The following is a 72,089-nucleotide window of genomic DNA, read 5'->3' as shown; positions in this document are numbered from 1 at the left end:
AGAGTTATGGACTCTTTACAAGCATTCACATAGTATTAGTTTGACACCTCCTCTGTTTTGATGGTTTAAGTGACCACCATGTACCTACAATTGCATTATAATTTTTAAAATTAATTTAACTTTAAATATTTTGAACCTATTGACCTTTTGTGAAAATCAACTAACCGATACAACTTGAGTGGGTCAGATTTTACAAAAGGTCAGTCGGCTTCAGCTGACCAACTCCCGAACCTGACCATGCCAATTTGTTGGCCAAATAGCCTACGACCGGTCCGAACCAACTCATGAACACTCATAATTTTAGCTAAATTAGTAGTTCTATCTCCAATAAATAATAATAGTTTAATCTCCAACAATTATTAAAAATTTATAAAACACACAATTATTGAAAACGTATTAATAATGAAAAAAATATAATAATTACAAAAATATAACAAGTACTAAAAGTATATTAACTTAGTCAATAGATAGTATAATCTTAAATAATAGTTTAATCTCTGATAAATATTAATTAATCAATAAGTTATAACAAAAATACAATAAGCACAATAAATTAAATTTACAAAAATTCAATAATAGTAGTTTAGTCTCCAATAATTATTGAAAGTTTTCTGTTAAATAACAAAAAATAAATAAATTTATTAATAAACATTAGTGTTTTTGAAAGTTATTTTCTTGAATTATTACTTGATATAAGTGAAATTAGTTATTTACAATATTATGTAAAAATATTAAATTATTATTAATTTCAATATTATGTTATAATTATTTTTCTACTTTGAAGAAATTTTTTAAATTTAGTACATAATTTTGTTGTATTAACTATTTAAGATCTAGTTATGATAAATGATGTAGCGCGATCTGATTTCTCCCTATTGGAGGATGATCTGGCTTCTAGTCGCACGGTGAGCTAGGTAAATCTGCAAAATAAGATCAGAGAACTCAGGGTGGCTAGCTCGGTGAGGTCGCTCCGATGCTTAAGTTAGTAATCAAGTGCGAGCTGAATAGCTTTGAGAGTGTAGAGAGCTAGAGAGCTAGAGAGCAGAAAAATCACGCGTACCTTGTGCCATCGAGGTTGGAGCCTTTATATAGTAGAGTCCTGGCGGGTTTTGTAGATCGGTTCTGGGATCTTCATCATGATGGGATCTGTTTCCACTTTAATTGGGGGATAACATTATTAGATGATAAGGCTTATCAATTCCACCCGAACCAGGTGGGGAGGAAATAAGGCTTGCCATTACGCGACGTGACCCCGTGAGGTTCGGAATCCATTGGAGGGATTTTCGGGATCATCACGTAGTTGTCCGAGTCGGTATCCTGAGTTGATGCTTTTTAGTTCCTAACTGAATTGAATGCCGAAGTGCCTTGGGGTCGAGGTGATCCTGTTGCAACCTTGTACCGAGGTGACCTTGTCCCAAGATGACCATGTTTTGAGGTGACCTTGTCTCGAGGTGATCCGTACCAAGGTGGTTGAATATCCGAGCTCGATCTATTGCAGACTAGGCATGTCAGGCTGAGCTGTCATTTCTTAGTCACGCTGTGTCCACATGTCCCCTTATTACTAGGTCGAGTCAAACCACGTGTCCCCTTAGTCAGGTCGTGTCCACATGTCCCCTTATTACTTTGGCACATTGACAATGACGGCGGACAGGCTCCTGCCCTTGGTAACCTGGTATAGGCTTTCGAACGACCTAGTCTACAGTATTCCCCTAAGTAACTTCCCTTGGGAGCACGGTCACGGCGAAATCGTGATCTTTGAGGAACAGTTCATAGCTGGTCTTCATCTTCCACTTCATCCCTTAATAGTCGAGGTCGTAAAACTTTTCAACATTACCATTGACTAGCTGCACCCGAACTCTATTCATAACATAGTAGGAACCATCTCCCTTTTCCACGACTACAACCTTCCTCTCGACCTTGATATTTTTTCCTCCATTCTTCCCATAAAAAAGAACTCGTCTTGTGTTATGCCCGAACATAGGCGAACTTACTACCTGTCACCATGTCCGAGCTATAAATTCTTGCATGAGCTCCCGAACAAGCTTTCGGCCTGGAAAAGGCATTACTTTGTGGTCCACAACATTGAGGGGTGGCCTTTCTCAACCCATTATAGGGCGGCCATCCAAGACCCCAGTGTCAAGCTGGACCTGAAGACAAAAGAAGCTCTCCAATCTTGGGCAGAGCTCGATTTGAAGTTCGTGGACTACGTGACCAAGGAGAAGCTCGTGCAGGCCAGTCTGAGTCCTGGTAGGTTGCTATTTACTATGTTGCCTTTGTTTTATTTTGGTGTTGTTTCTAATGATTTCCTTTTGTTGCAACAATCATGAAAATCCCTGCGACTGAACTTTTCGGTAGCATGAAGAAGGGGAAGAAGAAGCGAGCTACCAAAAGAGCTCACATTGAGTCTCCGCTGGTTGCCGATCCAAAGCCTGAGCAGCCAATGTCCACCGAGAAACCTCCCATGATTGACTTGGTAGAGGAGGAATCCGGGAAGCTCTCCCTGCCTCGCGCGCCCAAGGAGGCAATGTCTTTGGAGCCTACCCCTGCAGCTGCCGCTTCTTCAGGCAATTATGATGCATCTCAGAGCATTCTAACTCCGAAATACAGCCTTCTCAAGAGCAAAAGCAATGTGCATATCAAGGAGGTTGCTAGCTAGGCTGATTTGTTGGTCACTCAGCTCAGAGCATGAGCGGCTACCCACTGCATAGTGGTAAGTTTCTGACTTGTCTTTTTCGATCTTGTACTTGGTTTTTTATGTACTAACGCTTGTTCTCTTCTCTTGGCAGGTGAACTCTACTATCCACACCTTGACTTACTAGTTCGAGGTGCATCTGAAGCGGGCTCTCGTAGCTAAGGAATCTTCCTACAAGGCTCACGTCGAGCTTAATTTAGCCTGCAGTGAAGTAAACCAGCTGAAGGAGGATGCATGGGCTAAAAAGGAGTTGATTACACTACTGATGTTCGAGAAGGAGGAGCTTGCAGAGTAGAAGGCAGCATTGAAGAGGGAGGTGGAGAACCTCGAGGTCCATGTAAAGGAGCAGACTGAGATACTCCTTCAAACAATGGAGGGCCAAGGTCAAGGCCATCGAGGAATACAAGGCCTCAGAGGAGTCTCGGAGGGAAATGATCGAGGTGGAGATAGAGAGCTACCGCAAAGGCTTCAAGCTTAGATGGTGGCTGACCCGACATGAATTCCCTTAGCTCGACCTTAGTGCCATTACTACTTCAAGGGTCACTGAGGAAATGATTATTGAAGCTGCTGAGGATCTGGATTCCGATGCAGAAAGTGACAGCGACCTGCTCGATGACGTCGAGGAGATCAGTGTTGGTGAGAGTTGCATGAAGATGGACCCTCCTGTTGAAACCTCCGATAGGGGTGAGGAGCCTCATGATGACTAGGTAGGTGCCTATTAATCCTTGATGATGTATACCTGAGCCTGCAAGCTCGATTCATAGTGAAAGCTTTTTCTGCTTTTTTTTTGTACTCAAAACTTGACATCAATGCAATATAAACATTTTGACATCCTTTGCAAACTTTTCTAAATATGAACAACTCCCGAACTACTAAATAGGAGTAAAGATGTGTAGGTCACCTCGAACTGTCAAACTAATGAGCTGGACTACTAGTAGGGATAACCGAAATAAAATTTTTCCAAGTGTAGGTTACCCCGAACTATCGAGCTAATGGGCTAGACTAGAGTAGGGGTAACATTGCATACTGTACGCCAAGGTGGGCGAACATTGTAGGGTATATACCCGACCTGTCTGCATGCGGCCTTCTCACTTAGGTGTTGGTTGTCCCTTAGAGCTAAGCCATCGGGCTTGACCTCAAATGGGATCAACCTGTTGTTATACGCCGAGGTGGGCTAGACTTTGTAGGGTTTATACCCAAACTATCTATGCCTTAGGCACGAGGGTTGATTTGCTTATGCTGAAGAGGCGACTAGGACTTGTCTACCTATGCCGAAGAGGTGACTAGGACTTATCTTCCCATGCCGAAGAGGCAACTGGGATGCTGAAGAGGCGACTGGGACTTATTGTTGTGTTGAGGTCTTATCGCATTGCATTCTGCAGGGAGGGTCTCGTGAAGCAGATAACTTGCGAGTGGGTCAATCCAATTTGGCTCTGATTGTGCTACAAGAGCGACCTCTCCTTGCCCCCCAAGAATGCTAGGCTGAGGTAAGTCCTCTATGTACATGGTCCGCATGGTGTTGCTGCTTGTGTTGGCTAATTGGGACAAGGTGTCTGGCTCAGTGTTCTCGGATCTCGGGATTTGCCTGATGAAATAAGATATGAAGCCGCACAGGACCTCTCTAACTTTGGCCAAATAAGTAGCCATGGTGGGGTCGTGGGCTTCATACTCGGCACTGACTTGATTGACCACGAGCTGGGAGTCGTTGCATATGACAAGGTGCTTAGCTTTTACTTCCTTTGCTAGAGTGAGCCGGGCGACTAATGCTTCGTACTCTTCTTCATTGTTCGATGCTGTGAACCCGAACCGGAGTGCGTATTCCAGATGCACCCCACTTGGACCGTACAGAATTATGCCCACACTGCTTCCTTGTTGGTTGGATGAGCCGTCAACATGGAGTATCCAGGCGTCCTTGTCCCAAGTCGAACCTGCTCTAACTGGGATTGGTGCCGCATTGGTTGAAGTTTCCACCGTGTGTTCGAGCTGATCCAGCTTGGGAGTTGTAGTGCTGAACGTACATTCTGCCATGAAATTAGCGAAGGCTTGGGCCATAATTGCCATCCGAGGTTCATACTAGATGTCGTACTCACTGAATTCGATAGCCCATTTCGTCAATTTGCCAGACACCTTAGGCTTGAGCAGGATTTGTCTCAGAGGCTTGTTGGTGAGGATGACGACAATGTGGACTTGGAAGTATGGACAAATCTTTCGAGCTACTATGACTAGCACATACGCCAATTTATCGATCTCCGGGTACTATGTTTAAGCATCCTACAAAACTTTGCTAACATAGTAGATGGGTCATTGGACCCGACCTACCTCTTTTATCAGTACTAAGCTGACCACCTCGTCACTCATGGAGAGGTACATCTTTAAAATATCCCCTTCTTTGGGTCGGGTCAGAACCGGAGTACTAGGTAGGTATCTTTTTATCTCATTGAAGGTGAGCTGACACTCCACAATCCACTCAAAGTCCTTGCTCTTTTTTATAGCCTTAAAGAAAGGTAAGTGGTGATCCATTGACTTGGACATAAAATGGCTCAGAGCGGCTATCCAGTCATTCAGCCTCTAAACCTCTTTCAGTTTGTGAGGTGGTCTCATATCTAAGATGGCCTTTATTTTTTCCAAGTTGGCTTCGATGCCACGTCGGTTGACTGTGTAACCCAGGAATTTACTCGAGGTGACACCGAAGACACACTTGTTGGGATTTAATTTCATATTGTACTTATGTAAGACTTCAAAAAAAATTTTCAAATCATTCAATAAAAATTTTGAAAATTGGGTCTTAACGACCATGTCATCTATATAAAATTCAACTTTATTGTCGATTAACGGCTCAAAAATCTTATTTACAAGTCATTGAAAGGTTGCCCCAGCATTTTTTAGTCTGAAGGGCATAACCTTATAGCAGTACAACTTGAGCTTAGTTATAAAGGCCGTTTTTTCTTCATCTACAGGGTCCATCCTGATCTAGTTGTTACTAGAGTATTTATCCAGGAAGCTCAACAACTCATGCCTCGTGGTTGCATCCACTAGGCAGTCGATCTTAGGCAGTAGGAAATAGTCTTTTGGGCAGGCTCTATTCAGGTCGGTATAATCGACACACATGCACCATTTACCGTTGGCCTTTTTTTCCCAAAACTGGGTTAGCTACCCAGCTCGGGTAATGGCCCTCTCTAATGAAATCTGCCGCTAGGAGCTTCCCGACCTCTTCATTGACTATCCTCCAATGTTCCGGGACGAGGTTGTACTTTTTCTATCTAACTGGCCTGACTAAGGGATCGATATTTAGTTTGTGAGTTAAAATTTTAATGTCTATTTTGGGCATTTCTGTCGTGGACCAAGCAAATATATCTAAATTTTGAATTAAAAATTTGGAGGGTCTTAGCTTGATCATCAGTCGAGACTGGGATGTGAACCGTCTCATCTGTTGGCATAGCTCGCTCATCGGCATACTCCATAGGTCATTCGAGCTCGATGTCCGCCACTAGTTTGGCTTTCCCCTTGAAGGCAGCTATGTAGCATTTGCGATATTCAAGCTGATTACCTCACACAACCTCTATCCCGTAGTCCATAGGGAACTTCATGGCCAGGTAGTAGGTAGATACAACCACACGTAGAGCATGTGTAATGGGCCGACCTACTATGGCATTGTAAAGGGAGGGAGTTGCGACCACCAGGAATGCATTCTTGAACCTTACAATATTCAGCCACGTGCCGACCTCTATGGGTACTAAGGCTCACCCTAGAGGTCTGACCTCCTCGCCGCTGATGCCTACGAAGGGAGTATCTGTCAGCTTTAGGTTACTTGTCTGGAGCTGCACTTGTTGAAGGCGACCTTGAATAGTATGTTGGCTGAACTACCTGAGTCCACTAGGACGTGCTTGACTTTGAAGTCGTTGAGGGTATTGGCTCCCGTGCGCATCATCCTCCATGAAATAAATTGGCTCTTCAATTCTAGGTCACTTTGGAGGGTTCTGCTCCTCGCTTTCTAGTTCACAAACTGAAGTTCATCCTGCTGTCGAGGTGCACCCCGTAATGTTGAAGTTTGTTCTACTCCTTGCTTTTTTCAGGCAACTAACATGGCAGATGCTTGCTCTGTCTACTTTTGGACTCGGGGGCATTCTTTCTCTAGTCCACCTTCCTGTCTGGTTGGCAGTCTGCCTAATTTCTTCCTTCTCGCTATACGAAGTTCTTCAAATACCCTCAGCAGATGAGCTCTTCTATCTCATCACGAAGATTTCTACAGTTCTCCGTACTTTGCCCGTGGTCTCTGTGAAAGTGACATTAGACATTCCTGTTTCTGGTGGCGGGATCTCCCCTCAACCAAGGTGTCCACTTGACAAAGGAGGAGTCTTTGATGGCCATCAGGATTTTTCCTCCCTTAGCATTGAGGGGTGTGTAATTCGTCCTTTCAACAGGTGGAGTTCTGGAGCACTGACCTGACTTGTGAGATCGCAAAGGAGATCGGCTCCCAGACTTGTTTCCTCCCATGGTTGGGGACTTGCTTTTTTTTCTTTTATTCTTGTCATTACTGTATTGTAACCATCTCTTTTTCTCTTCTCTACTGTATTGTCGGTTCTCTGATTCATCTCTTCCTCGATTCCGATGAACTGGTTGACGAGCTTGAGGGATTCTGTGATGTCTTTCAGCTTGTCGGCCGTCACATGCCATTTGAATTCCTTGTGAGTTATGCCCTTTTTTTGCTGCCGTGAGTCTCACCGCTGGGTCTTTCAACAGAAAGACATCACAAAATTCCTCAAACTCATCAACCAGTTCATCACAGAATTCCTCACAAGAAATTCAAATGGCATGTGGTGGCCCTCCTCTTTGTGGAGAACCATTAAAGAAGAATAATTGCACAAACAGTTCCAAGGCACCACCATCTATGCAAACAGCTCCTGATGACATGGACATGGACAGCTTTATTGTAAGTTTTATAGCTTCTTATATAACAGTATTGTCGGGTTTGGTGGCAGTCTTCTACATAAACCCCTATTGGCGACGAGTTTGGTTTTATCTAATTGATGTTTGTATTACCTCTACTTACTACTTTGTTACGGACAATATCCACAAATTTTAACTTTGTGTTGTTTTCATAAATATTGATGTTTATATTCCAACTCAAGTCTCATAGTTTGACAAACTGTTATCTTTTTCTTATTAATTAACAATTGTATATTCAGTTTTTTTCTTTTTTTTCTTGAGAAAGTATTATTTCATTGCTCCAAATAAGAATTCAGTTTGGTGAAATGGAGTTAACCAGAGGTCAGGATTTTTCAAAAGAAAAGAAAATCCAGAATTCATCAGTATGTCTCGGATCGTATTCTCTTTGGATGTGACTTGCTGGTATATATATATATATATAGATTAGTCTAGAGGTTCTGGACCTGAGTGAGAATAATCTCATTGTAAACACTTGCCTATCTTCGGGTACGTACCCTCAAATTCCTCAAGTCTCTATCGCTTATAATTACCAATTAAGAAAGAATTGGTTAAGTCTACTCCCTAGAATTCCCCTCCAACCCTAAAATTTGTTGATTTTCTTCTATTTGTTTCACATTCTTTTTTATTTTTCTGTTTTATGTGTTTTCTAAAAAATCATCAAGGTAATTTCAATCACTTGTGAGCACTTAATGTTGGGCATCTCTGTGCATCAGTATCCTGTAGGGTTCTTGGAGTGACAAAAAACTCTTTATCAACCTCGACCTTGCTGCAGCATCGGCTACCAAATTAATTAACTTTCATGGAGCACTACCCAAAGGAGGCAGCCAAACCAGAGCATAGCAACTTTAATATCCCTTACACATAAAAAGAACTTCCTACCGAAAGCTATCAGTGTGCTGTTGTGCTATATCATACCGGCCCATGGGTTTGAATCTTTGGCCCAGCACGACACAAATTTCTGTGTCAAGTCTGACACGGTGCATTACTCATTATGCTGTATCAAGCTGTGCCAGGCCAAACCAGGCAATGAGCAGTTCAACCCAATTTACACCTCTAACTATCATGCAATCATAAACCTGTTTTAGTAGTTTGGGCTTCCAATTTGAAAACAAGAATATGTAAATGGGCCCGTTGAAGCCATGCAATAAGTCAAAGTGTGAAATACACAAAAATAATTACACCACAAAATTTCAAGGCTCAATTTTTTTTGACAGATAATATTTTAATAAATGAAAGAATATTAAAAGTACGTTTTAACCAATTAAAAGAAAATGAAATCATGTCATTTAGTCTAATATATGAAATGATTGTTGAAATAGATGCCTCTATATTTCTTGAATTCTATAACCAGATGAAAGTATTTCTTCATCAATCTCATCTGCAATTACACGCCTTTGGGATCAATATTTAGGAGGTTAAATCCATTTACAACATTTCATCTCTTGAGATACTCTATCTTAGTAAGAATAATTTGAATGGTTCAATTGATATTCAAGTTGCGATCACTCAAAGTACTTTCCTTAGTTTGTGTTCTTATACATAGATTCTGGGACTCTCCTCTATTATTTCTTTAAGCAATTTGCAGGTCCTAGGTTTGGCATCCACCACGGTCAACAGAAGTATTCTTCAAAATATAGGGGTTATGATATCTCTTAAAGTCTTATCTTTGAGCAATAATGGACTCAATGGGACTCTATCAGCTGAAGGTAAAGTTCTCTTGACCATTTTCCTTAACTATATCTTAGGGCTTAGTTTGACAAAAATTCTATACTACTTTAAAAAGCATCAATGGCCTTAAAGAATATTTTTTGAATTTTTTAAGAATAGAATTTACCCCTCTATATTCAAATTTACGATAAAAAAATAAGGGCAAATAGGGTAATCAGTTCTTGATATTAAATGAATTGAAAAGAGGTAACTTAAAGAGATTCAAAGCATTCAATTCTCTCTCATTAAATCCAACATTTAAGTTATTAACTTGCATTCATGTTCATTGAATCATATATTTAAGTCATTTACGTTTCTTTTCATCATTAAGTTCTTTTAATTAAATTCATACTTAATAAATTAATAATTCCAATAACATAAAAGCGTATACTTTTAAAATCTACCTAGAAAAAGTAGTGTTTTCATTTAGGTGGTGGTAACAAATTAAATCATTTTGGGTCAAATGGGCTAATCCATGTTGCCACGATTAAATAATAGAATTAAAAAATAGATAAAATGAAAAAAATAGAAATTAAAAAATTAGGAACATTTTTAGCATACATACTAAATAATAATAAGTATGATAAATAAGAAATGTTTTTATTAATGATGGAAATGGAATGTAAAATTTAAAACCAATTGGAAATAAAAATATTTTCCTATTCTCTCTCATTAAATCCTATATTTAAAATTAAATCCATAATATTAATTTTAATAGTATAAAAATAAATATTTTGAAAAGTAATTTGAAAACAAAACCATTTCCCTCCCTTCCAGTGGTGGGTAAGCAATTCGACCATTTGGGGTCAAATGAATTAATAAAAAATGTCATAATTAAATAATAAAAAATTAAAATAAATAACTATAGAATGTAATATATACTTTTATTAATGATGAAAATGGAATGCCAAATTCAAAATCTACCTAGAAATGAAATGATGTCATAGTCATTTAATAATAGAAAATACAAAGAATCACCAAAAAAAAGATAGAGAAAATTTTGGGCACATATCTAATGTTATATATTTATAAAAATAAAATGTTGGGTACGTCTCTAATATTGTGCATTCATTATATTGAACAAAAATAAGTTTTATATATAAGAAATAATTTTATCAATGATGGAACTATAATATAAAATTTAATGTCAACCTAAAAATCAAACAATTTTTATTTTTAGATGGTGGGCTAATGGTTTGAGTCAAATGATACCATAGACAAACAAAAATCAAGTATGATAAGTAAAAAATATTTTATATAATGTAAATGAAATATATAATTTAAAGGAAATTATATAATGTAGATGGTGAGCTAATGGTCTAGGAGCCCTCTCCCCACCACATGGAGGTGATTCCACTGTCCGTCTATCCTCGGGCCCTTACGGGACCGCTTCTCAAAAATGGAAGAATCACCGAAAGGCTGCTCCGATAGGTGCGGAGGGGTTCGATGGCCACCAAACCCACTCCGTCCTACTACCACTCACAGACCGAGCATCCAAACACATTCTAATCATCCAATGGCCCGGGTCGACGATGGAAAATGATGGTTTTGAAAAAGCATCGTTTCCCATCGTCGACTTTCCTCGTTGGCCCAGGGCATCTATGCCTCCTTTGGGGACGTTTAGGAGCCCTCGCCCCACCACGTGGAGGTGGTTCCACCGCTTGTCCACGTGTGCGGAGGGGTTTGATGGCCACCAAACCCACTCCCTCCTACTGCCACTCACCCACTGAGCATCCAGACACTTTCTAATCACCCATCGGCCCGATGACCCGGGCTAGTGGTGGGAAACAATGGTTCTACAAAAGCATCGTTTTCAACTATTGGCCTTCCCCGTTGGTCCGGGGCATCTTTTTCTCCTCTGGGAACATCAAGGAAACCTCTCCTCACCTTGTGGAGGTGGATCCACTACCCATTTACCCCCACGCCCCCCTTTGGGACCACTTCTCCAAAATGGCAGAATCACCAGGAGGCCGCTATGGCGGGTGCGGAGGGGACTCCATCCTACTAGCACACACCCACTGAGCATCTCGACAACTTCTAATCAGCCATCAGCCTGACGGCCCAGGCCAACAGAGAAGAACGATGGTTTTGAAAAAGCACAGTTTCCCACCGTCAACCTACCTCGTTTGCCCGGGACATCTCCACCTCCTTTGGGGATGTCCATGAGCCCTCTCCCCATCACATGGAAGTGGTTCCACCGCTCATCTACCCCCGTGCCCCCCTCCGGGACCACTTCTAGAAAATGGTAGAATCACCCATAGGCTGCTTCAACATGTGCGGAGGGGTTCGATGACCACCAAACCCACTCCATCCTACTACCACCCACCAAGAACCCTGACACCTTCCAATTGTCCATTGGCCCGGGACCGGGCCGATGGTGGGAAATGGTGGTTCTAAAAAGCATTGTTTTCCACCATTGACCTTTCCTGTTTAGCCGGGGCATCTCTGTCTCCTCTGTGGATGTGTAGGAGCCCTCTCCCCAACTCGTAGAGGTTGTTCCAGTGCCTGTCCACTGCCATGCCCCCCCCCCCCTCTAGGACCGCTTCTCAGAAATGGAAAAATCACCCGAAGGCCACTCCAACGGGTGCAAAGGGGTCCAATGGCCCTCAAACCCACTCTCTCCTACTACCACTTACCCACCAAGCATCTGGACACCTTCCGATCGCCCATTGGCCCGACGACCTAGGCTAATGGTGGGAAATAGTGGTTCTAAAAAAGTACCATTTCCCCCTATATTAGTAGATGGCCAATGGTGGCAACCAAAATGTATTACATGATTTGAGCTATGAAATCTAATTCCTCTCTCTTTTTTCTAGAAAAAAATTTCTTTTAGATGGTCGAGGAGTTGTAACCCTGTTTATTGGGTCACTTCATATAAACATTGAATAAATGCTTGATTTTCTTCTCGCAACAGGAAAGCTTAAATAGAAATTCATAGGCTTCATACATGCACCTTTAATTTACAACTTGTTTTATAAAAAAATAATTTACAAGCAAAAAACAAAAGACTCAGTTATGGGCATCTGAATCATGTATTGAGAGTTTTGCATAAAGGGTGTTCAGATCACTGAGTTTCATATGGGATTTATGGTCAAAGAATTGAGATATTGGTGGCGTATATCACGTCTGTGATTAGAGGTGGTTGTGGTGGTATTTTGGTTTTATTATCAGTTTTCAGCAGTTGGATTTTCAACATTAAAGTGTTAGGAGGTTTTCCTTTTATAGGGGGTTTAAAGTAATTTTCCCTTTAAAATATTTATATTAATTAATAAATAGCTAAATATAATTAAAATTAAATCCATATTCAATGAATATTAAATAATGTTATTATGAAAAGCTAATAAATATAGTTAGTAAATTACCAAAAACTAATAAATACTATCATTAATTAACTCATCATAACTTTTTAAGGTATTTTAGGTAAATGTTGTTATACTTGTGTTAATTAACAATATTTTATAAAAATTGAAAACCCATTAATTAATTTCTATAAAAGTTATAATTATATTTCGTAACTATCGAAAAATAAAAAATTGAGTTATTATTGTTATAGTTAATAATCAAATGTAGGGAATAAAATATTATAATGTTGGAAAGTGAAATTATTAATTAATTTATATTGGAAAATAAAAGATAAATTATTGTAATTTTGTTAGTAAACTACTTCATAAAAATAAATATTTAATAAAAATTTAAAATAATTTTCAATAAATCTCCATAATATTTTCAAAAATTTTCATAAAACTACATTTTTAAAGATAAATGAGTATGGAACAGGGAATACTGTAATTTGAACCAATAATTCCACAAATTAATAAGATAAATTAGTATAATAATTTAAAAGAAAATTATTAATTAGTTTATATTAGAAAATATAAGATAAATTAGTGTAATTCTATAAGTAAACATTTAAGAAGAAATTAAATTATTTAATAACAATTTAAAAATAAATTTGAATAAGTTTTCAAAATTATACAAATGTTATAAATTTCTCAAAATTTTCATAAAATTACTTTTTTTGAAAATTAAAGACAATTTAATATACTTTTAAAAATTTACCATGTGGTCGATACAAAATATATCCTTTTGATCATTTTTGTCCTCAAAATAAATATTGGGTTGACGAGGAGTGGGTGCCTTGCCCTGAGCCCACTCGACACTAGGCACAGGGTAAGGAAAATGACGTGTGAAAAAATCATAGATCAAGAGAAAGTATTTGATAGTTTTGTTTATTGTAAAATGACGTGTGGAAGAATCAAGCTTTCATGGTTATGGTTGGTGCCAATTAAGACATTGGAAAAAGACATGATCTAAGTCTTCAATTGTGGGTCTCACCTGTAAATATGTATTCTTTATTAGGGAAAATACAAGCTTTCATAGTTTTGTTTATATGTATTATTTATTCAATATAAAATATTACTTATAAAAGTGCCTGCTGTAACCATGATGAAGATTTTGTCCCTTGTACCATACGCTAAATCATTAGGTTCTGAAGAGCCATACATATACATCCTTAATCCTTGAAACACCCAAGCCATTTGTCATACACATATCCATCCTTTGAAAAAAACAACGTCTTCATCATTCAATTCCCATTCATGGTAAAACTTCAACAACACCGGAAAAAATTATAACTTTTCGCTCTATTTTTTCCTTAAACTTTTTATAAAATACAAAAGAAAAACAATGGAGTATAAAAATTCAATAAAGAAGAAAAAAATTCAATAACTACGACGGTGGGTTATGAGTATGAGGACAAAAATTCAATAAAGAAGAAAAAAAAAACATAGTATTTCAAGTCAAGTCGTCTAATCGGCCAAACAAACATAAATGTAAGAAAATGGTCCAATAATGGACAGCCATGACTCATAAAGGCATAAGTCATACATATATGGACCGTTGACGAGTCCCTGGTTCTAAGTCATCTAAAATAACTACGACTATCCATCACTTTAATTTCAGGAAGAAAAAAAGATTTCAATTTTACTTTATTCCAACATAGCCCTAAAGCCCATTATATTCAAACTTCATTATCTAGAATTCTAGATTCTAAATGAGCATTAATTCTATTAAATGACTTTTTCTTTCTTGAAAACGTAGTGGACAGGGCCCGCTGAAGGAAGCCAAATTTTCTACGTGGATGGGCATGAGGACAAAAGTTCAATACCGGAGAAATGCAATTCCTCCTACTCGATTGCATGCATGTAGGAGAGAAATATAGGAATCTAAGAATTGATCAAATACATCCTTAATCCTTATAAAAGTGCCTGCTGTAACCATGTCTTAGGTTCTGAAGAGTCATACAGATACATCCTTAATCCTTGAAGCACCCAAGCCGTTTGTCATACACATATCCATCCTTAATCCTTGAAAAAAACAACGTCTTCATCATCCTATTCCCATTCATGGTGAAACTTCAACAACACCGAAAAAAATTACAACTTTTCTCTCTATTTTTTCCTTAAATTTTTTTATAAGATACAAAAGAAAAACAATGGAGTATAAAAATATAATGGAAAAGTATGGGCAGGTACAATGCAGATTTCTGAATTTTACTGTAGATTTATAAACACTCAAAATGTTAAAAACCCTCATTTTATACATCAATGTTCGCTCGTGAATAGACATCAATTCCGACCTGGCAAATACCCCAACTGTACTTTGGGCCTAAAAATTCTGATCTGAGTAGAAGCATATCAAAAGGCATAAGTACTTCCCCCGTAGGTGCTAATGAACAATTTTTAGGTTTTCGGCCCCAGCCCAATTTCTGCTTCCAAGGGGAGTGCTGAATTGAGCCTTATTTATAGGGTGTTGGGACTTGGGAGCGGGCCCTCGACCCAAGTCCAATCTTTAGTATCGGCCAATTCAATATGGGAAACTAAAAAGAGAATTGGGCCCCTAAGGCCCATTGAACGTTGCTGTATAATTTAAAGGGTAAATTGTTGAAATTTTCCTTAAAACTTTCTGCTTGTTGCTGAAACTTCTTTTAAAGTTTGGTAATTGCAATTACGTCTGCTAAATAAAAGTTCAATGAGCAAAATGAAATCTAAATATGGCCATTTTTGTAATGTTGCCATCGTTGTAACATCAATTTTAACAGAATTGGACTTAAGTGTATATTTCTAAATATCCCACTTGATGGTTCAAGCCTCACTACCCCTAAAGTACAAAGTAACTATTTATAATTTACCTAATATTATATATAGGATAAAAGACTTAAGCCTCTCCTGATATTTCACCTAAGTTCTGAAACATTCCCTCACTTTTAAAATTGGATTTAGAGTTTTAGACGTGTTCTATCGGATTTATAAACTATTATGTCAATGGGGAAAGAAAGATGACTAGTATACATCAAGTTAAATTTTGGACTACAATGGTTTTAGAGAATTACCCAAGTGGACAGTATGAAGCAATTTAATCTGAAAAACAGATGTAGCAAGGGAGGGAGAGGGACAGGCCCAAAGCATGTCCCATTTGCCATTGACTTGGCTCCTTGAAAACGTCGTTTTAAGGCATCCAATTGTAAGAAATTCATATAAAATTTGAATGCAAGCATCCTTAATTAATTAGTTAAAGAAAGGATACATATAGACAAGTAAGTTTGAAATTTTATGATTACATTTCCGTCAATTGGATGAGATTGTGGGCAGTTGCATGCATCCATTGAAACGTCACAACTGAAGCAAAAGTAAATGCGAGTTCAGTTCTAATTATGGGGTCTACAATCTACATATAGCTCAAGTCTTAATGGGTGAAGCGAGACAAATCAAAAACTAGGGACAGCTACCTCTTTTTCCTTGAAATCATCTACATGGGGCCGGCCTGAGGTAGTCTTTGTCACCATTGATCAGGTCAACGTATTTATTATTCACATTTTTCTAGAGAATTTAATATAAATGAATCTATATTGATTGATATAAAAAATGATAATTTAAATAAATAAAAATATTAATCATAAAATAATTATTTTAGAAATTAAAGATTACTAATATAGATGCGATATGTATCTTAGATGTTTTAATAGATTTAAAATATTCTAAAATTATATATTTTTATAAATTACTAATTGATATTTTAATTTATATTTTATAATAAAAAAATTATTATTTATAAAAATAAAAATATTATTTACTAAACATTTGAGAATTTAATTTTTAGTTGACCTTTTTTGTTAATGTTAAAAATTAAAAAATAATATAAAACAATTAATTTAAAAATTCAAATATATTTTTTCTAAGATCTTAATAAAAATAAAATATTAATGGTTGTGTATATATTAATTTATAAAAAAAAAAAACATATAACAAAACGCTCCATGTCAACATGTCTCTCCTTGTTCCATTACCCCCACCTTGCATTCTCCTTTCTCTCCTATCCCCTTCCCACCACTCTCATTTACCCATGTCACCATTCCCAACCTAACTACCTAAAAAATACTCCTAGAATCTCTCTCCTAAAATATCTCCTCTAGGCCATTAGAAACGTATCATGTTACCCCACTCTCCAATCAATTCCTAGAACCTCTCCCCCCAATCTATACCACTCTCTCTCATTTAAAAGAGGCGAAATGACTTTGAACCCCCTCCACAAAAAGAAAACCTCCTAGCACCTATATGTAGAATATCTAACCACTGAAACCCAGAACTAAAACCAAAATACCACTGGTTATGAGAAACTCTGAATCATGGTTTTTAAAAGCGAATCGGTGATTGAAGTGGTTAGGGGTTCGATTGCTGGTTCGAGTGGTCTGACCATTCGACCCAAATGGCCGGCCCGTTCTAACAAAAAAATAAAAATTCTAAAAAATTGGAAAACAGTCAAAACCGTTCGAACCGTTTGAACGGTTAACCGGCTGGTTCAGCGATTTGTTGACCACAATTAACTGTTTTGGGGGAAAAAGTAGTTTTGGAGGAAAACGGAACCGGTCAGGTGACTGGTTCCCGATTTTTCCAGTCTAACCGTCCGATCTGATCCGGTTTTAAAAACCATTATCTGAATACAAAATTCAAAAGCCCACAACTTAGTATTTTTTTTTTTGCTTGTAAATTATTTCTTTAGAACAACTCGTAAATTAAAGATGCACGTATGAACCAGTAAATTTCAGTTTAAACTTTCCTATTGCCAAAAGAAAATCCAGCATTTATTCAACCCCTTCGAGACCACTTCTAGAAAATGGTAGAATCACCCATAGGCCGCTCCAACAACTGCGGAGGGGTTCGATGACCACCAAACCCACTCCATCCTACTGCCACCCACCGAGCATCCCGACACCTTCTGATCGCCCATCGGCCTAGGACCAGGCTGATGGTGGGAAATGGTGGTTTTGAAAAAGCATTATTTTCCACCATTGACCTTCCCTGTTTAGTCGGGGCATCTCTGCCTCCTTTGTGGACGTGTAGGAGCCGTGGCATCTCCGCCTCCTTTGTGGACGTGTAGGAGCCCTCTCCCCACCCTGTGGAGGTTGTTTCACCGCCCATCCACCATTGGGCCCCCATCTGGGACCGCTTCTTGGAAATGGTAGAATCACCCGAAGGCCACTCCAATGGGTGCAAAGGGGTCTGATGGCCCTCAAACCCACTCTCTCCTACTACCACTCACCCACCAAGCATTTGGACACCTTCCGATCGCCCATTGGCTCGACGGCTTAGGCTGATGGTGGGAAACAGTGATTCTAAAAAAGTACCATTTCCCACCGTCTGCCTTCCCTGAAGATTCCCCTATATTAGTAGATGGCCAATGGTGGCAACAAAAACGTATTACATGATTTGAGCTATGATATCTAATTTCTCTCTCTTTTTTCTGGAAAAAAAAAAATTTCTTTTAGATGGTCGAGGAGTTGTAACCCCGTTTATTGGGTTACTTAATCTAAACATTGAATAAATGCTTGATTTTCTTTTCACAATAGGAAAGCTTAAACAGAAATTTACAGGGTTCATACGTGCACCTTTAATTTACAACTTGTTTTATAAAAAAAATAATTTACAAGCAAAAAACAAAAGACTCAGTTGTGGGCATCTGAATCATGTATTGAGAGTTTTGTTGGCCAAATAGCCTACGACTAGTCCGAACAAACTCATGAACACTCATAATTTTAGCTAAATTAATAGTTTTATCTCCGATAAATAACAATAGTTTAATCTCCAATAATTATTAAAAATTTATAGCGAAAACACACAATTATTGAAAATATATTGATAATGAAAAAACTACAATAATTACAAAAATACAATAAGTACTAAAAATATATTAACTTAGTCGATAGATAGTACAATCTCAAATAATAGTTTAATCTTTGATAAATATTAATTAATCAATAAGTTATAACAAAAATACAATAAGTACAATAAATTAAATTTACAAAAATTCAATAATAGTAGTTTAGTCTCCAATAATTATTGAAAGTTTTCTGTTAAATAAAAATAAATAAATAAGTTTATACATAATCATTGAAAAGACATTTATCACAAAAAACCAAATAATTATTGAAAAACAAAAAATATTAATTTTAGTATATATAATTATATAATAAATACAGATTAAGAGTTTAACATTATTATTAATAAATATTAATGTTTTTGAAAGTTATTTTCTTGAATTATTACTTGATATAAGTGAAATTAGTTATTTACAATATTATGTAAAAATAATAAATTATTATTAATTTCAATATTATGTTATAATTATTTTCTACTTTGAAGAAATTTTTTAAATTTATTACATAATTTTGTTGTTTTAACTATTTAAAATCTAGTTATGATAAATATTTAAATAATCTATAAAATATTTAAAAACTTTTATTATTTAAATTTTATTTATTTAAAGCTATTACATATTGTTAAATATTTGAAAAACATTTAAATTGATAATCTGAAAAAAATATAATTTAAATTGTCAGTACATAATTTTGTGATATATTTTGTAAAAATATAAAATTGTTTGTGTTTTTAATAAATATTTTAAAGTTATTATATAATTTTGTTAGAATATTTAAGTAATCCTTATATTTTTTAATCCAAATTTTATTTAGATAGATATAGATAAAAAGTTGGGGAGAGGATAAATAGGAATTAGAGATAATTTAGGAGAGAAAGTCTCTACTAAATTAGAGATAATTTTGAAGATAAATAGTAATTAGAGATAATTTAGAAGGTAAATAGGAATTAGTGATAATTTTGGAGAAAGTGGGGGAGGTAGTTTAGGAGAAATTTTAGGAGAAAGGATTATTTAGGTTTTGGGAAAGTGCAACTCATTGGTTGTTTAATCTAATCAAGATAAGGAATGATTATTGTTTTATATTTTTAAAAGAAAAGAAAATAAAAAAATACAAAAAATGAAGAAAATAGATAAATAGCTTCTCTCAAAGAAGAGCTATGTTGAATCGAATTAAATCCGCATCCGATAGAATTCAAATTTGAATCCACGTCTTTAAATCCATTCAGATTTGTCCCAGTAGCCAGAATGATATTGTCATGTGCTTAGGAGTGATCATTGGACAAAAGACTGATTTGTCCCAGTAGTCAGAACAAATTTCCATTATCAAGAGAATCCAATATTATCTAGTGACTGAAATTCTAACCATAATTAATCTACCAACTGAACCACCACCGGTTGGCCAAGAAAGCACAATTACAACATTAGTGAAAGCCAAATGTTTTGAAGGTCATAAATATAGATAATTAAGATTGTTGCTCTAAAGTAAGATCGTGGTGGAAGAATTGTTATTTTTGGTGAACATCAATTGCTGCATAGGTATTTAAAATTTTCTTCCAATAAATTGGAGTCTACTAATGCTTTTCACCATTCAGTTGATTGTTGTCATATGAGAAAAGCTAAGAAAAGTGTGAAAATGGTGGTTTGAGGCTGAAAACTAAACCAATTAAGCTAAAATTCAAAAACAAATTGGTGTTTTGAAAATGAAACACCTAAATATGTTCTTCTCTGATAGATTTGATTTTAATAAGAGATGCTAATATAAAATAGCCTAGTGCCATGAACCAAGAAGCAGGTCTATGTAGGAAAAATTGCCAAAATCAGGTATTTAGCATAAAAAAATGAATTTTAAAACCGATCCCCACCAAACTGACTTTCACTGGAAACAATATATTGCAAACCCAAAGTCAAATATAGATAAAAAACATAAAATGACTTATCCGAATAGTTCCTCGCCATATGGTGACAGTGAAACACTTATGCCTTAGGAAGAAAAGTTGATTGAACATGACAATACCATTCTGGTTAAGAAATAACTACGACTTTTCATTTTGCAAGCATGACCATATATTGCTAAAGCGTGGGACTTACGTCTATCCATCACTTAAATTTCAGGAACAAAAGAGACTCCAATTTTACTTCAAGTCTATAAGATGTAGAACTTGTGGTAATATGTAGACCACAAAGATTATTATTCATTTTGCTCTAATTACAGCTAGCTATATATAGGAGAGGGGAGTTAGAAGCTGAAACAGGGGAAATCCATCCGGCCGTCTCCCAACTTGGGTTGAGGACGATGATAATGATGATTGTTGTTCCTGGGAGAGAGTTCAATGTAATCTCACCACTGGCAGAATCATCCAACTCTCTCTCAATTATACCAGAAACATTTGGTCACTAAAAGTCACAATTGAAGCAAAAGTTAATGCGACTTGAGTTCTAAATTTTTAATTATGGGGTCTACACTCTACATATAGCTCAAGTCTCAATGGGGTGAAGCCAGAATAAAAAACTAGGGACAGCTACCTCTTTTTCCTTGAAAACATCTACATGGTTCTCGTCTTTGTCGGGACCTATGCTGGGGCCGGCCTGAGCTAGTCTTTGTCACCATTGACCAGGTCAACTTATTTATTATTCACATTTTTTTAGAGAATTTAATATAAATGAATCTATATTGATTGATATAAAAAATGATAATTTAAATAAATAAAAATATTAATCATGAATTAATTATTTTAGAAATTAAATATTACTAATGTACATGTGATATGTATGTTAGATGTTTTGATGGATTTGAAATATTCTAAAATTACATATTTTTATAAATTATTAATTGATAATTTAATTTATATTTTATAATAACATATTTACTATTTATAAAAATAAAAATATTATTTACTAAACATTTAAGAATTAAATTTTTAGTTGACCTTTTTTGTTAATGTTAAATATTAAAAAAATAATATAAAATAATTAATTTAATAATTCAAATATATTTTTTCTAAGATTTTAATAAAAATAAAATATTAATGGTTGTGTATATATTAATTTATAAAAAAACTATATAACAAAATGTTCCATGTCAACATGTTTATCCGTGCTCCATTACCCCCACCTTCTCCTTTCTCTCTTCTCCCCTTCCCACCACTCTCATTAAGCCATATCACCATTCCCAACCTAACTACCTAAAAAATATTCCTAGAATCTCTCTCCTAAAATATTTCCTCTCGGCCATTAGAAACCTTTCTTGTTACCCCACTCCCCAATCAATTCCTAAAACCTCCCCCCAATCTATATCTACTCTCTCTCATTTAAAAGAGGGGAAATGACTTTGAACCCCCTTCCCAAAAAGAAAACATCCTAGCACCTATATGTAGAATATCCAACCACTAAAACCTAGGACTAAAACCAAAATACCATTGCAACCTCCATCTACTCCCAAGACATGATATGTCAGCCATCTCCTAATTCTTTGACCATAATGCCCATACAAAACCCAGTGATCTGAACACTGGTTATGAAAAACTCTGAATCATGGTTTTTAAAAGCAAACCAGTGATTGAACCGGTTAGGGGTCCGATTATCAGTTCGAGTGGTTTACCATACAACCCAAATGGCCAGCCCGTTCTAACAAAAAAGTATAAAATTTAAAAATTGGAAAACAGTCAAAACCGTTCGAACCGTTTGAATGGTTAACTGGCTGGTTCAGCGGTTTGCTGACCACAATCAACTGTTTTGGGGAAAAAACAGTTTTGGAGGAAAACGGAACCAAACAGGTGACCAGTTCCTGGTTTTTCCTGTCCGACCGTTTGGTCTGATCTGGTTTTGAAAACCATGCTCTAAATACAAAATTCAGAGGCCCACAACTTACTTTTTTTTTTTTGCTTATAAATTATTTCTTTAGAACAACTCGTAAATTAAAGATGCACGTATGAACCAGTAAATTTCTGTTTAAGCTTTCCTATTGCCAAAAGAAAATCCAGCATTTATTCAATGCTTAGATGAAGTAACCCAATAATTGGTGTTTTTGAACACTGGTTATAATTCCCCAATCCATCTAAAAAGAGTTTTTTTTTTCGAGAAAAAATGAGAGAGGAATTAGATATCATAGTTCAAAGCATTTAATACATTTTGGCTGCCACCATCTGCCATCTACTAATATATATTACATGTTTTATATGCTAGTTCATGGGTTGCGGAGTTTAAATTTGTACGTGCATGACATCGATTCAAAATTAGGGATGTAATTGGATTGAATTCAGATCAGGTTCATCAAAATATGAATTCGATTTGATTAGTAAAATTATGCATTAGAATCCGATCTAATATCTGATCAGAATTTAAGACCTTGAATTCAATAGGGAGGTGGTTCCACTGCCCATCTACCGCCGCCCTCCCTTCAGGACCATTTCTCGAAAATGTTAGAATCAAACTATGGTCACTTAAGTGGGTGTAGAGGGGTTAGATGGCCACCAAACTCACTCCCTCATATTGCCACTCACTCATCGAGCATCTGGACACTTCCCGATCGCCCATTAGCCCAATGGCCCGGGCAAATGGTGGGAAATGATGGTTTTGAAAAAGCATTGTTTCCCACCGTCGACCTTCCTTGTTTGCCTGGGAATCTATGCCTCCTCTGGGGATGTCTAGGATCCCTCTCCCCACCATGTGGAGGTGATTCCACCGCCCGTCTATCCCCGCGCCCCTACAGGACCACTTCTCAGAAATGGCAAAATCACCCAAGGCTGCTCCAACGGTGCGGAGGGGTTCAATGGCCACCAAATCCACTCCTTCCTACTACCACTCATAGACTAAGCATCCAAATACGTTTTGATCGTCCAACGGCCTAGGTCGATGATGGGAAACGGTGGTTTTGAAAATGCATCTTTTCCCACCATTGATCTTCCTTGTTGGCTTAGGGCATCTATGCCTCCTTTGGGGACGTTTTGGAGTCCTCGCCCCACCACATGGAAGTGGTTCCACCGCTTGTCTACGGGTGCGGAGGGATTCGATGGCCACCAAACCCACTCTCTCCTATTGCCACTCATCCACTGAGCATCTAGACACTTTTTGATCACCCATCAGCCCAATAACCTAGGCCAATGGTGGGAAACAATGGTTTTGCAAAAGCATCATTTTCAATTGTTGGCCTTTCCCGTTGGCCCAAGGCATCTCTGCCTCCTTTGGGAACGTCAAGGAAACCTCTCCCCGCCTTGTGGAGGTGGTTCCACTTCCCATTTACCCCCATGCCCCCCTTTGGGACTACTTCTCCAAAATGGCAGAATCACCCGGAGGCCGCTATGGCAGGTACGGAGGGGTTCGATGGCCACCAAACCCACTCTATCCTACTAGCACTCACCCACTGATAATCTCGACAGCTTCCAATCGGCCATCAGCCTGACAACCCAAGCCAACAGAGAGAAACGATGGTTTTGAAAAAGCACAGTTTCCTACCATCGATCTACCTCGTTGGCTCGGGGCATCTCTACCTCCTTGGGGGACATTCAGGAGCCCTCTCCCCATCACATGGAAGTGGTTCCACCACTTGCTTACCCCCGTACCCCCCCCCTCTGGGACCGCTTCTAGAAAATGGTAGAATCACTCGTAGGTCGCTCCGACAAGTGCTGAGGGGTTTGATGACCACCAAACCCACTCTATCCTATTGCCACCCACCGAGCATCCCAAACCTTCCCATCGCCCATCGACCCGGGATCGGGCCAATGGTGGGAAATGGTGTTTCTGAAAAAGCATTGTTTTCCACCATCGACCTTCCCTATTCAGCTGGGGCACCTCCCCCTCCCCCCTCTGGGACCGCTTCTCGAAAATGGCAGAATCACCTGGAGGCCACTCCAATGGGTGCAAAGGGGTCCGATGGCCCTTAAATCCACTCTCTCCTACTACCACTCACCCACCAAGCATCTGGAAACCTTTCGATCACCCATTGGCCTGATGGCCTAGGTTGATGGTGGGAAACAGTGGTTCTAAAAAAGTACCATTTCCCACCATCGGCCTTCCGTGAAGATTCCCCTATATTAGTAGATAGCCAATGGTGGCAACCAAAATGTATTACATGATTTGAGCTATGATATCTAATTCCTCTCTCTTTTTGCTGGAAAAAAAATTCTTTTAGATGGTCGAGGAGTTGTAACCCCATTTATTGGGTCATTTCATCTAAACATTGAATAAATGCTTGATTTTCTTTTTGCAACCGGAAAGCTTAAACAGAAATTTACAGGGTTCATACGTGCACCTTTAATTTACAACTTGTTTTATAAAAAAAAAATAATTTACAAGCAAAAAACAAAAGACTCAGTTGTGGGCACCTGAATCATGTATCGAGAGTTTTGCATAAAGGGCATTTGTATCACCGAGTTTCATATGGGATTTATGGTCAAAGAATTGAGAGATGGGTGGTGTATATCATGTTTGCGATTAGAGGGGGTTGCAGTGGTATTTTGTTTTTATTATTGGTTTTCAGCAGTTGGATTTTCAACATTAAGGTGTTAGGAGGTTTTCCTTCTATATGGGGGGTTTAAAGTAATTTCCCCTTTAAATATTTATATTAATTAATAAATAGCTAAATATAATTAAAATTAAATCCATATTCAATTAATATTAAATAATGTTATTATCAAAAGTTAATAAATATAGTTAGTAAATTACCAAAAATTAATAAACACTATCAGTAATTAACTCATCATAACTTTTTAAAGTATTTTGGGTAAATGTTGTTATACTTATGCTAATTAAAAATATTTTATAAAAATTGAAAACCCATTAATTAATTTCTATAAAACTGTTAATTATATTTATTAATTATCAAAAAAATAAAATTTGAGTTATTATTGTTATTATAGTTAATAATTGAATGCAGGAAATAAAATATTATAATGTTGGAAAGTGAAATTATTAATTAATTTATATTGGAAAATAAAAGATAAATTATTGTAATTTTGTTAGTAAACTATTTCATAAAAATTTAAACTAATTTTCAATAAATCTCCATAATATTTACAAAAATTTTCATAAAACTACATTTTCACAAAATAACATTTTAGAAATTAAAAGATATAATATTGCACTTTGACAAAAGTTTTGAAAGTTTATTTACAATCTATTAAATGATTATTGTAAATTATTAGAATATTTTTAAAATTTTAGAAAAATTTATTACATCTGATAGACTTTAGCAAGCTATTGAAAAATTATATAATTTTCATTGTTAATTATTGAAAATTTTTAAAGATAAATGAGTATGGAAAAGGGAAAACTGTAATTTGAACCATTAATTGCACAAAATAATAAGATAAATTAGTATAATCATGGAAAAGTAAATTATTAATTACTTTATATTAGCAAATATAAGATAAATTAGTGTAATTCTATAAGTAAACATTTAAAAAGAAAATAAATTATTTAATAACAATTTAAAAATAAATTGAGCAAGTTTTCAAAATTACACAAATGTAATAAATTTTCCAAAATTTTCATAAAATTACTTTCTTTTGAAAATTAAAGACAATTTGATATACTTTTAAAAATTTACCATGTGGTTGATACTCAATATATCATTTTGATCATTTTTGTCATCAAAATAAATATTGGGTTGACGAGGAGCGGGTGCCTTGCCTTTTCCTTACACTAGGGACAGGGTAAGGAAAATTCGAAGATTTCCCATCCTTGGTGAGGAGTGGGGGCCTTGCCCTAAATTCGCCTGACACAACTCCTCATCCCTAACGAAGAGTGGGTCCCACCTTGCCTTGAACTTGCTTGACACTAGGATGGGACAGAGATGGGGTAGAGTGGAAAAATGACGTGTGGAAAAATCAAGCCTTCATGGTTGGTGCCAATTAAGACTTTGGAAAAAGACAGGATCTAAGTCTTCAATTGTGGGTCTCACCTGTAAATATGTATTCTTTATTAGGGAAAATACAAGCTTTCATAGTTTTGTATATATGTATTATTTATTCATTATAAAATATTACTTATAAAAGTGCCTCCTCTAACCATGATGAAGATTTTGTCCCTTGTACCATACGCTAAACCCAGACCTATAAATTGCTAACCCTATTCTTCAATTAAATCATCCTGCATGTTATGCTGGGGATGAGAACAGGGGAAATCCATCCATTTCTCAAAATCATGGAGTGGGCTTTGAGGATGAGAACATTACGGGCATGGGTTATTGTTGTGCTGCTGCTTCATCAGTTTCATCATCATCATCATGAATCAATGGCATGTTTGGAGGAGGAGAAGATGGCTCTTTTAGCTTTCAAGGCTTCTGTTCCATGGACTGATGATGATGATACTTCTTACGGCCGTCTCCCAACTTGGGTTGAGGACGATGATAATGATGATTGTTGTTCCTGGGAGAGAGTTCAATGTAATATCACCACTGGCAGAATCATCCAACTCTCTCTCAGTTATACCAGAAGTCGGTCATCATATGATGCACCAAATTGGCTTCTAAATGCCAGCTTGTTTCTTCCCTTTCAAGAGCTTCAACATTTTGACTTATCTGAAAACCGGTTTGGAGGTTTGGCAGACAATGAAGGTATTGCTAATTAATTAAGAAAACTGCAATTTGTTGTTTTATAGTCGTCTTTCAATTCATCTACTTTAAATATATATGCATGGAAAAAAAAAAAAAGAAAGCATTCCTGATTTTAATGTTTTATAAATTGAGGGAAGAAAGGTGATTAAACCATGACTGTCAACACATTATAGCTGGGGGAAAGAGTCTATCAAAGGTTGCCGCTCGTTGATTTGGAACTTTATTTGGGCGATATTCACGTTACACATTATATATGGTTTAGGCTCGTTGTTTAATTTTTGTATAGGCTTAGAATTGTAAGTTGTAATAAAAACAAAGCTGAGGACACAGAGAGAAGACAACATATTGAGCCAGCTAGCTAGCTATTGAAATCTGATGATGATGACTCTAAAATCCACAAGCCTATAATTAATATCCAGCCGTTGAGACTTGAGAGCGAGATGGATGGATGTATTTATTCTTATTGCAGGGCTGGAACCGTTGGGTAGATTAAAGAGGCTGGAGGTTCTCGACTTGAGTTGGAATGATTTCAACAACAGCATCCTGCCGTCTTTGGGTGCCCTCAAATCCCTCAAGAGTCTGTCTCTCGGTTATAACAAATTGGAAGGGAACTTTCCTGCTGAAGGTATATTGAATTCAGATGAGTCCCATATTATGTTTATATATATATTATACTCTCAACTTTCATTAATGATTAATGATGTGCAGAACTAGCCGGTCTGGAGAAGTTGCAAATGTTGGATTTGAGTGGGAATGGATTCAATGGCAGTGTTCAAGTAATCCAAGGTACGTACAAAAGCTCTTTTGGCAAAGCTTAAAGAGGTTGGACGATGATCGCTCTAAATCCACAAGCCTATAATTAATATCCAGCCGTTGAGAGCGAGATGGATGGATGTATTTATTCTTATTGCAGGGCTGGAACCGTTGGGTAGATTAAAGAGGTTGGAGGTTCTCGACTTGAGTAATAACAATTTCGACAACAGCATCCTGCCGTCTTTGGGTGCCCTCAAATCCCTCAAGAATCTGTCTCTCAGTCGGAACAAATTGGAAGGGAACTTTCCTGCTGAAGGTATATTGAATTCAGTTGAGTCCCATATTATGTTTATATATATATTATACTCTCAACTTTCATTAATGATTAATGATGTGCAGAACTTGCCGGTCTGGAGAACTTGCAAATGTTGGATTTGAGTTGGAATGGATTCAATGGCAGTGTTCAAGCAATCCAAGGTACGTACAACAGCTCTTTTGGCAAAGATTACTTCTAGGATCTTGGACGTGCATCCATTTACCTTGTATTGTAAAAACCCTTCTATAAAGTCTGTGTGAGAAAAAGAAAAGGAAAAACGGCTTGCCGTCCCATGGTTTGTAAACTAGACAAGTATAGACAAGGTTGCGAATCAGTCTTACATCGTGATGTTAAAATGATATATCCGACCAACAATTAGAGAATTTAATCCTTACAAGAAGCTTTTCTGCTTAATTAAGACATTGCCTTCTTTGATTTTATTTTGAATTACTAACCAATTTATTATCTTTATAATTAAGGGGTTTGAAGCATGGATTAGGTAGACGTACAGGGTATAGTCTTTACAAGGCTTAATTAGTATATTAGTTTAGCTGTGAGTAAGAATGATGTCAGGTTGTGTTGAGTGTTCCCTTGCTACTAATTAATTTGTAATTATTAATAGCTAAAGTATTTTCTATAAAATTAATGAAATGCTTCAATTCCATTGTTTACATGTATTTGGAACATGTACTAATAAGAATGAAGTCAAATATATACTTGTTAATTAATTAATCCTTTTTTGCTTCAACTATATTAATTCTTCCGTTTTCAGGTTTCTTGATGTATGTTTTTTCTCTTCATTCTATTTATACACTTTGCTTACATTTACATTGCTTTAATTTCGCAAAATGAATTTTATTAGTACATTAATTGTTTTGCATGACATATATATAACATTGAGGAAATGTAACTCTTTCAGGCTTCAAAAGTCTAGAAATTCTGAATCTGAGTAATAATCATTTCACCAACACTATTTTTACCTCCTTGGTTGCCCTCAAATCCCTCAAGAATCTGTCTCTCAGTGTTAACAAATTGGAAGGGAACTTTCCTGCTGAAGGTATATTGAATTCAGATGAGTCCCATATTATGTTTATATATATATTATACTCTCAACTTTCATTAATGATTAATGATGTGCAGAACTTGCCGGTCTGGAGAACTTGCAAATGTTGGATTTGAGTTGGAATGGATTCAATGGCAGTGTTCAAGCAATCCAAGGTACGTACAACAGCTCTTTTGGCGAAGCTTAAAGAGGCTGGAGGATGATGGCTCTAAAATCCACAACCCTATAATTAATATCCAGCCGTTGAGAGTGAGATGGATGGATGTATTTATTCTTATTGCAGGGCTAGAACCGTTGGGTAGATTAAAGAGGCTGGAGGTTCTCGACTTGAGTTGGAATGATTTCGACAACAGCATCCTGCCGTCTTTGGGTGCCCTCAAATCCCTCAAGAGTCTGTCTCTCGGTTATAACAAATTGGAAGGGAACTTTCCTGCTGAAGGTATATTGAATTCAGATGAGTCCCATATTATGTTTATATATATATTATACTCTCAACTTTCATTAATGATTAATGATGTGCAGAACTAGCCGGTCTGGAGAACTTGCAAATGTTGGATTTGGGTCACAATAGATTCAATGGCAGTGCTCAAGCAATCCAAAGTACGTACAAAAGCTCTTTTGGCAAAGCTTACTTCTAGGATCATGGACGTGCATCCATTTACGTTGTATTGAAAAAGCCCTTTTATAAAGTCTGTGTGAAAAAAAGAAAAGGAAAAACACTCCCAAACGCAGCTTTCATGTAAAGTGGAACATGCCATAAATGCCACAATTTATATCCATTTTATTTAGAGATGGGCCCCATCACACCTTACTCCTTCCGAAGGTATATTAAGATTAATGCATATGTTATCTTAAATAATCTCGACCATAAAATTCATAATTACGTAATTATTAGATATATTTTTGGCTACTTTGAAATTATTTAACATAAACGTGTAGTTTGCGTTGACGTTTTCAGCTTGTATTTCTGGTCTCAAAAGGTTTAACAAGTTGGAGGAAATACACTTAGATCAAAACAATTTTAACACAACGATTATACAGTATATTGGTCTGCTTGCACCGGTAATTAAGAAATTGTATCTCGGTGGAAATCCATTGATGAGTGGATCAATAACCAGTGAAGGTATGTTAATTGTAGATTCATTAATATATAATTGCTTGGAGATAGTACATTAATGATATATTTGCAAACCTCCTCCACTAATATTTTCTAAATTAATATTTTTCACTTTGTTGCTTTATAGAATCGGATACTTTGAGAAACTTGGAGCAATTAGATTTATCTTCTTCTACGCTCAACAACAAATTTCTCGAGAGCATGGAGGGAATGATTTCTCTCAAGTTCTTAGATATGTCTTTCGCTCAAGGACTCAATGGCACTCAACTACCACATAAAGGTAAGTTAATTATTGGCAAACCAAAAATCTTTTCATCTATTTTTGTGTCATTTCTTATGCTCTCTCTGAATAATACATGGTTAGTAATATACAGAATCATTATTTAATTTACATATATATGCTTTGAATCACCATGCAGGATTGTGCAAATTAAGGAACCTCCAGGAGTTGGATCTTAGAGGCAATGATTTCGTGGGTAGTGTCAACCATTGTTTAGGAAATCTCACATCCCTTCGCGCATTGGATCTTTCTCACAATCAATTTGAAGGAATCTTTGATACATCATTCATTGCTGGCCTCACTTCTCTTGAATACCTTTCTCTTTCACATAATCGCTTCCAAGGTTCATTTTCATTCCATTCCTTCGCTAACCTTTCCAAACTTGAGTCATTTGAATGTGAAGATAACGGGCTAATAGTTGAGGCCAACGACTATCCAACCTGGGTTCCATCCTTCCAATTGAAGTATTTTGCCTTATCAGGCTTCACATTCAAAAATGGTGCTTTTCCAAGTTTCCTCTACTACCAGCATGAGTTGAGAGTAGTTCATCTCTCTAGCAACAACTTAAGGGGGGAATTTCCCATTTGGTTGCTACAAAACAATACCAAATTACAAAGCCTAAATCTAATGAATAACTCCTTTATAGGCCCTCTTGTTTTTCCTTCTCATCCTTGTCTAAATTTGTCTGTTTTGATCCTTTCTAACAACAACTTCTCTGGTTCAATCCCAACAAATATCGGTGTCATATTTCCAAATTTGAGAACCTTAAAGCTATCACAAAATTGTTTTGAAGGAAAAATTCCTCCATCAATCGGTAATATGAAATCGTTATGGTTTTTAGATCTGTCCAACAATAATTTATCAGGTCAAATTCCAGAGCACTTGGTCATGGGATGCTATGTGTTATGGTTTTTTAAGTTATCACACAATAATTTGTATGGAAAAATACTTCCTACAATTACAAACATAACTAGTTTAACGTCATTATACCTAGATCACAATCTCTTTGGTGGAAATCTTTCAGATAGCTGGTTGCATGGTTCCCAGGAATTATCTGATTTAGATATCAGTTATAACAACATTTCCGGTCCACTACCTAGATGGTTGGGAAATTTATCAAGTCTTCAGTCTCTTGTTATGCGTAATAATCATCTTGAAGGATCAATTCCAAGTGAGTTTTGTCAACTACATCTGCTCACATATTTGGATCTCTCTGAAAACGATATCCAGGGCTCGGTTCCTTCTTGCTTTAGCCCACAAAATTTGGAACATGTGCATCTTCAGAAAAATAGGTTGGAAGGACCAATGCCAAATGCATTCTCAAACATCACTTCCTTGGTGACATTGGACATTAGCGATAACCACTTAAATGGTGGAATTCCAGAATGGATTAGTGGGTTTTCATCTCTAAATGCCCTGCTTTTGAAAGGAAATCAATTTGTAGGTCAAATTCCAGTTCAATTGTGCCAATTGAAAAATCTCAACATAATGGACTTCTCTCTCAACTCTCTCTCAGGTTCGATACCTTCTTGCTTAAATAACATCCCATTTAATGGAGAATCAAGCTTATATGGGAGAAACTCAGAAGTTGAGTTTTATAGATTTGAATATGATGATATATATACATATAAAAGTATGTTAATTAGATATGAAAATGTTTGGAGTGGTGAAAAGGTCACGAAGAAAGAAGAAGTGAAGTTCAGAACAAAATTCCGGTTCGAAACTTACAAGGGTGTTGATCTTGATCTCATGTCTGGAATTGATCTCTCTTGCAACAAATTAGTAGGCAATATCCCACCTGAAATTGGAGATTTAAGTGATATTCGTGCATTGAACCTATCGCACAACTATTTAAATGGGAAAATCCCACGAAGCTTTTCAAATCTGAGAAAAATAGAGAGTTTGGACCTTTCCTACAACAATTTGACAGGAATGATCCCTCCTCAGATGATTGAGCTAAATTCTTTGTCGAATTTCAATGTGGCTCATAACAACCTATCCGGAAGGACTCCAGAGAGAAAAGGACAATTTGCAACATTCGGGGAAACTAGCTATGAGGGCAACCCTCTTCTTTGTGGAGAACCCTTAAAGAAGAATAATTGCACAAACAGTTCCAAGGCACCACCATCTATGCAAATAGCTCCTGATGATCCTGATGACATGGACATGGACATGGACACCTTTATTATAAGCTTTATAGCTTCTTATATAACAGTGTTGTTGGGTTTGGTGGCAGTCTTCTACATAAACCCCTATTGGCGACGAGTTTGGTTTTATCTAATTGATGTTTGTATTACCTCTACTTACTACTTTGTTACGGACAATATCCACAAACTGTTATCTTTTTCTTATTAATTAATAATTGTATATTCAGTTTTTTTCTTTTTTTTTTGAGAAAGTATTATTTCATTGCTCCAAATAAGAATTCAGTTTGGTGAAATGAAATTAACCAGAGGTCGGGATTTCTCAAAAGAAAAGAAAATTCAGAATTCATCAATACATCTCGGATCGTATTCTCTTTGAATGTGATTTGTTCGTTACGTACCCTCAAATTCCTCAATTCTCTATCGCTTGCAATTACCAATTAAGAAAGAATGGGTTAAGTCTACTCCCTAGAATTCCCATCCAACCCTAAAATTTGTTGATTTTCTTTCATTGTTTCACATTCTTTGTTATTTTTTTGTTTTATGTGTTTTCTGAAAAACCATCAAGGTAATTTCAATCACTTGTGAGCACTTAATGTTAGGCATCTCTGTGCATCAGTGTCTTGTAGGGTTCTTGTGGTGACAAAAAACTCTTTATCAACCCCTACCTTTTTGCAGCATCGGCTACCAAATTAATTAACCTTCATGGAGCACTACCCAAAGGAGGCGGCCAAACCATAGCATAGCAACTTGAATATCCCTTACACACAAAAAGAACTTCCCGCCAAAAGCTATCAACGTATTGTCCTGCTATGTCATGACGGTCCATGGATTTTGAACCCCCAGCCCAACACTGTACGAACCTCTATGCCGAATCTAACATGGTGCATTTGTCATTGTGCCATATCAAGTTATGCCAGGCCATACTAGGCCACGGGCAATTTAACCTGATTTACACCTCTAACTATCATGCAATCATAAACCTGTTTTAGTAGTTTGGGCTTTCAATTTGATAACAACACTATGTAAATGGGCCCGCTAAAGCCATACAATAAGTCAAAGTGTGAAATACACAGAAATAATTACACCACAAACTTTCAAGGCTTTTGGAAGTCTATTGGACCGTCGACAAAACTTCGATTCAATAAATAAGAAAGAAGCCCGCTGTAACATACATGACCCCAAGTGTTATTTCATTGCTCCAAATAAGAATTCGGTTTGGTGAAATGGAATTAACCAATTAAGAACTCAAAACACTCCCATCCGTATTTATCTTCCAATAGTCAAAATTCGGAAGCTGCCACACCAAGGGGGAATCGGCATTAGGATCAATCTTAATTTGAACAATCTGTTGACCAATTAAAAGCTTTCCCTTATGTAGGGTTCAATTTTTTTTGACAGATAATATTTTAATAAATAAAAGAATATTAAAAGTAAGTTTTAACCAATTAAAAGAAAAAGAAATCATGTCATTTAGTCTAATATATGAAATGAAATCATGTGACTTGATGAGAATAAAATTTATCATATTTTTATCCCCAAATATTCAGACTTTTATACTGAATTAGTACTTATTTGGACTCATATTTCTTGTATTTTGGTTCAGGGCATGAAAGAAGGTATCAGGAGAAAAGCAAGGCAAATCGGATGATTTTTCACAGTTTCACCACTGTTCAGTAATCTGGGCCTAACTCTCGTATCCGATATCCGATTGGGCTGATTCAAGACTCACTGGAAAGATAAGAGAGGAAAATACAACTTTCATGTTTTGGGATTTCGCAAATTCAGCATGTATCGAAGTCAAATCCGAGCCCGAAGTCAGGGCAAATTCATAGGAAGGCCCAATTCGCAACTGAAGCCCAACTTGTAGAAAAGCCTTGCAGCAGCCCAATTCGCAGAGGAAGCGTAATACGAATGCAAGAACAAAAACTGAGAAGAGTCCTACCAGATTTAAATTTATGATGTAATCCTAGAAAGATAAAGAGATTGAGTTCACTAGATAAAGAGATAAGAGTAGGATTAGACTAGGACTTTCTATTTTTGAAAGATAAACTCCAAGAAGGAGTTGGAGACCACCCCCTCCCCTTTAAGCTATATAAAGGGACAGGGGGCAGACTAGAGAGGTATCAAGAAGCAGAGGAGCAACCAATCTATCAAGTAAGAAGACCGCAAGAAGGAGGTGGCGGCAAGAAGAAGGGGAAATCTCAGCTCCAAGGGCGGCACCATGAGTTCTTTCTTTCTCTTGTTTGCTTTATTTCCTCTAGTATGAACTAATTTATTTGTAGCTAGGGCTGTGGAAAGCCTAATCATAACAATGAATATATTTTTATTCTGATTTTTCCAAGATCGTGATTTCCATATAGTCTATGAGTTATCTTGCTTAATGCTATTAGGAGTGACCATCTCTTAATTGATTAGGTTTATGTGAATGAATCGAGAGAGGAATTCATATAACAGACCAAATAATTCATGGTGTGAATTGAATGGTATATAGGGGTATATACACATGATTCATCTGAATGTAATAGTTTTTCTTTGAACTTAATGCATTTCTATCTTGAGAACTCTAGTCGTGAGATCGAGGGGTTACCTGATAAAAGTAGTTTTGATATATCTTGAGAAAAAATATTGAATAAAATTGGAAAAACTTCAGCTTATGGGAATGACAAATTATCTTGGATAATCTCATATATTACTATTCATTGGAATGGTTAGGCGGACCAAAGATCCTAGCGAATTCAGTCAATCGTTGCATACTTCAGTATTGGTACTCTTGCTCTTGTTTTCTTTTTCTGTCTTTCAGTAGCCTTTACTCTTAAATCTAAAATTTGATTGTCCAAATAATTAGGGAAAGCTGTAGTTCTAATACTTATTTTGTTAAATCATCGTGGGAACGATATTTTTATACTACTCGATAACTAGTGCACTTGCTAGGATTATATTTATAGCTATCATGACTGATTACTTTGTGATAGTAAGAAATGCAAATACAAATATGCATGTTTCATGAAAATATAAAGTTGGTTTAACTTTGTATTAATAGATTTTGCATTCTAAAAAAATGGTTTCGATTGTGATTAGTGCACAAACACTGATCACTTTTGTTTTACATTGATCAATTTTGAGTGCAAAGTTTGCATCTAATTTAGGTTGCAATCGTTCCCTCATTTTGAATGCAAATATGTCTTAGAATTTATAATTATTATCATTTTGAATGTACAAATGTATTCTTACCAAATGCCTTCAAAAATTGAACTAGATTACAATCTTTCTTTGATTCAGATTGGGCCACATATAACCTACCTATAGGTGACATTGCCTGCTAATTAAAAGACTTTGAGTGTGGAATCAATAAGATTTAGGATCAAGAAATATGGAGATTTCACTACCAACTAAAACAATGGTCTACAAATTATAATTTCGTATACATATTTGAAAGATTACATAGTACCAAGGATTAAAATATTGATACGTTATACCAATATGGAGTTGTATCAGTATCAGGTTATACCGGCACAGAATACGCTATGACTGGAAAGATACACTATCATATCAGTGTGTACCGTGCAGTATCGACCGATACAATCTGATATGGAAGTGTATCAACCCTCAGTTTGACAACAAGCCAAATTCAATAAAAAAAAGTGCTACTAGCGTAACTCAAACCTAAGACCCTAACTCGTGTAATGCCTAAGAATGATACAAGTGGTCGAGTTGATGCATCCTAGATAGATGAAATTAATGCTTCCTGATGAAGGGAGATTTGGCCCAACCTCGTAACAAGGGGACACATGGACATGATTCGGCATAAGTGACAACTCAGCATGATCAGTCCGACACGTGGACATGACTTGGCATAAGTGACAGCTCAGCATGGTCAGATCGACGTAGAGCAATCCTGGGTGTCCTGTTATCCCGAACTGGAGTAACTCCTAGCTTAGACCACCCCGAACTAGGATCACCTCGGCACCAGGTCGTAGTAAGTATAGTCGTGCCAAGTTACAATGAACCAAGCCTGTACACTTAGATCACCTCAAGAGGGATCTACCTCGGGGCCAGACCACCTCAGCACAAGGGTACCTCGGTACTAAAGCACTTTGGTATTCGCATCAGGTCGGGTCTGATGAGTGCGAGCTCAGGTGGTGCAGGCCACCGCGGGGTCACTCCAAGGACCCCACCGCTGTACCCCTAATCTTACGGGATCATGTTCTATAACGGCTAGTTTTTCTCACCCACTCCCTGGTTTAGGCGGGAATGTGGAACTTTACCAGTTGGAGACGCTTCCCCTAACTAACATGGTAACGGATCCTATCACAATGAAAATCTAGGACCTACTCCACCAAACTCGTGCAAACTCCAGCATATAAAGACCCCAACCCCCAGGGGTGAAGGTATGCATAATCTCTGCTTTCTAGCTCTCTTGCTTTCTTAAACCTCTCATCAGCTCACAACCAAGTACTAATTTAAGCATCGAAGCGACCTCACCGGGTGGACCCCCCAGGTTCTCTGATTATCCTTGTGTAGATCTATCAAGCCCGTCATCAGTTAAAAGCCAAGTCACCTCTAGCTAGGAGTAGTCAAATTGTGCACCATCATTTGGCACAGTCTATGGGAAACGCTTCAAAAAGCCTCCTTCTGCTAAGCATCCAATATTGTGTCAATTGCATCTTCCAGCAACGCTGGGAAAAATAGAGAAATGAACATCTCTAGGGGGCAACCTTAGGTCCCCACTGTATGTATTGGTCAGTTCACCGTGCCTCTCAATGCATTTGGGGTTCCCACATTGAACCTACCCCAAGTTACTGAGCCAGTGAATGCCCCACTTCCCCCTGTGGTGGGTGCTACCTTCATCAAACCCTTTGTGGTTCCCCCCGCAGTTGGACAAAACCAACTAAATGACTTGGTACAATGCATACGGGCCATTCAAGCCCAGATGCAACAAGTCCAGCAACTTCAACACTACTAGCAGCAAGTTATGTACCATTTTTACCAGCTGCAGTGTTAGCAGCAGTTCCCTTCATTGTAGTGGGGCCAGCAGCCGGTACTACCTCAGAATCCGCAACCACAGCAAAGTGGATCCCTTCGTCAAAACTCTTGCCCTCCTCACCGGGGACAAACTCCCCAAGTTCCATGCCCCCTTGGGAGTCAAGTCTCATCTCGCAGAAGGAGTGACAAGCAAGCGACTCTTGTTTCAGAGAACAGATCGGGAAGCTCTCAGCCCAAGAGGGCCGTTTGCCCAGGCCATCACATCAGGAGAGCATGTTTGCAAGGAACCGATTTAGGGTTCTGGTTGTAGACTCCAAACAAGGCTTCTCCATCCATAGCATCCAATGCCAACAATCTGAGCTACCTCACAACCACACCGGGGCTGACCACACCGAAGCTAGCAGCACTAATGTGGAACCGGCCAAGCAGTAGAAGCAACGTTGCAGGATGCGTCAAGCTGGAATTCCAAGCCAACTCGTTACTCCCGACCAGATCGAGCAACCAAAAGTTAAAGAAGAGGCAAGCTCGGGAGCTACAAAGACTCCACTCCTTTCTGAGTCGTCTCCACTATCCCTCGACCTCCTGGCAACCCCGATCCCAAAGGATTTTAAGATGCCCCCTTTGGACAAGTATGACGGGTCATTCGACCCCAACGATCACGTGGACTCCTTCCAGTCCTAGATGCACTTAGCAGGGGATAACGAGTCTTGCATGTGCCACGACCTTCAAGGGGTAGCTTGCATGTGGTATAGAAACCTCGTGCCGGGAACAATCAATGGGTGGGCGCAGTTCGTGAAGATGTTCACCTCGCACTTCATCACTAGCAAGAAGTGCCCGAGGTTGTAGGAAAGCCTCCTCAGTATAGTCCAGAGAGAGGGGGAGTCAATTTGAAGCTATATTAAGCGCTTCAATGACGCTTGCCTGCAAATCCCCGACTTAGATCCTATTGTAAGTCTTATGGCGACAGAGAGGCATTACTCATAGAGAGTTCAAATGGCACGTAGTGGCCAACAAGCACAAGGCCATCACCAAGTTCCTCCAGCTCGCCAACCAGTTTATCAAGACAGAGGAGTAAATGAATCAGAAAAAATGAAAATCCAATCGAAAAGAGGTAAGAAGGTGATGCCCCGAATGACGGGGACAGCAAGCAAAGGAAAAGTAAGTCACTGACCAGGAGAGGAAATAGGTCGAGGGGACATTCCCAAACTCCTCCAGTCGAAAGGACTAGCTACACCACCCTCAACGCAAAGCGTGGGAAAATCCTCATGGCAATCAAGGATGCCTCGTATGTGAAGTGGCCACCCCGGTTGAAAGGGGACTCCACCACCAGGAATAAAAATGTATTTTGTCATTTTCATAGAGATCACGGTCATAGCACCGAAAATTGTATGAATCTCCACGACGAGATCGAAGAGCTCATCCGTCGCGGATATTTGAAGAATTTTGTACAGAAAAACAATAAGGACTAAGCAGATCGGTAGGGGGAGCAAAAGAGAGATGCTCCCGAGTCCAGCAGCAGGTAGAGCGAATAGAGGTAGCTGCCTAAAGAAAGACCATTCTGCGGGGTAATCAACATGATCACCGACGGGTCAGTTGTTGCAGGCTACTCTTCGGTAGCAAGGAGGACTGCAGTCCGCGAACTGGAATGGGAGGAATAGAACCCTCCAAAGCGGCCGTGGCCCAAAGATCCTATATTCTTCACTGAGGATGATGTGCGTGGGATTCAGTACCCCCCACGATGACGCGTTAGTCATAAGGATGAAGATCAGTGACTTCGAGGTTAGGCGCGTCTTGGTAGATTCAAGAAGCATGGCCAATATCTTGTTCAAGGACACCTTTGACAAGCTACAGGTCCGGGAAAGCAACATCCAGCCCATGAGTACTCCTCTGGTGGGCTTCAACGGAGAAGAAGTCAAGCCCCTCGGACGAATTTCAGTACCTGTGGAGGTTGGCATGTGGCCCAACATCACGAGGTTTAAGCATACCTTCTTGGTGGTCGCGACTCCCTCCCCGTACAATGCCATCATAGGGCGGCCCATCAACCACGCACTTCGTGCAGTGGTGTCTACCTACTATTTGGCCATGAAGTTCCCCATGGACTTCGGGGTAGGGGTAGTATGGGGTGACCAGCTCAAGTCTCGAAAATGCTACATCGTGGCCCTCAAAGAGAAAGCCAGGTTGGCGGATGATGTCAAGCTAGAGCGGCCTGTGGAGTATCCTGAGGAGCGAGCCACGCCAACCGAAGAGACGATTCACATCCTGACCTTGAAAGAAGATCTGGCCAGAACTCTCTAGATCGGGGCAGTAATCGAGAAACGTCTTCAGTCTCAGTTGGTAGGTTTTTTACTCAAAAATTTAGAAATATTTGCATGGTCCGTGGCCGAAATGCCTGGCATAGACCCAAAGGTAATAACTCACAAATTAAATATTGATTCCATAGTCAAGCCTGTTAGACAGAAGAAATGCAACCTTGCCCCAGAACGTTGGAGGATAGTCAACGAGGAGGTCGGGAAACTTCTCATAGCTGATTTCATCAGGGAGGTCCATTACCCGAGCTAGGTAGCTAACCCCATTTTGGTAAAAAGGCCAACGATAAATGGTGCATGTGCGTCGACTATATCAACTTGAATCGAGATTGTCCAAAGGATTGTTTCCCGCTCCCTAAGATCGACCGTCTAGTGGACGTGACCTCAGGGCATGAGTTGTTGAGTTTTCTGTATGTATACTCGGGCTACAATCAGATCAAGATAGACCCTGCTAATGAAGAAAAAATGGCTTTCATTGCCGAATTAGACCTATACTATAACAAGGTCATGCCCTTTTGGCTGAAAAATGCTAGGGCAACCTACCAAAGACTTGTGAACCGAATTTTTGAGCCATTGATTGGCAACAAGGTTGAATGCTATGTAGACGACATGGTCGTCTAAACCAGATTTTCAAATTGCTTGACAAATGACTAGCAATGTGTTTTTGAAATTTTACACAAATACAATATGAAATTAAACCCTAACAAATGTGTCTTCAGTGTCACCTCGAGCAAATTCTTGGGTTACATAGTTAACTAGCATGGCATCAAAGCCAACTTTGAAAAAATAAAAGCCATCCTAGATATGGAGCCACCTCGTAAGTTGAAAGAGGTTCAGAGGCTAAACGGCCGCATAGCCGCACTAAGCCGCTTCCTGTTCAAGTCAACAGACCCTGCCTACCCTTCTTCAAGGCAATGAAGAAAAGTAAAGACTTCGAATGGACTGAAGAATGATAACTCACTTTTGAAGAGCTAAAAAAATACTTAGCTAGTATCCCAATTCTAACTTGACCCAAAGAGGAAGATGTTTTGAAGTTGTACCTCTCTGTGAATGATGAGGTTGTCAGCTTGGTTGTAATAATGGAAGTAGATCGGGTTCAACAACCCATCTGTCAGTAAGGTTTTGCAGGACGTAGAAACAAGATACCCAGAGATCAAGAAACTAGCATACGCACTGCTCATCACAGCTCAGAAGCTTCGACCGTACTTCCAAGCACACACTATCATCATCCTCACCAATAAACCTCTGAGACAAGGCTTACTCAAACCTAAGGTCTCGGGCAGACTGACAAAGTGGGCCATCGAACTCAGTGAGTATGACATCTAGTACAAGTCTCGAACAGCGATTAAGGCTCAAGCCTTAGCCGACTTCATTGCAGAATGCACCTTCAGCACTGCAATTCCTGAATTAATCGAGCCCGAGCACAGAAAAAAAGTTTTGACCAGCGCAGCACCAATCCTGGTTAAAGCAAGCCCAACCTGGGACGAGGAGCCCTAGATCCTCCATGTAGATGGCTCGTGTAATCAGCAAGGAAGCGGAGTTGGAGTTATTCTGTACGGACCAAGCGGGGTAAAGCTGGAATACGCACTTCAATTCGAGTTCGTGGCATCCAATAACAAAGCAAAGTATGAAGCATTGATAGCCAGGCTCGCTCTAGCGAACGAGGTGCAAGCAAAACACATTGTCATCTGTAGCGACTCCTAGCTCATGGTCAACCAGGTCACCAGCGACTATGAAGCTCACAACCCCACCATGGCTGTTATTTGGCCAAAGTCAGGAAAATCCTACGCAGCTTCTAGTCATACTTCACCAAGCGAATTCCGAGGTGCGAGAATGCTGAGGCTAATGCCTTATCCCGGTTAGTCAGCACAAGCACTAATACCATGAGAACTGTGTGTATAGAGAACCTACCTCGGCCCAACATTCTCGGGGGGTAGAAAAGGTAGCTTATGTTGCACAAATAGAGTTGAGCTGGATTGACCCACTCGCGAGCTACCTACTTCATGGAAACCTCCCTATAGATCGCAACACAACCAGAAGGGTAGAGTGACAGGCAGCCAAGTACGTCATTATAGACGGATGACTATACCGAAGATCCTACACACTCCCCTACTTGCGTTGCTTGCGACCCTCAAAGGCTGAGCTCGTTCTCCATGACACTCATGAAGGACTGTGCGGCGCACACTTTGGGGGCAGGGCTTTCGCTCAAAAAGCACTACGATAGGGGTACTATTAGCCCACAATGAATGCGGACGCACTCAAGCTCATCAACAGGTGCGATAAATGTCAAAGGTACACCAACATCCACCACAAGCCTGCCGCCGACCTGAAGTACCTTACTAGCCCATGGCCTTTCACACAGTGGGGAATCGACATCCTTGAACCATTCTCACCAGTAGCAGGACAGAGGAAATTCCTGGTGGTAGCAATAGATTACTTCACAAAGTGGGTGGAGGCAGAACCCTTAGCAATAATCACGGCCCGAAGTGTACAAAACTTCTTTTGGAGGAATATAGTATGCCATTTCGGACTACCTTGGGTACTCATCTCTGACAATGGTAAGTAGTTCAAAGATATCAAGTTTCAGAATTGGTGCAACGAGATGGGGATGCAACAGAATTTCAATTCGATGGTGCACCCTCAAGCAAATTGACAGGCGGAAGTCACGAACAGGGCCATACTCCGTGGACTGAAAGCCCGCTTAGCCCGATCTAAGAGACTATGAGTAGACGAGCTGCTCAGTGTACTATGGGCCTACCGAACTACCGTGAAGACTACCACAGGTGAAACCCCCTTCAATCTCACCTATGGCACGGAGGTAGTAGTCCCAACAAAGATCGAGGCGTCTACATTATGCCTGGAGGCATACGACGAAGAGGTGAATGATGACGGACTATGTACCAACCTTAACCTAGTGGAAGAAGTACGGGACCTTGCATATATCCGGACCGTAGCCTACCAGCAAAGAGTGGCTCGGTACTATAACACTCGGGTTAAGAAGCGAAACTTTCGCATCGGAGAGCTGGTCCTTCGCAAAGTTATGGTGCCTAAGCCCGGTGTCGGTAAGCTCGGGCTGAATTAGGAAGGACCCTACTGAGTAAAACGGGTGCTCAAGGAAGGTACATACAAGCTCAAAACCTTGGAAGGAAAACAAGTACCTCGAGCATGGAACATCAGCAATCTGAGGCGATATTACCTATGACCGCATAATTGGAGAGCGGACAACGAGTCACTCCTAGAAGGACTAAGGGTGTCGAACTAGTAAAAGACTTCAGCATCATATAAGCCCCTGTTGCCTCTTCGGCATGGGAAAGATCGAGGGGAGTGGACTACAAGTCGCTTCCAGAGCCTAAGGGATAAATTATTAAACTGGCGGAGACCTCACCATCATATAAGACCCAGCCGCCTCTTCGATATGGGCAAGATCAAGGAGTGGACTGCGAGTTGCTCCCAGAGCCTAAGGAATTGAATTGATGTTTACGAGCTCATCGAATTATTCATTATGGGCCAAAAGGAGAAATCTACTCCCTTCACCAAGTTATTTTCAACTCGGGAGTGGGGGGCAAAAGCACAGACAGCTTGGGCGTGAGCCCTACAACGTCTAACCCGCTTCGGTATATGTCAACAGGTTGAGCCCGTTAGGGACAACAAGCATTTGAATGAGGAGCCCACATGCAAACAGGTCAGGTATATACCCTACAATGTCACTCACCTCGGCCTCCACTATTTAAGTTGCCCCTACTAACAGCTCAAGTAGGTAGTTCGGGGTAATAAATGCTTTAACGAATTCTCACTTTGGTTACCCTAACTTGTTATATAGCCCGGTAGCATGACAGTTCAGGGAAACCATGGCTTCAATGAGGTTAACCTTACTAAGCCCTTGAGGACAGTTTGGGGTGGCCAATGCTTAGAAAATTTTCTTCGGATTGCCCTAACTCGTTATCTAACCCGATAGCACGACAGGTCGGGTAAACCATTGCTTCAGTTAGAAAAATTAATTGCACAGGCATTTAACAAGAAACGAATTTTATTAATAGAGAGATCATTACAATATATATATATATATATATATTTGGAGGTACAATTCCAATCCAGGTGTTCCAATTAAAGAGGCTGAGCATAATGGACTTGTCCCACAATATTCTCTCTGGTCCCATACCTTGTTTCTTGATTAACATAACCTTCGAGAGAGAACAGAGCTTGGGTAGAATAAATTGGGAAGTCCCGTTGGCGGGGTTTAGTTTTGCAGCTTCATATTTCTATGAAAGCCGGGTACCAAAATATGGAATGGATGAAGATGGCATCCACATTGAGCTAATCAGGATGCAGCTAGAGGTCCAGTTTAGAACAAAGGGCCGGTTAGAATCTTATACGGGTGAAGTTTAGAAGCTTATGTCTGGAATTGATCTTTCATGCAACCAATTAACAGGCCACATTCCTCCAGAAATTGAGGAAATAAGTGGTATCCGTTCCCTAAACCTATCTCATAACTATTTCAGTGGAAGTATACCAGAAACGTTTTCACATTTGACAAAAATAGAGAGCTTGGGTCTTTCCTACAACAATTTGAGTGGTATGATCCCTCCACAAATGACTGAGCTAAAATTTCTATCAGATTCCTCTGTGGCTCACAACAACTTGTCTGGAAGGACTGTGGAGAGGAAAGGACAATTTGCAACATTTACAGAAAAAAGCTATAAGGACAACCCTCTTCTTTGTGGAGAGCCATTAACGAAGAGTTGCAACAACAGCCATGGAGCACCACCACCCACACAAACAGCTTATGACAACATCGACATGACCACCTTCTTTGTGAGCTTAGCTAGATATGTGTTTTCACACTTTCTAGTAATTTGTCCTAGTCTCATTCTTGTTACCTATGGCTATTACCTAATGTTGATCCAGCTATCTGGAATCTCGGGAGTTTGACTGGTTGAGGACCTCAGTTTTGACATCTATTTTTTTCTTTCACACATGGTGGCTGCTCTGAGTAAATATCTGTTTTTTCATGCTTGTCAACCTGAGGTTTTACCAATAGAACCTAATAATGTTCCTTTGTTTCTCGATTGAAAAATTATAGAGAAACTAATGCTGCATGAATACAGATGTGGGAGTTCAAAATTTGATATCTGTCCAAGAGTTTGATTGAGCAAGATGAGAAAACAAAGAAGTAAATCTGCTGCAACCACAGTAGATATACTGTCATCATGTGGTCCTAACTCCCTATTTCATGCCTGCTTTCAAAACTTTGGTCCCCATCTCATATCTGGCTATTTTGCAGCTTTTGCTTAAATTGAGGGTCCAGGTAATAGTATTTCCAGTAAATGCCGTTACATGTTGGTTTATGATACATTATAATCCAACAGCAGCACCACTGGTGTGACTTTGAGCTATTTGAGCTTATAGAGATTTGAATTGATTCATGCAACCTAAAGGCGGGGAAATCTCAGGCTCGGTCCTGGCCCAATCCAACTCTAAGTTTTATCAAAACAGGCCCAATCTGAACTTAACCCGATTCAACTTGTGTTGGGCTGGGTTTAGGTGGATTGATCAGGTTTAGAATAATTTATTTATCTATTTTTATATGGGTATTTCTATTGGTTCTTTGGCGCAATTTAAGCATAGAATTGATTGACAATATGTATAAATTTCGTTTACAATTGCACAAATACATACTTTGTATATACATGTCCACATGTATACATAATAAGAAAAAAAAATTATTTATTTTACAAATATAAAAATAATCTGTATATATTCGATTGGATGAGCTCAGGTTGGGTCAGGAGGCCCAGATTGGGTTGGGCTAGGCTTGGGAACTTATCTGTATATAAAACTTAAGAATATAAAGCTTATCTGTATATATTTGACTACCTCAGGCCTAAACGTAAGCTTCCAGGTTGAAACTAAGTCAAGGAAGAGTGATCTGGAAATAATCGCACCAGTCTCTTTCAAGGCCTTTAACTTTAGTGATGGTAGAGTCAAAATTTCCAAGTGTTTCAGTTCCAAAATCAATAAATGCTTACTCTGAAAAGAGTGTTTCAAGGCCTTCAACCATGTAGAGTCGTAGACCTAAGATAAGTTATTACAAGTGAAGCCGTCTAATTAGACAAATTACTACCTTTATTCCCTTGGGCTCCATTTGAAAATAGTGTAAATACAAATATATTTCGTGTAAATAGAAACAGAGCCTAGAGCCTGGTGTATGAACTGTGCATATACAAATATGTAGAGTGTGAATACAAGCAAAATACAAAGTTTTACACTTTATATTTGTATTGATTTGTACTTGTATCAAAACCTGTTGATGGCTCTGTTTTGTACAGTGTGGGGATGTAAATACAAAACTGTATGAATACAAGTACCACATATTCAACAAAGTAAATAATTATTAACATTGGATGACTTTTAAGTCAACGTAACGTCGTTTCAAGGCATCCAATTCATATAAATGTTGAATGCAAATGTCCTTAAAAACACGGTACATGGACACTAACGTAAGTTTGAAATTTTATGTTGGATCTTTGGATGTGGGCACTTGCATTTGCATTTGCACTTGCATTTGCATTTGCATTTGCATTTGATTGAGCATACGACAAATGATCCATTGTGTTTGAAGTGAACATAGAGCTCCATTCCCATTACTGAGTCCCACTATACTAGATATGAGATGTGAAATTGGTGGAAAAGTTGTTTGTTTTAAAGTTCAATTGTGAATTTTGAGAGTAAGTAAATAAACATAAAATGTGAAAAATATTTTTTGAGGGAAAATGTGAAAAATTAATATTAGTTCTAAGTCTTTAATTGTGGGAAAATAAATTTTAAAAGGCGTTCATTGAACAATCATATATGGTTGCAGAAAAGCATTTGATGTTATGTTTGATCGTAAAATTCCAAGTCGAGAATGATCAAAGTAGATGTGACTTGTGGAAAAATCAAGATATATAGTTTTGGTCTTTAATTAGGATATGTGGTGTTTGTGACCAGGTCAATTATGTTTCATGCTGGGCTATCCCTCCTATTTAATTTAATTAGGATATGAAACCTAAATTGTAATTCAAATTACATTTTTACCCTTACAATAGAGAGGATTAAATTAAAAAATATGGGCATTTTAATTAAAAGGAAAGTCCAAAGATGCTCAATTCATCTAACCAACCAATAATGATCAATTATACAGTCAAACCCAAATTAATTTGTTTGAAGTTATTTTCAATTCATGATATTCAATAAGAAGGCACTTTAATTCATGTGTTTTTAATAAGATTTAATGTTTTGATCATTTTTAGTTTAATTTACTCTTCAAAATCCAATTGTTATCCGAATTCTATTCATGATATCAATTATGTTTGAAGTAAACGTAGAGCTCCATTCGCATCGCTGGACCCCACTACACTAAATATGAGATATGATCATATGAAAGATGAGAGTGAAATTGGTGGAAAGTTCTCTACTACTAGGTTGACAGTAACAAAATAGATGTAGATTGTGGAAAATTTAATTTTAAGTCTTCAATTTTGTGGTCTTTTTTTTTTAATTTTGAGAGTAAGTAAATAGATGTAACGTGTGGAAAAAGAAAAATAGGTTACAAATCTTCAATTGTGAAAAAATCAATTTTAAACCTCCATTGAAAAGTCATAGTTGGAGAAAAAGTATTTAACGTTATGTTTGATAATAAAATTCTAAGTCGAGAGTGACCAAATTAAATATTGTGTGACTTGTTGGAAAAATCAGGCTTTAGTGTTTTGGTGCTACGGATAAAAACAGTTCTAAGTCTTCAATTATGGGTCACAAGTAGCAATTTGTGGGCCCCGGTCACTGTATAGTTCTTAGTATCTTCACTACATTATGCTGTATGATATTCGATCCAGATGTGCTAGAACAGTCAGTATAAAGCTACACAACAACAGCCCCAATGCAATTTGCCACCTAACCCAGCCCTGTTGCCATTCATGATCGTAACTGTTAATTTATTCTTAATCATTTTTAATTATTTACTATTAAATTAATTATTGTTAATGTAATGACTCTAATTTGATGAAATCCTTTTTAAGTATTTTGCTTTAAAATGAATAAAATTTGTTTTTTTAACTAGTCAATTTTTTTAACATCAAAAGTGACCTTTCAAATTTTATAGTCTAAAGTAGCCTTTCAAGTTTCATTTTAAAAATTATTTAATTTATATTTAAAACTGTAAGTAATAAAATAAAATTTTAATTTAAGCTATAAATAACAAAAAATTGCATTTAATGAACCGAAATTAGCTATGAAGATAATCAAAAATAAAGTACCAATAATTTTGTCATCATTACCAAAAATTATCCAAAAAATTACCAAAAATGGATTAACAGAATTTTCAATAAAATATGATAAATTACCAAAAATTAAAAGATATAACAAAAAATGGATCCTTTTTCGGTTATCATATTAGCTAAACTACCCCAGCTGGTTAGTAGTTTCGATGAGGCAAATCATTTCACCTCAACCACTAAACATTAATAGGATCGACTTTTACACGGAAAGATTTAAAAATAATAGAAAAAATAAAATACTCTCCCATTGACTTGGACTTGGACTCTGAAATCTGGCATGCATGCCACAAAATCACTCTCGTGAATTTAGCATCTTCCCCATCTTTCCCCTTGATACCGATCCAAACTGTATGATCAAAAAATGATTTCCAAGATAGAGTGAAGCAAAATTATGGAAGAAAATACTCCCACATTGATTTGGACTTGGAAAAGACTAATAAAAATCAGTATAGAAAAAAACATGATAGGTAAGAGACAAATCCATTTTCTCACGTTACCAATAAAATGACAAATATGTCGAAATCCACGAATTTAATTTCCACGTTCCAATGCCATCAAAAGGCTAGGCAAGGCGTGTATTATGTGGTAATCCATACATGATAATTGATAGTCATAGCCCCCATCCTTCCAAGCTCGCACATGTCAAAAGGCTAGGCAAACCGTGTATTATGGGATGATCCATGATATCATATTTGATTTATAATATTAATTTATATTTGTCCCCATGGTAGAAGAAAATTTATATTTTGATTTGTAATATTAATTTGAAATATTTTAAAGGGTAAATTACAGATAATATATAGATCCTTCATTGTGAAAAAAAAAAAAATCATAGATGAAGAGAAAGTATTTGATGGTTTTGTTTATTATAAAATGACGTGTGGAAAAATCAAGCTTTCATGGTTGGTGCCAATAAAGACTTTGGAAAAAGACAGGATCTAAGTCTTAAATTGTGGGTCTCACCTGTAAATATGTATTCTTTATTAGGGAAAATACAAGCTTTCATAGTTTAGTTTATATGTATTATTTATTCATTATAAAATATTACTTATAAAAGTGCCTGCTGTAACCATGTCTTAGGTTCTGAAGAGTCATACATATACATCCTTAATCCTTGAAACACCCAAGCCGTTTGTCATACACATATCCATCCTTAATCCTTGAAAAAAACAACGTCTTCATCATCCTATTCCCATTCATGGTGAAACTTCAACAACACCGGAAAAAATTATTACTTTTCTCTCTATTTTTTCCTTAAATTTTTTTATAAGATACAAAAGAAAAACAATGGAGTATAAAAATATAATGGAAAAGTTTGGGCAGGTACAATGCAGATTTCTGAATTTTACTGTAGATTTATAAACACTCAAAATGTTAAAAACCCCCATTTTATACATCAATGTTCGCTCGTGAATTGACACCAATTCCGACCTGGCAAATACCCCAACTGTACTTTAGGCCTAAAAATTCTGATCTGAGTAGAAGCATATCAAAAGGCATAAGTACTTCCCCCGTAGGTGCTAATGAACAATTTTTAGGTTTTCGGCCCCAGCCCAATTTCTGCTTCCAAGGGGAGTGCTGAATTGAGCCTTATTTATAGGGTGTTGGGACTTGGGAGCGGGCCCTCGACCCAAGTCCAATCTTTAGTATCGGCCAATTCAATATGGGAAACTAAAAAGAGAATTGGGCCCCTAAGGCCCATTGAACGTTGCTGTATAATTTAAAGGATAAATTGTTAAAATTTTCCTTAAAGCTTTCTGCTTGTTGCTGAAACTTCTTCTAAAATTTGGTAATTGCAATTACGTCTGCTAAATAAAAGTTCAATGAGCAAAATGAAATCTAAATATGACCATTTTTGTAATGTTTCCATCGTTGTAACATCAATTTTAACAGAATTGGACTTAAGTGTATATTTCTAAATATCCCACTTGATGGTTCAAGCCTCACTACCCCTAAAGTACAAAGTAACTATTTATAATTTACCTAATATTATATATAGGATAAAAGACTTAAGCCTCTCCTCTCCTGATATTTCACCTAAGTTCTGAAACACTCCCTCACTTTTAAAATTGGATTTAGAGTTTTAGACGTGTTCTATCGGATTTATAAACTATTATGTCAATGGGGAAAGAAAGATGACTAGTATACATCAAGTTAAATTTTGGACTACAATGGTTTTAGAGAATTACCCAAGTGGACAGTATGAAGCAATTTAATCTGAAAAACAGATGTAGCAAGGGAGGGAGAGGGACAGGCCCAAAGCATGGGCCATGGCATGTTAAATGTGTATGTCTTCAATTAAATGTGGGTTAAGATAAAAAAGTTTATCAAGTCAATGGCAAATCACTACTCCCATTTGCCATTGACTTGGCTCCTTGTAAACATCGTTTTAAGGCATCCAATTGTAAGAAATTCATATAAAATTTGAATGCAAGCATCTTAATTAATTAGTTAAAGAAACGATACATATAGACAATTAAGTTTGAAATTTTATGATTACATTTCCGTCAATTGGATGAGGTTGTGGGCAGTTGCATGCATCCATTGAAACGTCACAATTGAAGCAAAAGTAAATGCGAGTTCAGTTCTAATTATGGGGTCTACAATCTACATATAGCACAAGTCTTAATGGGGTGAAGCGAGACAAATCAAAAACTAGGGACAGCCGAGGCTGATGGTGGGAAGCAGTGGTTCTAAAAAAGTACCATTTCCCACCGTCGGCCTTCCCTGAAGATTCCCCTATATTAGTAGATGGCCAAAGGTGGCAACCAAAATGTATTACATGATTTGAGCTATGATATCTAATTCCTCTCTCTCTTTTCTGGAAAAAAATTTTTTGTTAGATGGTCGAGGAGTTGTAACACCCTTTATTAGGTCACTTCATCTAAACATTGAATAAATGCTTGATTTTTTTTTCAATAGGAAAGCTTAAACAGAAATTTTGTGGGCATCTGAATCATGTATTAAAAGATTATTGCAAATTATTAGAATAGTTTTAAGATTTTAGGAAATTTATTACATTTGATAGACTTTGGAAAGCTATTGAAAACTTATATAGTTTTCATTGTTAATTATTGAAAATTTTTAAATATAAATGAGTATGGAAAAGGGAAAACTGTAATTTGAACCAATAATTATACAAATTAATAAGATAAATTAGTATAATAATGGAAAAGGAAATTATTAATTAGTTTATATTGACAAGGAGCGGGTGCCTTGTCTTGAGCCCGCTCGACACTGGGGACAGGGTAAGAAAAATTCAAGGATTTCCTATCGTTGATGAAGAATGGGGGCCTTGCCCTGAATTCACCCGACACAAAGGATAAGACAGGGAAATTTGAGGACTCCTCATCCCTAACGAGGAGTGGGTCCTGCCTTGCCATGAACTTGCCTGACACTAGGATGGGATAAGTATGTTTCGAAAATAATGTTATTATGGGATGATCCATGATATCATATTTGATTTGAAATATTAATTTATATTTGTCCCCATGGTAGAAGAAAATTTATGTGATGTCATATTTGATTTGTAATATTAATTTGAAATATATTTTTTAGTGTAAAATGATGTGTGGAAAAATCATAGATCAAGAGAAAGTATTTGATAGTTTTGTTTATTGTAAAATGACGTGTGGAAAAATCAAGCTTTCATAGTTTTGTTTATATGTATTATTTATTCATTATAAAATATTACTTATAAAAGTGCCTGCTGTAACCATGATGAAGATTTTGTCCCTTGTACCATACACTAAACCATTAGGTTCTGAAGAGTCATACATATACATCCTTAATCCTTTAAACACCCAAGCCAGGGAAGAATGAAAATCCATTTTATGCTTATTGTACAGACAAAGAAATGGATAACATGCATAGCCAAAGGTGTGAAGCAGAGAATAATATGGTATGCGCTGAAATAAAAGTTCATATGGTGACTTGCCTTGAAGAGTCTGTGAAGGAATGTGGTTGATTGGAAAAACCATAATTTCAGTTACATCAAACCAAAAATTCTGGGGGAAAGAGGCAGCGGCCAGTAAGGTGAGAGTGGACTCTATCACATGGCGATGCTTCCTTTTAACCATGTCGTTTTGCTCATGAGTGTGTGGACAGGTGAGATGGTGTCCGATGCCTTAAGAGTCAAGGTACTGTGAAAATCTCCAGTATTTCCCCTCCCCAATCATATTGAATGCATTTAATTTTTCTATCAAATAATAGCTCAACATGCCGTTTAAATTTGGGAAAAATCTTAAACACATCAGATTTACGGCGCATAGGAAAAATCCAAGAAAATTTAGAAAAAATATCAACAAATAACACATAATATTTAAAACCATTATTTGACTCAACTGGGGTTAGTCCCCATACATCTGAATAAATAAGTTCTAAAGGATTACTATAAGACCACGACAAACTAGGGAGGGGAAGACGATGACTTTTTCCTAACTAACAAGCATGATAGATTGAAATATCAAACAAACCATGATAAGGAAGACCGAACTGAGACAACATTTGTCGAACTGCTTTAACTAAAGCATGCCCAAGTAGATGATGCCAAACTCGAACTGATGCTTTTTCACCAATAAATGCAGTACTACCAGAAGATGAAGGAATGGATGCTAAAGTGGGAAATTGATAGAGTCCACCTTTACTGGGCCCGCGGAGTAGAACTCTCCCCATATGATCCTTCAAGAGAAAATACGAATGATGAAATTCAAAGACAACATTGTTATCTTTGGTAAATTTGCTGGCAGAAAGTAGGTTCTTTGTAATAGAGGGAACATGATAAATATCCTTAAGATAAAATTTATTTTTATCATAAGAAATAACAGAACCAATATTTTTAATTTCCAAACCTGTGCCATTACCAACTTTCACCTGGTTAGACCCCCCATAGTCTGATCGAATCTGTAGATTGTCTAGATCAGATGTGATGTGGTGTATGGCTCCAATGTCCGGATACTAGGCCAGATCAAACTGTGATGAAGAACCAATGTGAAAAGCAACAATTGAATCTGGTGTGGGATTCTGAATAGGTTGAATCAAGATAGGAGATATCAAACCTACGTCTAAACTTCCAAACACCATGGCCAGGGATGTTGCACAATTGACAGATAATATTGCTATATCCACGACCTCTTCTGGAACTATCATTCTGGTTCCCACGACCGCCTCTGCCTTTGCCGCACGGTGAATTATTGCGCGACTGCTAGGAGTGTTGTGAGTTACTTTTATTGTTTGAAGCAAAATTGGCAGAAGCTTCATCATCAGACTTAGTAAAATGATTCTCTTTGAGCCAAGACTCATGATTGAGTAATTGGCCAACAACATCAGCAATTCTTAGTCTATCATAATCAGGTCTATTAGCAATAGCAGTAATAATGGATTCATATTCAGATCCAAGTCCACTCAAAATACACATAACAAGGTCTTGTCGAGAGACAGGTTCAGAAATAGCAGAAAGGTTTAAAATCTATCATATATAAAACTTGAAAAATAAATAAAATTTTAGTTTTTCTATTATTTTAGAAAAGTTTAAGCAGAGTCGAATTAAATCTGAATCCAATAGGATACAAATTCGAATCCAAAATTTTAAATCCATTCAGATTTCGGATGGATTTGGAAGCAAGTTCTCAGTAATCATATGATATGTGGATTTTGCTACCTCCAATCCACGTCCGATCCGATTACAGTCCTAGCGGCCTCCTTAAAATTTGTTATCTTAATTAGGTTGTGTTTGTCCAACAATATCAGATTTCTCTTGATCTTTTAATCATTGTGGTCCATTTGGTTTCTGAGAAAAAGATGGGATGGGAAGCATCTTTAAAGAATATTCTATTTTCCTTGCATTTCCCTTCCTTTCCCTACTCTTTCCTTCAAACCAAACATAGTGTAAGATCATGGTGGAATTATAGATAATCAAGATTGTTGCTCTAAAGTAAGATCATGGTGGAAGAATTGTTATTTTTGATGAACATCAATTGTTGCATAGGTATTTAAAATTTTCTTCCAACAAATTGGAGTCTACAAATGCTTTTCACCATTCACCTAATTGTTGTCATATGAGAAAAGCTAAGAAAAGCGTGAAAATGGTGGTTTGAGGCTGAGAGCATCCATTTTGTGCAAAAGCAACAGAGCTTAAGTAGAGATTAACCCCTCCCAAGACTCGGATAATTGGAATCAGCATTAGGTAGTGGTCCTTTAAATGACAAAGGTAAGAAAACTAAACTAATTAACTAAAATTCAAAAGCTATTGGTGTTTTGAAAATGAAGCACCTAAATATGTTCTCCTCTTGTAGATTTAATTTTAATAAAATATAAATTTAAGAAAATGGTGGACAGCCATGACTCATAAAGTCAGAAGTCATACATATAAGGACCCTTGATGAGTCCCTGCTTCCAAGTCATCTAAAATAACTACGACTTTTCATTTTGCAACCATGACCATATATTGCTAAAGCGTGGGACTTACTTCTATCCATCACTTTAATTTCAGGAACAAAAGAGACTCCAATTTTACTTCAAGTCTATAAGATGTAGAACTTGTGGTAATATGTAGACCACAAAGATAATCATTCATTTCGCTCTAATTACAGCTAGCTATATATAGGAGAGGGGAGTTAGAAAGCTGAAACAGGGGAAATCCATCCATTTCTCAAAATCATGGAGTGGGCTTTGAGGATGAGAACATTATGGGCATGGCTTATTGTTATGCTGCTGCTTCATCTGTTTCAGCATCAACATCATGAATCAATGGCATGTTTGGAGCAGGAGAAGATGGCTCTTTTAGCTTTCAAGGCTTCTGTTCCATGGACTGATGATGATGATACTTCTTCCGGCCATCTCCCAACTTGGGTTGAGGACGATGATAATGATGATTGTTGTTCCTGGGAGAGAGTTCAATGTAATCTCACCACTGGCACAATCATCCAGCTCTCTCTCAATTATACCAGAAGTTGGTCATCATATGATGATGCACATCTACCAAATTGGCTTCTAAATGCCAGCTTGTTTCTTCCCTTTCAAGAGCTGCAACATCTTAACTTATCTGACAACGGGTTTCGAGGTTTGGCAGACAATGAAGGTATTGCTAATTAATTAAGAAAACTGCAATTTGTTGTTTTATAGTCGTCTTTCAGTTCATCTACTTTAAAAAAAAAAAAAAAAAAGAAAGCATTCCGGATTTTAATGTTTTATAAATTGAGGGAAGAAAGGTAATTAAAGCATGACTGTCAACACATTATAGCTGGGGGAAAGAGTCATCTTTAATTTCGGAGAACAAGAGAGCTAGATAGTCTGTCAAAGGTTGCCGCGTGTTGATTTGGAACTTTATTTGGGCGATATTCACGTTACACATTATATATGATTTAGGCTCGTTGTTTAATTTTATTTTTTATTTTTTCTAATATTTTGGCAAGGTAATGAATTGTAAGTTGTAATAAAAACAATGCTGAGGACACAGTGAGAAGACAACATATTGAGCCAGCTAGCTAGCTATTGAAATCTGATGATGATGACTCTAAAATCCACAAGCCTATAATTAATATCCAGCCGTTGAGACTTGAGAGCGAGATGGATGGATGTATTTATTCTTATTGCAGGGCTGGAACCGTTGGGTAGATTAAAGAGGCTGGAGGTTCTCGACTTGAGTTGGAATGATTTCGACAACAGCATCCTGCCGTCTTTGGGTGCCCTCAAATCCCTCAAGAGTCTGTCTCTCGGTTATAACAAATTGGAAGGGAACTTTCCTGCTGAAGGTATATTGAATTCAGATGAGTCCCATATTATGTTTATATATATATTATACTCTCAACTTTCATTAATGATTAATGATGTGCAGAACTAGCCGGTCTGGAGAAGTTGCAAATGTTGGATTTGAGTGGGAATGGATTCAATGGCAGTGTTCAAGTAATCCAAGGTACGTACAAAAGCTCTTTTGGCAAAGTTTACTTCTAGGAAAAACGGCTTGCCGTCCCATGGGCCCCATCACACATTACTCCAGCCGAAGGTATATTAAGATTAATGCATATGTTATGTTAAAATTCTCCCAACATTCATTAATAATTTGTACAAGTGTTGGATTCGTGTTACAATGGTTTCAATTATGGCATTGCTCCAGCAATAATTACGTAATTAAGCGCCCATGCATCCATTTAGTGATGTTGCAAGTATAGACAAGGTTGCGAATCAGTCTTACATCCTGATGTTAAAATGATATATCCGACCAACAATTAGAGAATTTAATCCTTACAAGAAGCTTTTCTGCTTAATTAAGACATTGCCTTCTTTGATTTTATTTTGAATTACTAACCAATTTATTATCTTTATAATTAAGGGGTTTGAAGCATGGATTAGGTAGACGTACAGGGTATAGTCTTTACAAGGCTTAATTAGTATATTAGTTTAGCTGTGAGTAAGAATGATGTCAGGTTGTGTTGAGTGTTCCCTTGCTACTAATTAATTTGTAATTATTAATAGCTAAAGTATTTTCTATAAAATTAATGAAATGCTTCAATTCCATTGTTTACATGTATTTGGAACATGTACTAATAAGAATGAAGTCAAATATATACTTGTTAATTAATTAATCCTTTTTTGCTTCAACTATATTAATTCTTCCGTTTTCAGGTTTCTTGATGTATGTTTTTTCTCTTCATTCTATTTATACACTTTGCTTACATTTACATTGCTTTAATTTCGCAAAATGAATTTTATTAGTACATTAATTGTTTTGCATGACATATATATAACATTGAGGAAATGTAACTCTTTCAGGCTTCAAAAGTCTAGAAATTCTGAATCTGAGTAATAATCATTTCACCAACACTATTTTTACCTCCTTGGTTGCCCTCAAATCCCTCAAGAATCTGTCTCTCAGTGTTAACAAATTGGAAGGGAACTTTCCTGCTGAAGGTATATTGAATTCAGATGAGTCCCATATTATGTTTATATATATATTATACTCTCAACTTTCATTAATGATTAATGATGTGCAGAACTTGCCGGTCTGGAGAACTTGCAAATGTTGGATTTCTGTTCGAATAGATTCAATGGCAGTGCTCAAGCAATCCAAGGTACGTACAAAAGCTCTTTTGGCAAAGCTTACTTGTAAGGATCTTGGACGTGCATCCAATTACGTTGTATTGAAAAAGCCCTTCTATAAAGTCTGTGTGAAAAAAAAAAAAGAAAAGGAAAAACACTCCCAAACGCAGCTTTCATGTAAAGTGGAACATGCCATAAATGGCCACAATTTATATCCATTTTATTTAGAGATGGGCCCCATCACACCTTATTCCTGCCCAAGGTATATTAAGATTAATGCATATGTTATCTTAAATAATCTCGACCATAAAATTCATAAACTTGGGTTCTCTGTCTATTCTATTGATATATAATATTTTTTCCTTATTTTCTCCTAACATTCATTCATAATTTGTAGAAAGTAGGTGGTTGCAAGTGTTGGATTAGTGTTACAATAGTTTCAATTATGGCGTTGCTCCAGCAATAATTACGTAATTATTAGATATATTTTTGGCTGCTTTTAAATTATTTAACATATATATATAAACGTGTAGTTTGCGTTGACGTTTTCTGCTTTTATTTCAGGTCTCAAAAGGTTTAACAAGTTGGAGGAAATACACTTAGATGACAACAATTTTAACACAACGATTATACAGTATATTGGCCTGCTTGCACCGGTACTTAAGATATTGTATCTCAGTGAAAGTCCATTTATGAGTGGATCAATTACCAGTGAAGGTATGTCAATTGTAGATTCATTAATATATAATTGCTTGGATTATATTTTTCTAAATTAATGATATTAATTGAACTGTACTAATTATATATCATTGCAAACTACACCGGTAATTGCTTGGATATAGTACAGTCTTGTATATATATATATATCATTGATGAGTGGATCACTAATATTTTCTAAATTAATATTTTTCAATTTTTTTTTTTTTGCTTTATAGAGTTGGATACTTTGAGAAACTTGGAGCTATTAGATTTATCTTATTCTACGCTCAACAACAAATTTCTCGAGAACATGGGGGGAATGATTTCTCTCAAGTTCTTATCAATTGCTTTCGCTTATGGACTCAATGGCACTCAACTACCACATAAAGGTAAGTTAATTATTGGCAAACCAAAAATCTTTTGATCTATTTTTGTGTCATTTCTTATGCTCTCTCTAAATAATACATGGTTAGTTATATACAGAATCATTATTTAATTTATATATATATATATATATATATATATATATATATATATTCTTTGAATCACCATGCAGGATTGTGCAAACTAAGGAACCTCCAGGAATTGGATCTTAAAGGCAATGATTTCGTGGGTAGTGTCAACCATTGTTTACGAAATCTCACATCCCTTCGCGCATTGGATCTTTCTCACAATCAATTTGAAGGAATCTTTGATACATCAATCATTGCTGGCCTCACTTCTCTTGAATACCTTTCTCTTTCACATAATCGCTTCCAAGGTTCATTTTCATTCCATTCCTTCGCTAACCTTTCCAAACTTGAGTCATTTGAATGTGAAGATAACGGGCTAATAGTTGAGGCCGACGACTATCCAACCTGGGTTCCATCCTTCCGATTGAAGTCTCTTGCCTTATCAGGCTTCACATTCAAAAATGATGCTTTCCCAAGTTTCCTCTACTACCAACATGAGTTGAGAGTAGTTCAACTCTCTAACAACAACTTAAGGGGGGAATTTCCCATTTGGTTGCTAGAAAACAATACCAAATTAGGCTATCTAAATCTAACGAATAACTCCTTTACAGGCCCTCTTGTTCTTCCTTCTCATCCGTGTTTAAATTTGTTTAGTTTGATCCTTTCTAACAATAACTTTTTTGGTTCAATCCCAACAAATATCGGTGTCATCTTTCCAAATTTGAGAATCTTAAAACTATCACAAAATTGTTTTGAAGGAAAAATTCCTCCATCAATCGGTAATATGGCTTGGTTACAGGTTCTAGATCTTTCCAATAATAATTTATCAGGTCAAATTCCAGAGCACTTGGTCACGGGATGCTCCATGTTAATGCTTTTCAAGTTGTCGTACAATAAATTGTATGGAAAAATACTTCCTACAATTACAAACATAACTAGTTTAACGTCATTATACCTGGATCACAATCTCTTTGGTGGAAATCTTTCAGATAGCTGGTTGCATGGTTCCCAGGAATTATCTGATTTAGATATCAGTTATAACAACATTTCCGGTCCACTACCTAGATGGTTGGGAAATTTATCATATCTTCAGTCTCTTGTTATGCGTAATAATCATCTTGAAGGATCAATTCCAAGTGAGTTTTGTCAACTACATCTGCTCAGATATTTGGATCTCTCTGAAAACGATATCCAGGGCTCGGTTCCTTCTTGCTTTAGCCCACAAGGTTTGGAACATGTGTATCTTCAGAAAAATAGGTTGGAAGGACCAATGCCAAATGCGTTCTCAAACATCACTTCCTTGGTGACATTGGACATTAGCGATAACCACATAAGTGGTGGAATTCCAGAATGGATTGGTGGGCTTTCATCTCTAAATGCCCTGCTTTTGAAAGGGAATCAATTTGAAGGTCAAATTCCACTTCAATTGTGCCAGTTGAAAAATCTCAACATAATGCAATTCTCTGACAACTTTCTCTCAGGTACGATACCTTCTTGCTTAAATAACATCCCATTTAATGGAGAATCAAGCTCATATAAAAGAAATTCAAAAGTTGAGCTTAATCCATTAAGTTATGGTGGTATATATACATATAACAGTATGTTATTTCAATTTGAATTTGGTTTCGACGATGAAGACATCATAGTGGAAGTAGAAGTGGAATTCAGAACAAAATTCCGGTCCGAAACTTACAAGGGTGTTGTTCTTGAGCTCATGTCTGGAATTGATCTCTCTTGCAACAAATTAGTAGGCAATATCCCACCTGAAATTGGAGATTTAAGTGATATTCGAGCATTAAACCTGTCGCACAACTATTTAAATGGGCAAATCCCACCAAGCTTTTCAAATCTGAGAAAAATAGAGAGTTTGGACCTTTCCTACAACAATTTGACAGGAATGATCCCTCTTCAGATGATTGAGCTAAACTCTTTGTCAATTTTCAATGTGGCTCATAACAACCTATCCGGTAGGACTCCAGAGAGAAAAGGACAATTTGCAACATTTGGGGAAACTAGCTATGAGGGCAACCCTCTTCTTTGTGGAGAACCCTTAAAGAAGAATAATTGCACAAATAGTTCCAAGGCACCACCATCTATGCAAATAACTCCTGATGATCCTGATGACATGGACATGAACACCTTTGTTGTAAGCTTTATAGCTTCTTATATAACAGTGTTGTTGGGTATGGTGATAGTCTTCTACATAAACCCCTATTGGCGACGAGTTTGGTTTTATCTAATTGATGTTTGTATTACCACTACTTACTACTTTGTTACGGACAATATCCACAAATTTTAACTTAGTGTTGTTTTCATTTTAGCTTTTTAAATATGTAGACAATATTTCTGTATTTCCATTCTTGTTTATTTAAATGGTAAATTACAAAGATTTCCCCTGTTCTATGGGGTCTGTGACAAAGACCCTCTTATACTTTGTTTTGCGACAAATCCCCCTGTTAAATTACTAAAATACCCCATTAAGAGAAAAACACTGGTTTTCTTCCCGGACCTTACGATACACGGACAGCAGCAAGTGGTAGTTGTTGCAGTGGTGGCGGACTTCCGTTGAAGTCCTCCCTCCCTCCCTCTCTCTCTCTTTCTCCCGATCTCTCTTCTTCCCCTTCCCTTTTCTCTCCTCCCCTTTCTTCTTTCCAATTTCCTCTGTTTTCCGTTCCTTGCAGACGGAGAACAGACAAAAAAGGAAATGCGATTTGAATGGTTTTGAGTGCGACCATATGCACCTGGACCCTGCCTTGTCAGTTCCCCCTCTAACATCTACTGCCGAGGCCTCAAAGTTAAAGACTGGTTTCGTAAATTCAGCTATCACATCGATGTTTGAATTCTTTGCAACTCTTGGGGATACCGTGCTTAGTCTGACAACAGGCTCTGTAGAATTTGAGGAAGAAAAAGAAATTTCCGTCCATTAGCTTCCTAATCGAGTTGGGAATGAATCCCTTTGAATGGGTCCTGGATCCACCAATCCAACTGTACGTTGCGGTAAAAGGCTAACAGTAATAAGTAGTCAAGGAGGAGTGCCTCGGCCTCCCCTGAATCGATTCACATTTGAATTTGAGAGTTGGTTACTTGGTTTTAACTCTTGCTCCAGAGGACCAGAATGACCATGATTACAAATGAAAAGAAAGAATGAGAAAAGAAATCAGATAGAGAAGAAGCAAAACTCAAGAAGACGTCCTCGCTTGAGAACGATTCCTCCACAGAACGATTCTGCAAGTCCTCGTTGACAGCAAGTCATCGTACCGTCAAAAACCCCCTGTACAATGCATTCACATAACCCGCTGCGGGTCGGCAGCGAGAGACCGAGCGCTCCTCTGAAGACCTGAGGCTTGTTGTAGCCTGTACCACCGAAACAGGGATTGGATAATTCTTCAATTTTACGTTCGATTCTTTCAATCTATCTGTTCCCTTTAAAAGTGAGAATGGAGAAGATAACAAGGTATAGAAATCAAAAACAGCATAATCGCAACTCAAAAACAGTGAGAAATCAAGAAAAGAATGAGGGATTTCACTTACATGAATCGTAAAATCCTCCCCGGCTGCTCGTGCCTCCGCCTGAATTCACTGCAGCCACCGCTGATTTTCAGGAATGGAGAAGATAACAGGGTATAGAGAGGGGAATTGGTGTCAAAGCCCTTGATGAGAAGAAATGGGCCCTGTACTTTGTTTTGTGGTTTTCGTCGTCGTGATGTTTCGCTTTCTTCGTCGGATGACGATTCAAGGAGCGAGGATTCCATGTCTGTTTATTCATCTGATTCGGAAGATGATTTTAGAGGCAGGAGGGCTCGCTCTCGGAATTAAATAGAAAATAATTGATATAGTAGGGTTCCAATCAGCTGAACCCTGTCGAGCCTTCCTCCGACGCCGCCAAGACGCCTGTCGTCTGTTGTCGGAACCCGTGAAGGACTTGTAGTTGACGAAGCCCGCTGTAACATACATGACCCCACAGAAATAGAGAAATAATTACACCACAAATGGCTTTTGGAAGTCTATTGGCCCGTCGGTAAAACTTGGATACATGACCCCAAGTGTTATTTCGTTGCTCCAAATAAGAATTCAGTTTGATGAAATGGAATTAACCAATTAACAATGGAATTAACCAACTAAAAGAAAATGAAATCATGTCATTTAGTCTAATATATGAAATGATTGTTGAAATAGATGCCTCTATATTTCTTGAATTCTATAACTAGATAAAAGTATTTCTTCATCAATTTCATCTGCAATTACACGCCTCTGCTATTAATATTTAGGAGGTTAAATCTATTTACAACATTTCTATTTAGTGGAGAAAATGCATAAAAGAAAGCACTTTTCCAATTATTATTTTTTGCGCTTATATTTACACAAGGATCACTAGAGAGATGCATGCTCAGCAACAGCCCTCTGAAATCTCATTAATTATAAACAACAAAATACTTTAGAAAAAGAAAAATTATTTAAAAAATCAAACTCGAATAATCTATAATCTAAATAAACATAAAAGTAGTGCAATTTAAATAAAAATTCTGAATACAGAAGACTTAACCAAAAGACAAAAGATAGAAAAACAGAAGAAATTATGAATGAAACCACTTGACGTTGCCATGTGACATTACTTTGTGATAGTAAGAAGTGCAAATACAAACATGCATGGTTCACGAAAATATAAAGTTGGTTTAACTTTGTATTAATAGATTTTGCATTCTTAAAAAAAGGTTTCGATTGTGATCACTTTTGTTTTACATTGATCAATTTTGAGTGCAAATTTTGCATCTAATTTACATTGCAAGCGTTCCCCCATTTTGAATGCAAATATGTCTTAGAATTCATAATTATTATTATTTTTAATGTACAAATGTATTATTACCAAATGCCTTCAAAAATTGAACTAGATTACAATCTTGCTTTGAATCAGGTTGGTCCAGAGATAACCTACCTATGGGTGACATTGCCTGCTAATTAAAAGGCTTTGAGTGTGGAATCAATAAGATTTAGGATCAAGAAATATGGAGATTTCACCACCAATTAATACAAGGGTCCATAAATTATAATTTCGTGTAATACATATTTGAAAGATTACCTAGTACCAAGGATTAAAATATCGATACGTTACACCAATACGGGGCGTATCATATCAGTATCAGGTTATACCGGCATAGAATACGCTACGACTGAAAATATACACTATCATATCAGTGTGTATCATGCAGCATCGACTGATGCAATTCAATATGGAAATGTATCGACCCTCGGTTTAACAACAAGCCAAATTCAATATAAAAAAGTGCTACTAGTGTAACTCAAACCTAAGGCCCCAACTCGTGTAATGCCTAAGAATGATGCATCTTTAACCACAGCCAACTTTTATTTCATGCCATTAAATGGAATACATTAACTTTTATTACATAATATCTACATAAAATCCCAACAACCATCATACATTTATCTTCAACAACTCCAATTACAAATTAAAAAGAATAAACCAATGGAATAAATAATCTATCAAATCCACATTTATATCAAAATTTTGATTTTTAATTTAAAAAATTTAAAAAATATTAATAATAGAATAATTATTTTAAGGACTTTTTGCAAAAAAATTGATCAAGTTTGGTCAATTGAAAATTTCAGTTACATTTTAGAAATAATAGCAAATTGAGTGAGTGGGAGAAAACATGAAGTTTTTAGGACAAAATTACCCTTTTGTTAAAAACAAAATCCACTAAATCCAAAAGGCATTCATGTTCCATTCGTTGAATTGGATTGGACCTGGTCCATATATAATAGACTCACATTGGATCGGACTGGCCAGTCCACTTGACACCCCTAATCTTACCTCACTTGAGTACTTCTCTTTCCTATAATCATTTCCAAGGTTCATTTTCATTTAGTTCATTAGCTAACATTTCCAAACTCGAGGTGTTTCATTCTGTTGTAGAAACCAACTCTTCAACTTGGGTTCCAAGTTTCCAATTGAAGTCTCTCATTTTATCAAGTTTAGCATTCATAAATAGTTCCATTTCAAGCTTCTTCTACCATCAACATGACTTGCGAATAGTTCAATCTTTGACAGGCCCTCTTCTTCCACTTCATCCCTGTGTAAATATGTCTCAATTGTTTCTTTCTCATAGCAATTCTCTGGTTCGGTCCTAATAGATATCAGTGTTATCTTTCCAAACCTAGAAATAATTACTTAAATGGATTGGACCAACGTTTTAAAAAATGACTTGGAACTGGAATCGTTCTGGCCATTGGTTTCCAGGTCGACAGTTCGACCATCCAATCCGAATGGATGATCCATTCTAATAAAATAAATTAAAAAAGTAAAAAAATAATTAAAATTTAAAAACAACTAAAAACCGTTGAAAGGATCGATGGTTCGATCGCTTGGGTCAATGGGTCACTGACCGATTCAACGATTTTTGGTCAAGCACCAAATTTAGGGTAAAACGGAACCAATTGCCTAGATGGTTTCCAGGCAAAACGGTCCAACCATCCAGATCAACAGCGGTTCGAAAACCATGAACCCACATGCGAATTTTGTACCTAGACAACAAGTTCTTTACGGGAAACCTTCTTGATAACTTGCTGAATAGTTCTAATTATTTGCAAGAATTAGATGTCAGTCATAACTACATATATGGTCCTCTACCTGGATGGTTGGAAAATTTATCAAGACATATCTCTTGCCATGCCTAATAATTGTCTTGAAGGACTAGACCCACATGAACTATGGTAACTGGACCAACTTCAATTACTAGATAACAATCTTCATGGTTCAGTACCAAATTGTTTTAGTCCAAGTTCATTGCAACATGTACATCTTCAAAATAATGGGCTCAAAGGACCAATGTCAAAGGCGTTCTCTAATTGCTCCTCCTTGGTGACCCTGGATGTTAGTTATAACCACTTAACTGGTGCCATTCCAGAATGGATTGGTGGCCTTTCAAATTTAGGTGCTCTTCTCTTAGAAGGAAATCAATTTGAAGGTAGAATTCCTATCAAGTTGTGCCAGTTGCAGAGGCTTAGCATAATGGGCTTCTCCCACAACATTCTTTCTGGTCAGATACGTTCATGCTTCAACAACATAACATTTGCAAGGGAAAACGAACCATATGAAAGAAATTGGGAACTTTTCTTGTCTGGAATTGATCTTTCATGCAACTAATTAATAGGTCACATCCCGTATGAAATTGGAGACATAAAGGGAATCCATGCATTGAACCTATCCCACAAGTATTTAAGTGGACATATCCCACTGTATATGAACCACAATCAAACTGAAAGTTCCTTTTTTTTTCATTTTGTGAAGAAAATTCTTTGTTCATTTCCACTGAGAAAATCTTTTTTTTTTCAAAATAATCTAGATGAAGTCCTTATTATGCTCAGTTTTGGAACCCCTACACAAACATGGTTCAAAATATAAATCCATAAAAATCAACATGAACACAGATTTTACATCAAACAATCATATTGTTAAGCAAAATGCAATAAATGAGAAAATAATAACTAAGAAGTTGGGTGCAACCTGATTGTGCTCTTCCAACTCCTTCATTGTTTTTCTTACTCTTCTAGACGATTAAACATTAAAGTGGAAAGGGAAAACAAGAAGTGGAAAGCAATAAAATATAGCAGAAGGAGAGGAGATCTAGTGAAAATGGACTAAAAAGGGGAAGTTTATATATATGTAAGAATAATTACTTAAATTAAGAAACAGAGGAAGAAAATAATTAATGGGAATTAATAAAAGGGACTATCTACAAAAACATTTAACTTCACCATGTTGCTTAGATGGCAATCATGTGTGGAGTCCAAGTAGGTAGTCACTACGCCATGTTCCCTCAAAGGCAACCATGTATGTAAATTGCTATGGCTTGCAGTTATGTACTTCTATATGGCCTCACAATTTAAGGATCTGCCCAAATATACAGTGATTAATTAAATTACTCAGATCTTGTTGAACCACCGCTGGATCAAATTCATGCGTGTAGCTTTTACTGCATCAACTCTACCAACAATCAATGAAGATATAAATGGTCAACCAGACTGGCTATTGATGCTATAGATATTCCCTATCACACCTACAATGCTAACCAATGTTGCCAATATTAACATCATCCATGACAGCATCTTCTCTCCATGCTTCAAATTATCTCCTCGATGATTTAATTTCAAGGCAATAAGAGAAGGAAATACAAAACCCAGTGAGAGTGCAGTTGTTGCTCCTGTAAACTTGAAGGCTACCCAAATGTTGGGTACTGCAGTGGATCCTAAATAAATAAGTGCCAACAGCACTGCTGTCAAAGCCAAGAGCCTCTTTCTACTCCCTGAGAGTGGAGGTGATCCATGGAAAACTAATCCATCCACTGTTTGCCTCAGGGAGAAATGGATAACAGGGAAGACAAGTACCAGATGAAGAACATATCCAACTCGGACAATATAATTGAGAACCGAACTGAAACGTATTCCAAGGTCCTTATCGAAGTTGGTCAGCACATCTGATTCTGTATCCTTTCCAAACAGTAGATACCCAGAAACAGCCGTTGAGGCATAGATCAGGACACAGAGTACAGTCGTGATCCTTCCTACTCGATTCATCTTCTGAGGAGATCGTCCTTCAAGCTCATTATAAATTGGTTGAACATTAAAATGACAGACATAAGCATTTGTCATGATGGGAATCACTACAAGCAGATCCATGATAGCCTTCTTCGATCCAACATCTGGCCACATCCTTGGTGTCTCTGCCCGTCCTTCAACAAGCTTAATGAATGCAATCACACAGGAAACTACGACAAAAACAACTGCAAGAGCCACTGAAGCAGCTGAAGTCAAGCTCAAAGAATCAATCTTCCCCAAAGCACACAGTGGCGCAAGAAAAACCACTACAATGATAAATATCACCAATTTCCGCTGATCCCAGACTCCTTCACTGCCCAGCCATTGATCAAAAACCCCCACATGATCCGAAGAACCCGACAAGACATCCCCCAAAATTATCAGATAAACTACCAAAACCCCAGCATTGTTAATTATTATACATATCTCAGAAATAATCCTGGCCGGACGGCCCAGTGCAGATTGAACAATATCTCCATAAGAAGACGAATTGCGAAGAGCAGAAAACCGAACAAGCAATTCAATACTTATCTCCGACACAATCCCCATGAGAATAATAAGAACAAACCCAACAACCAACCCGAGGACTTTCATGGTGGCAGGAAGAGCCATAATGCCGGCACCAATGATCGACGTAGCAAGGTTGAAAACAGCACCAGAGATTCCGGACCCATTTTTAACATAGCCTCCGGCATATAAAAGATCATCATCGTCATCAATATCATCACCATGGTCGGTATCCTGTTTGTCGCCGAGGGTTGCCAATTTTAAGAAGTCTTGTTGGGAAGACCTGGGGTTTGGGTATTGGACATGATATTCATCGTGTAATGGTAATTCTACAGATGAAGATACTGGAAGAGCAGAATATCTGCCATTCATTTTGTTTGTCTCTGCAGAATCCTTATACAAAGGAAAAAGAACAAAAAAAACAAACTCTTTTTTTTAAAGAAATCTTGGTTTTTGCAGATCTGTGGAGAAATGGGGAGACGACTTACTGGGATTATCTGCGTGACAATGAAATGGTGATCGGAGGAGCGGCAGCAGAGAAACCCTAGATCTTAGGTTCTAACTTCCAACCTCCAACGGCTGCCTCCGCTGCCCAACGGCGAGGAGGAGGAAAATAAATAACGAACGGAAATTTGCCATTTGAAGGGTTTCCAGCTTTTGATTGGGCGTAGATTTTTGTACCGTTGAGGCGTTGAGTTATTTTCTTTCTGGTGTCTTTCCAGGAGAGTCAAAAGAGTCAAACAGAACCGCGATGGAGGATTTTTGTTTTGGTGGCGGGAACCAATAACTAACTAACTGTCCGCAGTTCTACTCGTAACATTTCGCCAATTACAATTCAGCATGTCAGTTCCGTACACCTGGGTCCCAGTATTAGGATGGCGTGGCATATCATGAGTGGCCAGCATCGATCTGGAACCATGGAGGATTTGGCAAAGTTTTCAATCCGTCGACCGTCGTCCAAGATTGATCCAAGCAGTTGGACCGATGAGCTTGAGCTTAGTGACGCGTCACAATCCCAGTCCCGGACCTCCCGATCAAAAATAATTGATCCGGTCAAGATCCATTAATCCAGTTGACCCATTGATCCATCTAACCCGTGCAATGCACGGATTTTCGTTTTTTGCATTATTTTAATTTTTCTGAAACTTTAATTTTAGGGTAAATTTTTCAAAGTATCCTTATGATTTATGGTTTAGAACTTTACTCTTACTATTTACATATAATCTTAAAATACTATCAACTATTCTGATAATTGACTAAGCGTTCATTAATATTCCATCAAACCATCACAATTGATACACATGTGACACTGGTGATATATAAAACTTTTTTAAAACCTAATATTATCACATTGGAACACAATACACATGTGTTCCAATGAAAACCCTCGTCGTCAAGCCCTCCGTCCCAGTTAAATCGGGCAAATTAACACAATGCACCAGTTGGCTAAATACAATCTCCACAACCCAAATGGGAGATGGGAAATGGAAAATGGGAGTTTATAGAAACAAGCTGACCATTGATTAGTTGACCAGGAGGAAAGCGGTTCAACCTCCGGGACAGGATTCAACCGTTTAAAACACTGGAATTTAGGAGATCCATCATCTGTCCCCTTGGTACAGAAATTATTCTGTCCCAAACCAATAGTAATCTGTCATAGCAGCCTGTTTTCCCATTTCAAAATGAAAGTGAGTTTTTTAGATGATGTGATAGATTGTTATTGATTTGGGACAAAAAAAAATTGTGTCCCAATGCGAGCTCAGAATTTAGAATTTCAAATATTTTTCTCGGACTTTTCAAAAAAAGAAAAAACTATTTTTCTCGGCCGCGGCCCCCAAAATTTGCCATGTATTATTCCAAGTCCCGAGCCGAGCAAGGCAATGGCATTTGGTAATGCTCCATTGGACTGTTTCTGGTTTTCTAATAATAAGGAGAGAAAAAATGATCACCATAATGGAACCTCACTAAACTCTGCCCAACTGGCCATTACCCAACATTGATTATCGGGGCCCTGGGAGGGGTGGATTGGATATGGACCCATCCAGAATTCTTTGAATGCATTCTCAGACTTGTCGGCCTGAGATTTCAAAAAAAAATATTGCCTAAGCATGATAGAACCTTTGAAAAACTAGGGCAAAAGCTATCGCCATTCATTATTTTTTACATAATATGTTACTGATTCTACGAGGCTGGAGACATCTCAGATGCCTTAGTTAAAATTCTGGTTAGGTTGAGACCACCATTTGACTTGATTAAGCTCAGTACTGATGGCCAGCATTGAAAGCATCTCCTTAAATTGGTGAAGGGGAAGGGGGGATTAAAGGATCATCAGAGAGAAGCCATTTTTGTTGGAAGGTTGGTGGGAGTGGGGGGGAGGGGGGGTCAGAACCCTCTTATATATGTGGGGTCTAGCATTGAGACCATGCTGCTTACTATAGTACTGTTAGGGTCAAGATTGGCTGTCAACTAAGAATTGAAAGTGATGATTTGAGGGAGACCAATTAGTGCCTAGAGTCATTGCTAAAGGTCCCCATTTCTTATATCCTAAAACATGCATTGCTCATATGATTTTGCTTATTTATATGGTTCCAAATGCACATTTCCTGATTTATGTTGCTTTATGGTTTTCCTACAAATGGCTAAATAAAGAGGCTAAGGATTTAACCACGTAATGCTTTATAATATCACGACAGCAGAACCAGGTTTTAGACAAGAAACTCCTTCCTCTCATCTGACTGCACATTTCTAAAACTATAACTCAAGTGGCATCTTGCTAGCTAGCTAGTGAAAAACAAAGTTCATAACTCATCCAAAAACTTCGATTGGGTGTTTTAGAACAAATTGATGGAGTATTTAACAGATCTTCTCAAGTAGCAGCTAACGGTTTGTGGTAAAAAAGGTGATAGGGCACAAGCATACTGGAACAAGGAAGCATAATTAAAATCTGGTATTTCAAATTTGAAGTGGGCAAAGGAGTTCAAGAATCAAAAACTTCAGCTGGAGCTCGATGCCATAGTGATAGATAGTTTAAATGGTAAACCAGATGGTTTGCATTGGTACCAAGGTTCAAAGTATCAAAAACGTCAAGTGTATTGAAAAGGTAATTTTAAGAGACATATTAGGATAAATCTAGCTTGGATACACATGCATATTAGAGAAAAATTAAGATGCACATGAAAACATTATAAATACTTCAATAACTTATAAAAGTACATCAATAACACTAAATATAAGACCTCAATGAGGTATATATACATTAAATTCATATATTTTAATGGTTTTATAAAGAAATACATTATAGTTAATTATAATTTCGTTAAAAAACCTATGTTTAACTATAATTTATAAATTAAAATTCTTAAGTTTTATAGGATGAGAAAAACCAAACTCACCTATCCAACCATAAAACATGCATTGGCACAACTTTTAAGTGAAAATATAATTAATAATTATTTATTTTTAATTTAAAAAATTATAAAATTAAAAAAATAAATAAACATTATATAATATATTCAAAAAAAAAGTCATTAATTAAAGAAGAAATTTCAATTGCTTTGTGGATATGATAGATCATCCATAGAATTATAATATATTCAATCATTGTGATCAAATGATAAAATATAATTAATTATTATTTATTTTTAATTCTAATAATATAAAAATAAAAATAATAATTATTAAAGAAAAATTCAATTGCTCTATGGATATAATAGATCATCCATAGAATTATAATATATTCCATTGTTGTGATCAAATGATAAAATATAATTAATTATTATTTATATCTTAATTCTAAAAATATAAAAAATCAAAAAAATATTAAAGAATAAATTTCAATTGCTCTATAGATATTGATAGATAAATCCATAGATCTAAAACATATTAAGTCTTTATAAGTAGAGAAAAAATTACATTTTTAAATTTTTTATTAATTTATATTTTCCCCAAATATCTTCATGAAATTTCCATAGATCTACTCATAACACAAAAAAAAGAAATTGTGATTATGTAACAAATGCAAATTAACATAGATTTAAACATTCAAGAAAAAAATCACAAGATATTATAAAAATTGAAAAACCTACATACTTTTTCCATATTTTTCTTACAATTTTTTGCATATCTAGCACTCAAAGAATAAGATTTGGAGTTTTAGAGTCATTTGGGGGTGAAATAAGACTTATTTCAGGTTTGAAGTTTTTTCTCCCCCTTTATTTTTTATTTCAGTTTTTAGATGTTTCTTTTTCGTAATGTATTGGTCGATACATCCCAATATGGTGGAAAAAAGATGATATCACCAATTTTTCACTGTCTCTCATATCGGACTTTTAAAGATACGATACAATACACCCCTATTAGGCGTATCATATCAAATCTTAAACATTGTAGTTC

General features: G+C 37.2%; 2 protein-coding genes and 1 long non-coding RNA gene across 12 annotated transcripts; 1 reads left to right on the top strand and 2 right to left on the bottom strand.

The window, feature by feature from the left end:
• The first annotated feature begins 26,577 nt into the window (after positions 1-26,577).
• Positions 26,578-61,649, top strand: LOC104588615 (cuscuta receptor 1-like). 10 transcript variants are annotated; one of them, XM_088897788.1, is made up of 15 exons: positions 26,580-27,110; positions 27,580-27,735; positions 27,819-27,896; positions 28,024-28,179; positions 28,263-28,340; positions 29,099-29,236; positions 29,320-29,397; positions 55,983-56,138; positions 56,222-56,299; positions 57,157-57,294; positions 57,378-57,455; positions 57,988-58,140; positions 58,359-58,511; positions 58,679-60,055; positions 60,212-61,649. In XM_088897788.1, the coding sequence occupies exons 1-15, from the start codon at positions 26,654-26,656 to the stop codon at positions 60,871-60,873; spliced, it is 3,936 nt and encodes a 1,311-aa protein (XP_088753914.1). In that variant the 5' UTR covers positions 26,580-26,653; the 3' UTR covers positions 60,874-61,649. The 10 variants fall into 10 exon arrangements, with proteins under 10 accessions (XP_088753916.1, XP_088753915.1, XP_088753914.1 ...); XM_088897786.1 differs by having other exon boundaries at positions 26,581-27,110; positions 58,679-61,649; XM_088897787.1 differs by lacking the exon at positions 57,988-58,140 and having other exon boundaries at positions 26,581-27,110; positions 58,679-61,649.
• LOC104588588 (uncharacterized) lies at positions 61,592-62,637 on the bottom strand. The gene is made up of 2 exons (XR_733824.3): positions 62,106-62,637; positions 61,592-61,997 (listed from the first exon to the last, which is right to left on the bottom strand). It is a non-coding gene; the product is annotated as an uncharacterized LOC104588588 (long non-coding RNA).
• A 3,330-nt stretch (positions 62,638-65,967) lies between these two features.
• On the bottom strand, positions 65,968-68,302 carry LOC104588616 (amino acid transporter AVT6E). The gene is made up of 2 exons (XM_010246622.2): positions 68,186-68,302; positions 65,968-68,090 (listed from the first exon to the last, which is right to left on the bottom strand). The coding sequence occupies exon 2, from the start codon at positions 68,067-68,069 to the stop codon at positions 66,609-66,611; it is 1,461 nt and encodes a 486-aa protein (XP_010244924.1). The 5' UTR covers positions 68,070-68,090; positions 68,186-68,302; the 3' UTR covers positions 65,968-66,608.
• Between the last annotated feature and the right edge of the window lie 3,787 nt (positions 68,303-72,089).

Source organism: Nelumbo nucifera, chromosome 2, assembly GCF_055504915.1.
Source record: "Nelumbo nucifera cultivar China Antique chromosome 2, China Antique-T2T, whole genome shotgun sequence".
Classification (NCBI taxonomy): domain Eukaryota; kingdom Viridiplantae; phylum Streptophyta; class Magnoliopsida; order Proteales; family Nelumbonaceae; genus Nelumbo; species Nelumbo nucifera.
The sequence above is the reverse complement of the archived record's forward strand: the minus strand, read 5'-3'. Positions and strand labels throughout refer to the sequence as shown.

Coding starts and splice junctions, on each gene's coding strand:
- LOC104588615 (XM_088897786.1), top strand. CDS start 26,654: ATGCTGGGGATGAGAACAGGGGAAATCCATCCATTTCTCAAAATCATG. Junction 27,111..27,579: donor AGGTTTGGCAGACAATGAAG/GTATTGCTAATT, acceptor TTCTTATTGCAG/GGCTGGAACCGTTGGGTAGA. Junction 58,512..58,678: donor CACTCAACTACCACATAAAG/GTAAGTTAATTA, acceptor ATCACCATGCAG/GATTGTGCAAACTAAGGAAC.
- LOC104588616 (XM_010246622.2), bottom strand. CDS start 68,069: ATGAATGGCAGATATTCTGCTCTTCCAGTATCTTCATCTGTAGAATTA.